The 72,089-nt window shown below is 39.6% G+C and overlaps 3 protein-coding genes across 3 annotated transcripts; 1 reads left to right on the top strand and 2 right to left on the bottom strand.

Annotated features, from left to right (window-relative positions):
- Window positions 1-11,882: 11,882 nt before the first annotated feature.
- Window positions 11,883-20,120, top strand: LOC139460941 (scavenger receptor class F member 1-like). Its single transcript, XM_071242416.1, has 6 exons — window positions 11,883-12,070; window positions 13,652-13,849; window positions 14,398-14,463; window positions 15,976-16,371; window positions 17,808-17,919; window positions 18,533-20,120. The coding sequence occupies exons 2-6, from the start codon at window positions 13,840-13,842 to the stop codon at window positions 18,717-18,719; spliced, it is 771 nt and encodes a 256-aa protein (XP_071098517.1). The 5' UTR covers window positions 11,883-12,070; window positions 13,652-13,839; the 3' UTR covers window positions 18,720-20,120.
- Window positions 20,121-34,647: 14,527 nt separating this feature from the next.
- Window positions 34,648-40,026, bottom strand: LOC139460920 (uncharacterized). The gene is made up of 3 exons (XM_071242400.1): window positions 39,521-40,026; window positions 35,474-35,637; window positions 34,648-35,198 (listed from the first exon to the last, which is right to left on the bottom strand). The coding sequence occupies exons 1-3, from the start codon at window positions 40,024-40,026 to the stop codon at window positions 34,648-34,650; spliced, it is 1,221 nt and encodes a 406-aa protein (XP_071098501.1).
- Window positions 40,027-48,450: 8,424 nt separating this feature from the next.
- On the bottom strand, window positions 48,451-70,048 carry LOC139460902 (serine/threonine-protein phosphatase 6 regulatory ankyrin repeat subunit B-like). The gene is made up of 8 exons (XM_071242376.1): window positions 69,993-70,048; window positions 69,147-69,431; window positions 60,283-60,439; window positions 59,357-59,386; window positions 59,044-59,057; window positions 57,340-57,378; window positions 56,855-56,914; window positions 48,451-53,208 (listed from the first exon to the last, which is right to left on the bottom strand). The coding sequence occupies exons 1-8, from the start codon at window positions 70,021-70,023 to the stop codon at window positions 48,713-48,715; spliced, it is 5,112 nt and encodes a 1,703-aa protein (XP_071098477.1). The 5' UTR covers window positions 70,024-70,048; the 3' UTR covers window positions 48,451-48,712.
- Between the last annotated feature and the right edge of the window lie 2,041 nt (window positions 70,049-72,089).

Below are 72,089 nucleotides of genomic sequence, written 5' to 3'. Positions count from 1 at the left end.
GTTGGCTGGAAGGAAATGGCATTATGTTCAGGATGTGAACCAACACACCCACACGTACACGCGCACAAATACACGTTCGCCCTGTGCACGCTAAAGAACCCACCCATCATAGCTGACCAGATGGAAACATGAACACGTTCATACACCCGAAACACAAGTGTCAAAACGTGTGGTATCACCCTGGGCAAGTGACTTATTTCAACCGCGCCTCTGTGCACCTAACCCAATACATGAGGTGGATGTAAAAACCCTCTAGCGCCCGTAGGCAACTTGGGTCATCTACTTTCCTGGGGCTGGAGAATGATAACTGGAATGCAAAGGGATCCGCTGGTCGGGGCACAAATAAACCGCATTTGAGCAGATACTAGTACCTGAATAAGTGCAGCGTAATATAGTTATATAACATTCAGACCCTAATTCAGGCACTAATTCAGACACTAGTTTGTCTGGTCAAAAGACGATTTGTTTACCGATCATCGTGATATACTGACAAATAATGTATCACGGAAAACGAACAATCAATTCACTTCACTTATTCTTAAGAAGACATAAACAAATATGTTGCATCAGTGGATTCATTAAAGCATCAAACGTGAAAAAAAACAAAGCAAACAACATAAAATAACTTACATTATGTTTAGTGAACCCCAAATCTCAATATAGGACAATATAACATTGTGTACATGGTAAATGTATGATTGGAATTGTGTGAATAATTCGTAGATACATATTGTTGGACTACTATTCTGTTTCTGTCAGACAGACAGACAGGCTGTGCAATACTCTCAAACATAAATAAATGCCAGTATCTAAAATACATCTTCAATCAAATCATCTAATTTGTTTCTATTTCAGATTTCAATATGTAGGTAACTTAACTGTCGCCTGTGACACGTCTAGAATGGATTATGTAAGGAAGAGTAGAAGTTCCTGAAAGCAATTTGCATGATTCGTGATATTTTCTCCCTCTTTGTACAGGCAATGATACGGAATGAAGCCATCAAGTAAAATGACAAATTACTATTTTTTTTCAGTTGGAGCTGAAAGTTCAGATTTTTTTTAAAATTAAAACTATGAGGCTGCATATTTTTTTTGCTAAGAAAAATAACTTGTAACAATGTATTTTTGGTGACAGGCAATTTCAGTTTGAAGCATAAGTATTTGTTTAATAAACTCAAATCTCCTCAACCCAAACATACACTCTACACACATCCCGTCGCATCCCCACACATCAAATGGGCGGTCCCTTCTCCCAAGATGGTGGTCAATGTAGTGCCGTGTCCACGTCGATTTGAATCGCACCATTAACATCATCAGTTTGTATTTGTATTCAAAATTCATTTATATGCTTACAGTGTTCGTGTGTTACTGCTATAAATATTAAGTTTGAGGTCAGCTTGAATATGTAAAACATATTTCCAAAACCATGTTCATGCCAATTTCAATCGCACCAATCAACTCAATTCTCATTTGTTTTCAATATTCATTGTTCACGATTTTGTCAGTACGTTTTTGTTGTTGTTGTTTTTAATTTGTCCAGTGACTGTTAACAACGTGTTTTTGGTACTGTCGTGTAGAAGTTGTAGTTACCTGAAATACAGCTTAAAAGTCAATATATTGAAGAAAATATTGAAATGATAACAAACAATCACTGAATCAATGTATTCATACTACATTTATATGATATTTATGTTACCATGAAAAGTGATCACACAAGTGTAAAACTGTTATGCACCAAAACAGTACGCAACCTCAGTATAACCTGACTATGAGACGAGAGTCCGTGGGGATTCCGAGGTACATCTTGTGATCAGTAATCTGTACCTTGACTGTGGGAGGAGAGTCCGTGGGAATCCCGTGGTACACCTTTTGGCAAGTAATCTGTACCTTGACTATGGGAGGAGAATCCGTGGGGATCCCGTGGTACACCTTGTGGCCAGTAATCTGTACCTTGACTATGGGAGGAGAGTCCGTGGGGATCCCGTGGTACACCTTGTGACCAGTAATCTGTACTTTGACTATGGGAGGAAAGTTCGTGGGGATCCCGTGGTACACCTTGTGACCAGTAATCTGTACATTGACTATGGGAGGAAAGTCCATGGGGATCCCGTGGTACACCTTGTGACCAGTAATCTGTACCTTGACTATGGGAGGAGAATCCGTGGGAATCCCGTGGTACACCTAGTGACCAGTAATCTGTACCTTGACTATGGGAGGAGAATCCGTGGGGATCCCGTGGTACACCTTGTGACCAGTAATCTGTACCTTGACTATGGGAGGAGAATCCGTGGGAATCCCATGGTACACCTAGTGACCAGTAATCTGTACCGTGACTATGGGAGGAGAATCCGTGGGAATCCCGTGTTACACCTTGTGACCAGTAATCTGTACCTTGACTATGGGAGGAGAATCCGTGGGAATCCCGTGTTACACCTTGTGACCAGTAATCTGTACTTTGACTATGGGAGGAGAATCCGTGGGGATCCCATGGTACACCTTGTGACCAGTAATCTGCCGGTCAACGTGTTCGATATGTGCATCATTCTTGAAGTTTTCAATAACTGATTTTGTGTGCCAGACTCAATTATATACAGACCACCGTACCTGATTTAGCTCGAATACATCTGACTGCGACGTTCAACAGTATTCCCTCAATGAAGAAACTATGTCCCTTCATGTAGGCCTTTGTCAATGCCAAAATACGCAAATATACCAGTATACTTTTCAACACAATACAACTGCTATATTGTTCGTTTTACATCTATGCATAGAAGATGAATGTCGGACGTGTTAGATATGCGGTCGGAATAGTATAAACATTTCTGAGAAAGATAAATTTATTATAACGTTCAGCTCTTAACAGGGGATGTTAAACATGTATATGCCAGAGCAAGGCTAAAGCTCCAAACATGACAGATATGAACCTGCACAGTATCCACACCTTTGCTCTGTGTCGACCATTCAAACTGATACATGCAGCCCTTGTACCAAAAGCAGTATAGCAGCTTGTCAGCATTGATTCAATTGGATCAGAATATCGTTAGCACTTTACGATACATGCTGAATAGATCGTCCATTCTCACAGATGGATTGACCAAATATTGTTCGGAAAAAGATATGCCTATTTGGATTAGTATCTTGAATGCATGATGTACTGTAACAGCGTGTACATTCCAGGAAAATAAAACACTGTTTGTGAGAAATAAAAATACTTAGCTCAATTCCATTATGTCAAAATCACAGGATTGTCTGGTCCAGATTCGATTATTTACAGATCGTCTTCATGTAGCTGGAATATTGCTGAGTGCGAAGTTACAAAACAAACAAACTTAGCTTAGTGATAAATTAAGACTGACATTATATGATAAACAGGTGTGATACTTGTGCTTTGTGGGGTGCCAAAATCCTGGATTTAAAATACATACCTTTTTTTTATTTAGGTCGCCGAAGCACTGATGATTATTATTATACCGATTATTCTTTATACGTGACAGTTGCCATCCAAAAACACACTCTCGTGATAACCTCTATTAAGTTTCTAACCTAGTATAGCTTTAGATCTTTAATAAAATAAATTGTGTGAAGAATCCTATTAGCTACTAATGGCCAACCACACAAAACTATTTTTGCAACGATGCTTTGTCACCATTTGTGTTCAGAGCCTGTTACAAATATGAAGCATCAACTTGCGTGGATTATTTGGTGCATATTTATATTTCAGGTAGTTCACGTTCGTAGCAGAAAACAGGAGGACAAAAATGACCCAATATTTTCTGATCCTGACATTAGCCTTGCCTTGTGTGCTGCGACTTGTTACAAACATACCATATGTATGTATTTTGTGTATAACGGAGCTGACAGGAGGTGTGACGGCTACGTGGAATACAGTAAGTAGATGTTTTGTACACCAGCCTTTGAAATAAAAGACGCCAATAGGCCTTGAATTGCTCACCTGGATATTTACGCAATCATGACAAAATATACATTTCCATTGTACATGTATATAATACTGCAAATATTTCGTAATTTTGACTCGACAGCATTTAAAATGAGTGGAAGGCAAAATCTGACAGCAAGAACGTGTGTTTCTCTAGCTACAAATGTAGCATAAAATCTGAACCGTTTCCATGTTATGATCCAGGATCTAAGCTTCCAGAGGCAGGATAGGACCGCAGGGTGAATCATATTGGCACAAATGTATAAATCTCTTCATAACAAACACATGTATACAATTATTTGTATATTATAGGGTGGGGATAATATCGGTTTGCATGTTATGGTCAAGGTTCTAACTCATATGGGAGTGCGTGACAGATGAACAGAAGGGCCAGTCCTGGTAGCGTATGTGCATTCCTCTCATTAAACTCAGCAATTGTACATATGGTTCTACAGTGGGGTTATTAACTGTGTCCAAGTTATGAACTTTTTTTGTCCCCGCCCCTCAGCCATGGTGGGGTCAGCCCCTCCATTTGTCCGATTCTGAATCCCCACCACCTAGGGATGCTTCCAACAAAATATGGTTGATATCTATCTATGGATGCTTCCAGTCATAATTTCGTTAATTTCCAATTTGGGGTTCAAAAGAAGAAGTTGTTTGAATTAAATGTTGACGGAAGACGCACTCCACGGTGTGGCATTGGATAACCTTGGTTATCGATGCGACGTTACATTATACCAATATCCTTCTCTTTATCTTCACCAAAGTCAATTTGTTGTGTGGTTTTCTTATGTTTGTTTGTTTCAACATTTGTCCTCTTAGATTTTAAGAGTAGTCTCCCTTTGATCCTTGGGGTTGTAAGTTTTTATTTTGACGTGACATGTTCGTTACAGATATTGGATAATGAAAACATTTCAGCATAATCAATTCCCAAAAGTTGTTTGCTAGCCTTATATGACACCATATACGACACCATCACTATCAAAACCTTTCTTTTGGAAAGTACAACAAACGTGTCATTTGGCAGATATGATGTCAATGTTAGTGTCAATATCTTTCAGAAGGATGTGATGATGGAGAGAACGATGGGACAGCAGGTAGAACCCCTGATGGCCTAGTGCACACTCACAAGTGCATAAAGAGATGTGAGGTTCAACGTAAGTACCAGTGTTTCAGTCAGTCAGTGTACGAACAGTGATGAGATGTGGTTGTGGCTGGAAGCGCACAGATCTCCATGTGAATATGAAGAAAGAGTGACCCGTTAAGATCCGGGTTAGAATAGGTCTTCAGCAACTCAAGCTTGCGGTACGAGGTAGTATCGCTGACTTGGTTGATGCATGTCTTCAAATTCATACAGGCCTCTATATTATGTTTACCTGTATACGTCAGTCCTAGTTGAGGTACATGATCGGGATTTGATTAGGGGCTATGATCAACAAAGACTGTATAGATATCAGATATCAGTTTATTACCAATTAAGACTATGGTGGCTGTGCCCAATTTCAGTCTGTTGCTTTATTCTACAATACATATAATCTGTTGTTTTCAAATAAAAGCTTTCATCTGCACATTCATGCTACACTATGAATTTACCAAGTTAGTCTGTTGTAGTTTGTTTATGCTTTTCTGAAAATAATGTGATGGTGTAGATTCATTGCCTGATGTGTGAGCAAGATATATATACAGCCCGAGTTAGATGTGACATCATGTCCTTGTAACTAATTTCAAACGCACAGACACAACTTACGAAATAACAATCAAGACCGGAAAGAAAAGATACGCTGGTTCCGATGCTGACCTGCGGTTAACCATTGCAGGGACGTGTGGACAAGTTGGAAGGGACTTGAAACATGGGGAAGATATCAGTCTAAAGAGAGGACACATAAGCAGGCACAAGGTAATGTGATTTTTCTTTTTGGAATAAAAGGGCTGAAGCAACATGTTTGTATCGATGAAGTCCATTAGTATACTCATACTATTGAAGAAATATGTGCATTAAACTTACCTGGAATATTACTGACGGTGAATAAACATCAGGTTTATGTGGTCTGGTTTAAGGACCCATGTTCAAAATTGAATGCATATTGAAGCTCCAACATGCTGGTGGGGCGGTGGTTAACTGCCATGCTTAATATCTAGGTTCGATTTCTATTGTCATGCTGATAGAATTATGTACAAACTAAAAACTATGCACTAATATATTTGCACAAAGGACTAAGCAAAGGATACTGATATTCGATGCATACACAGCTACCTGTAAAAAAGTGTGTGATCAATGGGTGGAAAATATACGGAAAATATCAGCTTCACAGGTTCAGTTGTATCACTTACCGATTCGTAACATGTTTTATTTTATCCTTTCAGTTTGTCGACGATTCAGTGTGCACCGTGAACGAGGTTGGTCTTGCGTTTGCTGATTCCTGCCACTCAGATGGCTGGTTCGTTGAATACGTGAGTTACTTTAATCATAATCGTCTCCTCTGGGCAGTTTCATCACTGCCTTTCCCTGACGAGTATACAGTGTACCTTTATACATCATACCCGTGAAGATCCGGTGTAGAATAGGTCTTCAGCATCCCATGTTTGACGTAAAAGGTGACTATGCTTGTCGTAAAAGGTGACTAACAGGATCGGGTGGTCAGGCTCGCTGACTTGGTTTATGAATTCCATCAATCGCAATTGCGTGGATGGATGCTCATGATATTAATCACTGGTTCGTCTGGGAAAGACTCGATTATTTACAGACCGCCGTCATACAGCTGGAATATTGCTGAGTGTGGCGTAAAACAACAAACCAACCAACCAATTGTATACATCAAATCAAACTCAAATATTGACGCAAAGTTTAGCAATCACAGAGAAGGAATTGAGCTCACAGAAACCACCATCACCAATTACTGCGTGTCAAACAGTGATAAATGAACTGATATGTGATCCTACTGTTTAGAATTTCCTCGTGATTGTGTTTTGGTTTTTTTCAGGTTTCAGTGTTCACATTCGAGATGGAAACAGGCTATGCAGACAGTTGGATGTTCAAAACAGAATATTGGCTCAGTGCTAACAGCAATGGCAAACACACAACTGGAATAATATGTGTCTACCAACCTAAAGTTGTGGCCTTGTTCAACATTTTTAGAGACGCATCTACTGACTGTTCTTCAAGTCAGATATGTGCATAATTTTAAGACTTAGCATTGCTTTCTCAAGCAGTAAACTGGAATGTCTTGGGTTAGAATCGTTGAAACTGCATTCAAATTTTACCTTTTCCCTGCAGGTCAATCTCGAGTAACTTGCTTTTTGTGTCATATTTAAATAGGTTAGTCTTTATATTTGTTGTCGGGGTTTTCGCTGCGTCATTAAACTTTACGAAATAAAGTGTGTCGTCGATACGTCTCTCCACAGAGATCGGAGTTCTGTGGTGAATCAGGTCCTACTAAAAGTATTAAAAGTACTTCCACCATCATAAGACAATCTTGCATACTCCGTTGTGCACTTCAATTATATCATGAGCATGGGCTTGTTCATCACAGGCAATTAATAATTGTATAGATGTGTGAATATGAATAATACAAATTTAAGGTTGTTGGCAAATCCAATCAGTTGCAAATAAAAAAAAAGACACAATCTGTTGTTTTTTTCTGTCGAGGTCACCACTCACACGTATTTAGAACAAAATGCTGCTGAGTCGACCCAAAGTAATACAATTCCTATTATGCATATAATTGTTTTTTTAAGAATAGTGGGATATTTTGACAATGTATGTAATTTGGAAATGTAAGAAACATCATTCCATAATTTTCCATTTTCCATTCCACTCATTGTGATCCACTCAAAACATCTTAGCGAGACGATAAGGTTAGCGAGTGCGGAATACCTAGTTGACCTCTTCTGCATATGAAGAAATATTTTAACGAAGATGAACAATTATTATCTGAATTGTTGAAAAAGCAAAGCCTTTCCAATAAAGAAACACACTTCTATTAATGAGATGTTTTAAACCATCAACATATATTTTTCATGTTGTTTTGTTTTGTTTTAACACTCTTTTATCATAAATTTATTTGTTCTCGGTTGTGAAATCCAAATCTTTTAAAAAGAAAGATACTTAACAAGATCATTTGTAAAGTGCTGCATTTCATAAATACGTTCTTAAAACATTTAATAACCATCGAATTACTTTTAATCTCACATTGGTGAAACAGCAATCACTTTGTAAAGACCATCAAAAAAGAAACAACATGTTTTTTAGGGAGTGTGAAGGGTTACATGTGTCATTACATTTCTTACATAACATTATAAACACGACATTTCCATTGGTTGTAATGGAATGTTTATTCAGAATTGTAAGACTATATAAGTAAGGGTGAGCAGTAACTTCATTACCAACTGCAAATTCTAGGAACGTCGTTGATCGCCTCGCCACTGCACGGTATTACATAACGTCTTTATACTTATCGTTCTATTAATTCATGCTGTCTTTTGCTCTTCGTATTATTTCTCCTGAAAGTGCACGTATAATTGTCCATTTTTTCTCTTGTTTAACCTTACTGGCTGGTTGAGTGTTAGTAACTGGTAAGAAGAAGACCTTCCAACTAAGTTGGAACACACTGTTTAGGATATAGTTGTGTCCTAAGTCAAAAAGTTTTGTTTTTTTTCAAGAACAGGTAATAGTCCTGATGAATTAATAACAAACAACAAAACATTACTCCTTGATTCATGACATGAAAGACATAGACTTTAGACTGTTCCTCGTGTTTGTTCATTAGATAAACAGTCAAGTTGCATGTGAACTTAATAATGATTGTATATGAAAAAAAAAAAAGTTTTTCAACTAGGTCTTGTCCTACTTTCTCATGATGTACTCAACTGAGAATAGTCTTTTCACTTACCAAATTGTTTCTTTCTCTGTTCATAAAAAAAGAAGTATGAAATAAAATTACTTTAATTTATGTATTACTATACATGATTGTAAATAGATAAAATAATAGAATCAAGGTAAAACTCGTATCGATAAGAAAATACCCTTGTGGTAAATATATTTCTAAATGACAGATCGACACTAAATCACAATATTCAAACAGCACAATGACACAACAGTGGTCTTTTTTATTCTTCTCTTGTGGAAATATTTAGAGGAAGTATTTACAAAACATATTAAAAAAATATAAATTGACATCACCAATACTAGGGCTTGTTTTCTTTCTTATTTATGTAAAAACAAAAGTATAACTTCATTGCATATACATTTGATATTTGGATAAACAACCAACATATACACGGCTGATTGATAGTGAGGTACTTCGAATCTCATTCACATTGACAGGTAAACATATGTGAGGTAGACAAGCCAAAAGTTAGCCATACCTAACGGATTTGTAGGTCTCTGCCAAGTGGATGTGTATTGTTTTAGGGGTCCGTTCACGTTCATTGTACAATATTTCATTACTAGAACTCCCCACCCACCTTGGAGTATCACAGAGACAATGCTAAGAACAAGTGGATCTCAGACTTGCAGCACCAAGATGCCAATTACCAAATATAAATAATATGTTAATGTTGTGCAATATTCCATGACTGTATCAAAAACAAAATATGATGGCAGTGGTGATAGCAAAAAGTGCAGTTAATAACATGTTCCTGTCCACAACAGAGGTTAGGCTTCCTAGATAGGCCAAGGCTGGGAATCTGAGGTGATAAGAGATCTTCACACAATCGCTGGTCTTGATGTAATGTCAGATGCGAGATGAAACGTGAGATGAAACTGGCAAGAGCCCTCTCTACTTGTATAGACTAACCAGTTTCAAGTACTTTCTTCACAGGGCCAGACCAGTTCAGTTTCACTTGAACATCACACACTATTCCATATGTTTCTATAGCGTTTCACATCCATCCATGCCAGAGGAGAGTTTACAGATAGACCGAGCATCTAAACATAATAACTTTCTCGACCGTGCCTACATTAAATACTACTACATTCCTGATCCTGATTCCGACTAATCATTGTCAAAATACCTTGCAATGGACTTCTACTGAATATCAACAGAAATTTCGAGTGGGTGAATTGGGTTTAACGCTGCTTTGAACAGTATCAATTTATATCACTGTATTCTGGCGTACCCAAGGTACCTCAACAGAAACAATGTAATACAGTAACAATCATTGTTTAACCATGAAATACACTGTCATGAAACAAAGGGTACTCGGGAGATATACTCAAGCACGCACAAACTGAAAGCCTTTATTTTGCTCTTGATTTGCACATGGGCAATGGGCTTCTGGACTTTTGATTCTAGGTAAATTACATAATTAAAATTATAATTTGAATCTTTGAATAGATTTACAAGTTTTAGCAATACAATATTGATGCACAGATTACGGCATGTCCTGCTGATTGGTTTAACTGGACCCAAAACGCTACTTGTCTTGGTGAAGTTAGGGTCGAAGTGGTGTATTGGACAAAGGGACACTACTCCTGAAACAAGTGCTCCAGACTCATCCATCTACACCGAGACGCAAACCAAGGCAACCTGATAACCCAATGTGGTCGCAATGCAGTGCTTGGCACACATTGCGTACCCTTGAGCTGGTGTATTATCAGTGTTTACAAGCATGACTCAGTGTTATAGAATATTTAGCATGGCCTTATCGTCGATGTGTGTTATGAGAGGTAGTATACACCTTCCTTTGCCTTATCGTCAATGTGTGTTATGAGAGGTTGTATACACCCCCCTGCGCCTTATCGTCAATGTGTATTATGAGAGGTTGTATACACCTCCCTGTGCCTTATCGTCAATGTGTGTTATGAGAGGTTGTATACATCTCCCTGTGCCTTATCGTCGATGTGTGTTGAGAGATAGCATACACCTCCATGCGCTTTATCGTCGATGTGTGTTATGATAGGTTGTATACACCTCCCTGCGCCTTATCGTCAATGTGTGTGATGAGAGGTTGTATACACCTCCCTGTGCCTTATCGTCGATGTGTGTTATGAGAGGTTGTATACACCTCCTTGTGCATTATCGTCGATGTGTGTTATGAGAGGTTGTATACACCTCCCTGTGCCTTACCGTCAATGTGTGTGATGAGAGGTTGTATACACTCCCTGCGCCTTATCGTCAATGTGTGTTATGAGAGGCTGTATACACTCCCTGCGCCTTATCGTCAATGTGTCATGAGAGGTCGCATACACCTCCCTGCGCCTTATCGTCAATGTGTGTGATGAGAGGTTGTATACACCTCCCTGCGCCTTATCGTCAATGTGTGTGATGAGAGGTTGCATACTCCTCCCTGTGCCTTATCGTCAATGTGTGTTATGAGAGGTTGTATACACTCCCTGCGCCTTATCGTCAATGTGTGTGATGAGAGGTTGTATACACCTCCCTGTGCCTTATCGTCAATGTGTGTTCTGAGAGGTTGTATACACATCCCTGCGAGGACCTACTTATATAATTGTCACTAATATATTGCCTTTTACGCCTAATCAACAATAATCGAGACTCGTTATTTTTTCCGTTATCGTTTTATATTAAACTATTTAGCATGGTCGTAGCGTCCTTTTGTGTGTCGTGAGTGTGTTCATACATTATCTGGTGTCATATAATGTATAGCATAGTCCAAGTGTGTGGGATGAATGTGTGTGAACATCATCCAGTGTCCATATCTTTGTTATGAGAGTGTATACATTTCATCCAGTGTCATATGACATTTGGCATGGATTAAGCACTCGTGTGTCACAGTGCTCTATTCATGCCCCTGTATTGCGTTGATAGCATGAACATAATGCAGGAAGGTGTTGTTGCAGTTGCAATGTACTATACAGCATCAGGACGATTATTCTGTGATACACCAAATGGCATACTCATAATTCAGACTTCATTGATACATGTCAGGTTCCTTATCTCAGTATCCTTATCACAGGTTGAACAGTACATAGCTGATGAATGTGTACAACAACAGTTAAAGCGGGTATATGTGGTGACCCGAATGAGCAGTTAGGCATGCAGTGACATAGATAAAGCCTACAAGCACACTTGATACGTGGCTCACAACAGGGAGGTTACCCGTTCGACAGGCTTTCTGGGGTACTGGTGACACTTGCAGCGTTAACAATTGTCCTGTTCTCATGAGATGTTGGTGAGTATTGTTTGTTATTTGTAGTCACATTCGGTTCATCTCGGACAGTTTGGGTATGAATATTTTGAGCACATGCCTTGGCTTGGTCGTGTGACTGATTACATAACTATTTATCGGCAGTCGTGACACTTATATGAGTGTCAAGTATCAACGTGTACACACAGCTTATGTAAGCGGGAGGCATTAGTCGCTGAGCGGCTCACAGTGAAAGTTTCAAATGTCACTATCGAGGTATAACACGGGTAACGACATTAGCAGAGAGGACCAGATTGTAATGCATGTTCAGCCATTATCATCAAGTGTTGACATTCTGAATTAAAACAATTCTTTCGAGGATCATAAGGAATAAGGAATCTGCTCAATGCGAGTCCACTTTATGATGTTAACCATAACACAAGCATTTGTTTTTAACTCACATAGTTTAGTAGAGGTTCTTGTGCAAGACATGATGATGGACACAATAAAGCTTGGAACTATTCTCTACGACTCGTGGCACATTGTAAGTCGAGAGCCAGGCATTGCGATTTGTGATGACTGTAATCGTTAGTCTGTTAGTCTTGTGCACATCATATAATTTGAGTTAGCAGACAACACATTAACCACAGCATTTATGACATCAGACCACCCGTACAATAGACACAATGATCTAGTCCTTGATACGTTGTGGCCGAACACAAAGAGTGTCTTTATGATAATATATTTGAAAATGTTAAGAAAATAGACGCACTTCTTCAAGGTAATATTATCATTACACCGTGGAGCGGACACTGTTTATTTTCAATGTGCAGAATGTCAGGGTTGTTGTCTTTGTGCAGTAGTCCTACCGCTTGGACCTCCAGAAATGAAGGGGACCCTGTTTACTTCCTCCATATGATCATGTGAGAGGTCCCCCTTTGAACCACCATAACTGAACCAGTTAACCTAATCTAACGGAATTGAAGAGGACTTAGAATTATCTTTAGGACATTCAATTGTTGATCCAGGATTTTACACTGTCTGCTTTCTGTCGTCATGAAATGTACCTTAAAAGTACAGATACTAGGGACTGCCATTGTCATCATAAATATCTCCATTTGACACTACCAGGAAGCATGCCATTCTGAAGGATTTATATGATTTTGGTTTGAGTGGCCACTTTCGTCATTTAATTTCATAATTTTTAACAGTCAATTTCAATTCCAACTGAGTTCAACTTGTCTGACCAATATATTTCCGGATCAGGGTGTCAACTCAAAGCAATATTTTGTCTGTCACTTTATTTTGTAGCTAAAACGTGTTCCTAATATAGGATCCCAGTCAAACAGGAGGTAGACCTTACACTAACTACACTAAAATATCTAACACAAACCAATTGGTCTATCTACAATAATATACCAAATTAAGGCCAAAATATGATTCTTTACTAATGGTTCCAAGGATGGAGGCAAAGTTTGAAGTGTCACTGTCATTGGATAAGAAATTGTGTCTTCGAGAATTCCAGGTAATAATTATAGATTTATGGCTGAGGCCAATGCAATTCTTAAAGTTTAATTTAAGCCTCAGATACATTAATCTTTGTTTATTTGTTTTTTTGTGTTCCAGCTTTATGACGGCAGACTGTAAATAATCGAGTCTAGACCAATAGGGATACGATTTCGCAATAGGGATACGATGACATGCATCAATCAAGCCAGCGAGCCTGACCACCTCATTCCGTTAGTCACCTCTTGTGACAAGCATAGTAGTCATTTATGACAAGCATGGGTTGCTGAAGATCTATTCTGATCCAGATGTTCACAGGTAAGGTATTACAGTGATCTAATATCGTTAAATAATGGTAATATTGCCAATTATATTCGACTCTTCTACCCACTAGAACTAGAAATGAATTTGACCAGTAAAACTGCCTTATCTGTTCGCTGTATATACATAGATATATATAAGTACACAATCAGGATGGCTTCCAACTTCTAGCTATATTTCAGCAGCTCCATCCGTTGTGTGATACATTTCACCTCTTGTGAGGTACAATTGAGCAAGCTCTTTCCACAAAAACTTCAAAGATCGTCACATGGCTCTTGCTCAAACGTTGTTTCATGAGAGTTACACCATTCAAGGCTTCAATAAAGCTTTTCTATAAGCTTGACTCCATATAATGTGGTATGTTCTGTGTCCATCTTCTTTTATTCTCAGCTACATGAAGAGTATACACATACACTCTTTGTTTTCTGCGCACCTTGACAACTTTAAGTTTCTTTGTCTTTGCATCAAACAATTGTTATTTCATTGTTTAAATGTTCATGTTAATGGGTAACATGCGATATCACTTAATTGTTCTTTCTGATCAGTTTCAATCAACATGATGGCTGCCTCGCTGATGATATGGATTGCCTGCTTGGTAACTGCTACTGAAGGTAACACATTGTGTGTATATTGCTGATTGAGTGTTTTTATTTGCTTATGTCCATACCTATGTACAATAATGTGTCATTTTAAATAATATAAGATCAAAGGGCAAGTAAAAGCAACACAACAAGTTTGCAAGTTTTGAAACTTTATAGCATACTTAATCACAATTACTTAGATCCCCAAATTAGATTTGAAAAAAGGAAATAGCGTAAACAACTGACAGACGAACTCGTCCCCAATTCAAAGAAAACCGCTACTGAGGTTAAAACAAGTTCTTGGTGTTTGACACACTGTACTATTTGCCTTTTGCCGAACGGGGAATATACCACTTAAAGTTTGCTGATATAAGAAAATCATCCAACAAATTTATATTTAAATATCCAAGTATGCAATTATTGGGCAACCCCTACAGGACCTTAGTGTCATGGTGAACGGGTAGAGGCATGAACTCAAGGGCATGATGTGCATGAAGTGCTTGAAATCCTGTGTTTGGATGTGCCATAACAGAATCGTTCCACATCATTATCAGAGAGCATTGTATGCCACCTCAGCGTCAAAGATGTTGTTTGACGACCGAAGAATGAGGCAGATGTATAGGCATGCTTGAAACTGGATCAACACACCGTCAAGTTGCAAACGTCTTTGTTGTTGGCCCAAGTGTGATCAGCAGGGAATGGAATTGATACCAGACGTTTGGATCAGCTAGCCAGCAGTATGTAGGTGGTCAACAACATTCCACCGGACAGCGGGAAGAATGGTTTCCTGGTGCAGCAAGAACATATTAAGGCATTAAGAAATGATAGTGGATATCAAGTGGCGTCACTCAAACAATGTCTAATCAACTCTGTGAGACTGGTATCTGGTCACAGAGGGCATGTATTCGCACTGATAATGCCAACTGGACAGACCAGGGCTGGGCTCCAGTACTTTTAAGTGATAATGTCAAGATTTCACAGATCGCCATGCACAGCGTGACTGCTACAGGGTAGGCTCAAACATATATAGGGAGTGATCAGTAGAGCTGGAAGAATATCCATGTCCTATAGGAAGGCACTACAGGACTGCTACATGGTGGGCTCAAACATATATAGGGAGTGATCAGTAGAGCTGGAAGAATATCCATGTCCTACAGGAAGGCACTACATTCTGCATGGTTATGTGAGACCGTATGCAGGTACTATCAGGGACCTCATCCTCAGGGACGTTAATGATAACCTCATCATGCAACGGTCGTCTGTATATATACACACATAATATTATCTAAATGCCATAAGACAATCACGTCTTCATACCCTAAATGTATCTTATTTAAAGCTTACTTCAGACATCATACAGTTGTTTAGGTACAATCAGACTGTTTCTCAGTGTGACAGTTATATGAAGGAGTCACTGAGAATCAATGAAGACACCAAGTATTCGCATGTCATGACCTACTACTTTACCATGTTTCAATATCAACATGCCCATTTTCCTATTCACAAGGCCACCAATTATAATACATGTAACATAACTTTCAGCCAGTCCATGCAAGGAAACCCATCACTGTTCAGACTGTGACGGTGAGACAGGGTATTGCCGCACTGAGTGTGAACCTGGATATTACGGTCTGAGTTGCAAGTCTACCTGCAGCAAGAACTGTAGGAATAACACATGTGTGATCTCAAGCCATGGTAGTGCTAACTGCACTGATGGTTGTGTGCCAGGATACCAAGGCATCAACTGCAACATACCATGTGACAGCCCAGGAGGTAACTGTACAGCATGTCCAGGTGGTTGTGATGGAGGATATTGTCAGCTGGGCTCCTCCTGTGTGTCTGGATGTGTAGACTTTCACTACGGGACTGATTGTAAGAACTGTTCAAGAGGATGTACCCCATGTGACAGGTTGACAGGAACATGCGAAGAGACATCAGGTAAGTATTATTTTATGAAAAGTGTTCACAGTATTACTGTCCCAATGGCTACAAACTTAGATGCACATGTGTCGATCAGAACTATTAAAGTATACACCATATGACGGTGCACATTCAACACAATGTGCAAGGATGCCCCTCAAAGGAAGTATTTTATTACTGTTCAGAAAGAAAAGTAACCATTTCAAAAGTCAAAATAAATCTCTGCTATAAGGTACAACTACGATTCAGACTACATAGTCGCAATAAAGGGCAAGGTACCCTGTCCCATCCGTGGCACCCGTCACAAACACGTGAATCAAAGCATTGAATGCTTTGGTTGAAAGTGTTTAACCACAATTGCCTTCAGTGAAAAACACATTGCTATGTTTATATCCCTTCCGATCCCTACTTCAATACGTTTCTGTTACACCAGCCACTACCACTATTCCTCATGCCAACCACGCCAACAATTCCTTCCAACCCTATGCCAACCACACCAACAATTCCTTCCAACCCTATCTTTCAACCTACCCACGTCACCAATCCCTTCCAATCCTATCGTTCAACCTACCCACGTCACCAATCCCTTCCAACCCTATCGTTCAACCTACCCACGTCACCAATCCCTTCCAACCCTATCGTTCAACCTACCCACGTTACCAATCCCTTCCAACCCTATCGTTCAACCTACTCACGTCACCAATCCCACCCGACGTTCAACAGTGTTCATGCCACACCTACCACTTCTACTATATCTCGACCATTTGATCAATCCCTACTCCTTTTTTCTGCCACAGCACACACATGCAATTGGTCTTATTTCAAAGTCGGTTAGGTCTGCCGCATTGTACTATGAGTAAAAGTTAGCTGGTATCTGGAATATGTTGCTGTGTTGTTTCTGTGTTGTGGTGTGGCTAAAAATATTATAAAACTTGTATACATACCTCTTTGATGACTGGTTATAGGTGTGTTCTTTGTTGACAAAATGGGACATGAAATGTATCCTGAAGTCACAATTTGGCTGAAACACCTCCCATGTGAATGAAATTACTCACCCGATCACATTTTCTTCTACTACGAGGTTTAAACTCAGACTTCGCCCTCACCTATCTAATAAACTTACAAACCCCTTATGTCTTAGACCTGCCACTCACTGCACGTCTTGCACCGTCGTGCACCTACCACTTCCCCATCTCTTGCACCTGCACCCATATCGTATGTGCCCAACCCCTATGCCCATCCCCTAACCTAACCAAGAGCCCTTTTCCTACAGCCCTTATAACAGACATATATAGGGATTTCTTGTAAAATGTAAGACAAGCTGATTCATGTTTAAACAGAGGATATATATCCTGGTTGACTGTGCAGTTGGAGAACATCAATCAGCTTGTGTCAAATTTTACAAGAAAACCCTGCATTAGTTTTTACAAATCAACCTCGTTTTTCTTTGTCAGGTAATAACGTGGGACTGTTTATAGGACTTGCTGCAGCAGGTTTGCTTTTCATTGTAACACCATTGCTGGTTGTGTGCTGCTACAAGTATTGTCAACACTTAAGAAGAAACAGGTGAGTGTGCCAAATTCAGAAATATCCTCAGATACGGGTTCACAATAGGTCCATATTTAGTCCCCATGTCATACTTACCATAATAACTGACCAAAGTGGTGCCCATGTCATACTTACCATAATAACTGACCAAAGTGGTCCCCATGTCATACTTACCATAATAACTGACCAAAGCGGTGCCCATGTCATACTTACCATAATAACTGACCAAAGTGGTATCCATGTCGTACCTACCATAATAACTGACCAAAGTGGTCCCCATGTCATACTTACCATAATAACTTACCAAAGCGGTGTTCATGTCATACTTACCATAATAACTGACCAAAGTGGTCCCCATGTCATACTTACCATAATAACTGAGCAAAGCGGTGCCCATGTCATACTTACCATAATAACTGACCAAAGTGGTCTCCATGTCATACTTACCATAATAACTGACCAAAGTGGTCCCCATGTCATACTTACATAATAACTGACCAAAGTGGTCTCCATGTAGTACGTACAATAATAACTGATCAATGTAGACAGACAACCATTGACATTGTTGGTAAAACACACACTGTGATCCAAGAAAAGACATGAGTATTCTAACGAGGCAATCTTCTTGCAGGTTTCAATACCTCACACCTACCCATGGCGTACACATGTCAACAGAGGACACTGATTCTCGAGTATATGATGTCATTGATGAAGCAAATATGTATGATCCGCTCACTGGTGATGGACAAACCAGTCTATCAAGTAACCTGGAACTTTCAGACACGGCTGAACCAGGAACCACACCCATGACCTGTTAGTACGAAGACGTTATAGCAAGGGTTTGGGTCCAAGACGCTTGAGAAATAAAGGATAACATATCTACCTCAGAGGTCAGAGCATGAGACTACAATGAACTGAGATATCTACCTCGGAGGTCAGAGCATGAGACTACAATGAACTGAGATATCTACCTCGGAGGACAGAGCATGAGACTACCAGGAACTGATATATCTACCTCGGAGGACAGAGCATGAGGCTACCAGGAACTGAGATATCTACCTCGGGGGACAGAGCATGAGGCTACCAGGAACTGAGATATCTACCTCGGGGGACAGAGCATGAGACTACCAGGAACTGAGATATCTACCTCGGAGGTCAGATCATGAGGCTACCAGTAACTGAGATATCTACCTCGGGGGACAGAGCATGAGGCTACCAGGAACTGAGATATCTACCTCGGAGGTCAGATCATGAGGCTACCAGTAACTGAGATATCTACCTCGGGGGACAGAGCATGAGGCTACCAGGAACTGAGATATCTACCTCGGAGGTCAGATCATGAGGCTACAATGAACTGAGATATCTACCTCGGAGGACAGAGCATGAGACTACCAGGAACTGAGATATCTACCTCGGAGGTCAGAGCATGAGACTACCAGGAACTGAGATATCTACCTCGGAGGACAGAGCATGAGGCTACCAGGAACTGATATATCTACCTCGGAGGTCAGAGCATGAGACTACCAGGAACTGAAATAGCTAGTAAAGAGTTGTATAATGTTTATATGTTGCATGTGCCATATCTGTTATTTTGTTTGTGCAATGTCTGTTATTTTGTTAGTGCATTGTTGAGAGAGCAGCAAGGATTAGTCAGAATCTATATTTGGTGTGAGCTTTGTTGTAGTGCATGTTTATATACGTTTCCCTCACACTGACATTGATGATATATTTTAAGCAGTGCCAGGTTTGATTTTAGACAAGTGGAATTAATACCATATGAATTCTCGAAAACTAAACTTTGTACACCACTTCTACGACAAACCTAAGGAAAATCGTCATCCCTTGAGTCGTAGAGTATTTGTGTTGACTGTATATATTAACACATCTCAATCTTGAAGAGTTCAGGACATATGTCCAGAAATAAATAAACTGTTCTCTTAAGCTTACTGAGAAGACATTACCAGACATGCTGGAGTTAATCATTGCTAACATCAATGTGCAATGTGGTGATTGGTTTGGCGAAATTGAAACACAGTTTTGATATCGTTCAATAATTGTCCAACAACCAATCCTCCTCCACTGATTTACCCTCCTGAACTAGAAATAAAGAAATGAAGTTTCTAACACAGGGATAGGGGGTATGTTATTTGTTTTGTTTGTTTTTGAACTGATAAATATTTACAATAAAGACCAAAGACAGACTGTCATGAAAATAATAAACAGGGACAACAAGCACGACCTCTGTTCTTTTCCCGCTGACATAGTCCAGAACCTATGGTATGAAGTACAGACAGAAACACGACGCTCAACCTAACTATAGAGCACATATCATACTGCGCGTTAGGGAACGTTATCGATCTGGTCGAGGGTCAGGTCACGCTGCCCTCTGTCATCCGTGTACTGAAATATGTTTGTGTTTTTCCTTTCAAGTCCACCTTGAGTGTGAACGGCGCATTCGGAGTGACGCATGTGGGCGTTGCGTGTGCATTGTATAGCTGAACAATATTGACATATTCTTATACATATACGTGTACGGGAAAACATCTTATGCACCGTGAAAAATCACGTTTAACTACAGTTATGGAATTGTCGTAATCATGCATGCTAATCACATGTGCAAACACTTCGTCACGATTACCCATGATGACCATGATGATATTGACTGTCATTGCATGCATACATTTCAACATTGAGAATTTCGTCACGCATTTACATTTCACGTGGGATCCAGTCAATTCAAACACAGATTTTTCACGACCGCTACATAAAGTAACCTGAACAACATTATTTAAGTTGTAAAGGTGGCCCCCGTTGTATAAGAGCCGACTACAGTATGGTTGGTGAATTTACAATGGGTTACCTGTAGGGCTGCGCGTCATCGCACCCCGACAGTGTGTAAAGTTGTTCATGCTATCAACCACTACTTTGTCTGGAGCGAATGACTGCAGACTAAATCAACATTCACTTCGCCGAATGGATAACCCGACAACAGACATTGATAACAGCTACAGCTAAATGTTTACGGTTAACGTTTTTACATTGGGAAACGTGCCAAGCAATAAAACAGAGGTTTGAACAACCATGCGGAAGCAGGTACTTTCACAGTGAAGATAACTAACAGCACACAAGTAGGCTGTACATAATGCGTCGTGCCGTGTACTCTAACACCGTCAAAATAAAGCCGAGATAAGACCAGGACTGTCTGCACTATGTTCTCCTCTATAAATAGAGTCAGCACACTGCATAGTGCACGGCGCATGCGTATATCGCACACTCTGATTACAGTGTTCGTTATAAGGAGTAAGTGATATTGAAGATCACAGTCTGTCACAGGCGTAACGTTATGTCACCTGACTTTGCATGTCATGTAGTCTTTAAGACACGTTAAATACATGCATCGTCGAGGTCGTAGTGTAACCACATTCCTCGGGAATGAGTACAATCGCCCAGGGCAGACTAAGGTAGTGAGCAATTGAACTAAGAAACAACAACAGCTCTAAACCAAACACATATATTCATCGATATATATTATTTCTATCAATTGCTTGCAATATTGATACAAGTATGTATGACAGTAACGGTATTGTTTCCTGCCTAAACATCGCCGTGGCCCTAAGAGTCAGTAGGCGTCGCACACGCTGTATTCAAAGGGAATACGCTTGAATGTAAAGACTCGGGTATCCGTGTTTTCTAGTTGTAGATTCAACGGTGTGCGTACTCTGTCTCTTTCAGTCATTGTTTGCAGATTATTCAAATCACGTCAATAAATAATCAGCCAAACATCAAGGTCAATGTATAATTTACACAAAATGGAAGTCTAGTTCTAATGAGACATTCATTAATTTGAAGAATAATGTTTCAATAACATCTTCATAAAGTCAAATAATCATTCAAAATGATTTCATCATGACGCGGTCAAACTGTACTTCATTGACAGCACCTCCGAAATGTAAACAAACGGTCGAGCTCTGCACAACTCGGCTCACTACAATCTGTCACAAACCGTGCGAGGCGAGCGATCTGTGCTGGCGGCGAGAGGCGACTGCCTGCTGTCGAGCTGTGCGTGTTAAAAAACGTCAATGTTGCAATTAAAAGCGAAAGACAATTCCTCTCCAACCGTTGATTTCTTCCGAGATATGGTCGAGATATTCAGAAGGACAGGGTTGACTGCAAAAATAAATATAACAACAATGTATATAGCAGTCCATTAATGCAAAAATGATTTTAACAACACAAATTTGCTTTTCGATAAATACTCTATCAAAAACATTACATTTTACCAAAATACAATTCTAAACGTAAGATGCCATAATAACAGAGATGTTCACTAAATTGACACGAGCGTGCCTCTCACACGGCCACATAACAAAATATAGTGAGGGTGGACGGGCTGCGAGGGGAGTGAGGTGAATGCTTGAGTGGGGGAGGTGAATGTGTGTGGGGAAGTTGCAGGGTTCAGATTTGGGGGGGGGGGGGGGGGGGGCAGTATTAAGTGGTCGGAGTTGCGGTGAGGAGGCTCGTGGTTGACTTGAAGGAGTGCGGGATCGAGTAGGGAAATGAATTATCAAGGTGGGTGGTTGAGTAGGGGAGTTGTGGGATTGGCGGGGCGAGGAACAGGGTTTAGGTGGAGAGTTTGAGTGGGCCATCTCCAAATGTGCTCATGATATTTTCCCATTATTTTTGTCCATTAGTCCTATTTGTTTTACGTGGAATTCTAGTTGAGCCATTTTACTTGTTCACAGTTATTACGCGGTATGCATTTGGATCACATGTTCCCATTCTAATTTCAGGATATCTCCATATTGTTTGGTCTCGTTTACACATCACCTGATGGAGTAATGGTTCAACACTGGCCCCCTACCTGAGCTATCTTAGTGCTGAGATAGTCAAACAGAAGCCCTTGTAATGTGCTGTAGGATGTACGATATTACCTACCTAGCCTCTTATTATAGGGCACCTGTGGCTTAGTCCAATAACTATATGTGCAAAGTTGTCTCCCTTGGGCACGCTAGAAACCTATGATTGTGGGTTCGAATCCCGGTTGGACAAGATTATGTTTGTACGTTTATCAGCACCCTACCCTACTTCAACAAAGTGGTAAACATTTAATACATGAACCACTTCAGGTTTTCCTCCATATTAAGGTGACACGCCGTGAGGTGCTTCCATCTGGGATACTGTTCAAAGCTATGTTAAACCCAACTCACACACTCACTCACTCTCAAAGCATTGCATCCTTTACGTTGTTTTTATTCATGGTTTGTGGATGACACTTGTTGTCGTCGTCCTCTAGTATTTCATAGTTTAATGACTTAATAAAAATGTTACAGCCAATTTTATCAAATTATGCATTTGTCCTTCAATTTATGCAATTTTGATCCCCTGAAAATTCCTGCACACCCTTGCAAGATTACTACCCGATGGAAATTGTGTGCAGATACCTCCTTTATGTAATAGAAAAGGTTTAGGGTATACAGGAAAATGTGGGAACGTAAATCTTGTTTTTCACCGCTGGCCAACTGACTATGTCTGGGATGAGGCGTTAAACGTCACATATATACGCCGTCAGTGTAAGAGAATAACCAGTTTTGATTAACCACCGAAACTAATGATATTGGGCGTAAAAGTTTAAATAGCTGTGAAACTGATGTCAATGATATTTGTTTTAAAAAATCAGGTTGTGTTTGTGATAATGTTAGGAATGGATGGCTAAAAAAGCATTTGTCACTATAACATGAACATGGGGGTTGTCTGTGTGATAAATATGATACCCGAGATAAATATGATACATATGGTAAATATGATACATGTGATAAATATGATAAACATAATAAATATGATACATATTATGAATATGATAAATATGATAAAAGTGATACATGTGATAAATATGAAGAAGAGAATAGTTGCGATTGCGAAGATTTTTAGAAGCGCAGATGCTTGAGAAACATTTGTTCAGCATGAACTCAAGAACGTTGCCGTGGATAATGAGATAAATATGATAAGTATGATACATGTGATAAATATGATTAATATGCTAAATCTGATGAATATGATACATGTGATAAATATGACACATGCGATAAATATGATAAATTTGATAAATAAATGCGACATGTGATAAATATTAAAAATATGATACATGTGATAAATGTGATAAATATGATACATGTGATAAATATGATACATGTGATAAATATGATAATTATGATACATGTGATAAATATGATACATGTGATAAATATGATAAATATGATACATGTGATAAATATGATAAACATGATACATATGATAAATATGATAAATATGATACATGTGATAAATATGATATGTGAATAACAAAGACACTACGGTTCATGCTCGCCATTATTCATAAAGCATGTTGGCAGTGTGTAAACACATTTTTCCCCCAACAATCATACACTCAAAAACAGCTGGACACACAATAAACTCTTTTTTTGTCGAGGACAGATAAAAGTAAAGAAGATAATAGTTGCGATTGCGAAGATTTTTAGAAGCGCAGGTGCATGAGAAACATTTGTTCAGTATGAACTCAAGTACGTGGCCGAAACATACATCAATCGTGTTTAGTTAGTGTATATTTGAAAATGCAAATATTGCAACTATGTGCAACAAGTTTACAGATAGATTATTGTATTTCTAAATAGGTGATTATTATTTTAATCGTATACACACGATCTTCAAAGGGAGGCTGTTGACAAAAAGCAGAAATTGTTGAGCGATTCATTCATACAGATAAGATAATGATACCACACTCATAGTAACGCACATGAAAAACACTATTTCCTGGTGTTTTATAAAAAACAACCTGATCCCTGTCAAGCAATGTCCTGTTTGAACCAGATGAACTGTGCGATTGCTATATTCAAGGGACACAACTCCTCCAGTACTCAATGCACATGCACCACATTCGGACTATCCTCTCCAACTTGTTTAACGCCGCAGTCAGCAGTACTCACGCTGCATGACGGCGGTATGTCATTAAACAGCTGTCGATAAGACAACATGGACATCAGCCTACACGTTGTGGGATAGATGACAGATATCCACCACGTCACCGAGCCTGATCGTCCGTTCCATTGTGTCGCTTCTTACGACAAGCATAGCCTGGTTGCCTATATTCTTACCCTGATTATGACGGGTTCTCTCCAACTACAATTTGTGAGGTGTTCGTATCGGTGACTGCAGACACTGCTGCACCTTGCTCTGGTGCAATACCATTTGACACGCAAGGCCACACAAGTGTTTGCTTGCTCAATAATAGGGACATGTATATGAAGTGTTTTATACTCATACATATGTGTTTGGAAATTGAATCTGTTTATTCACTGATACTTGCATTGTGCCTTGTTTAACTTATTTCTAAATAAAATAAACGGAATATACTGTCAAGAAGAAGGTGAAAGTATGTTAATACTTAAATGTAAGAGAAGAAATGTTCATTTATATGCGTCTGTTGTACCTTTTGCTGACACAAGCACTATCAGAATATATTTCCTCGAACACTGGCTGTGCGCCAAAGCTTTGTTTGTTGTTTAACACCGCATTCATTTTACAGCTGTATATCGGCGGTCCGTACCATTCAGACCAGGCCATCCAATGAGTGACATCATGAACTATTAGAATATATTTCCATGATCACTGGTTGTGTGCCAAAGTTTTGTTTGTTTTTAACAGCGCATGCATTTTACAGCTGTATAACGGCGGTCCGTACCGTCCAGACCAGGCCATCCAATGAGTGACATCATGAACATCGATACACATAACGGGGATATTATGACATGTCTCAACCAATTCAGGGAGCCTGACCACCCGATCCCGTTAGTCGCTTCTTTTAAGAATTAAACATGGGTTGCTGCAAACCGATTCTAATGAGGTTCAGTGGGAGAAGTTTCAGAAGACAGCAGCCATGTCTATTGTCGAAGGATAAAACTCAGATGACAGAACACACACTGGGATCAAGTGGCAACTGTTCCCAGTGCAGAGACCCGTTCAGTTAGTTGAACACTTACACGTCGGACGGGCTTCTTCATTGTTGACGTTGTTGTTGTTGTTGTTGTTGTTGGTGGTGGTGGTGGTGGTGGTGGTGGTGGTGATAAGGCGGCCGTACTTTGGCGCCACACTTAGCTCGGCTCATGCCGTTGTTATCGGATGCCTTGGCTCCACTCATTAACTGCTACCTGCTGTCCACTTGACATTTTCCACTACCAACTGCTACCTGCTGCCCACTTGACGTTTTCCGCTACCAACTGCTACCTGCTGTCCACTTGACATTTTCCACAACCAACTGCTACCTTGACTCCACCACCTTATTCCACTGCTGCATACTCCCTTCTGTTAATATGGTGTTTGAATCGGTTGACGAGGAGGTGTGAAGGACACAGGAATCAACGAACGTGTTCACCATATTTCCATATTTGTATAATAACTGATTGGTGGGTGCACTTTATTCCACACTCAGCAATAAGACACAATGAGACACAATAAGACACAATGAGACACAACGAGACACAACAAGACACAATGAGACACAATATGACTCAGTTAGACACAATGAGACACAATGAGACACGATGAGACACTTCACTAGTCGAGTGTGAAAAAACAAGCAGCTTAGTGCCTGAGTGTGATTTAATGAACCATGACAAAAGAATACATTCATGGAAATAGCTCTGCAAACATGAAAACGGAAAAACGACCAAAAATTCAGTAAGATTGATCAATTGGAGAGCGTCTAGATAGTGTCCGGAAAATCGTCGAGTTTTATAAGTTTAAAATAGACGGAAAAAAATATGCTTTTTGCTCCACCTTCCAACTATTACCCTTATTGATCAATCAGATGGCGCTTGTTCCCTGACACACGCGATCCAAGGCTTTCTTACGGGAGCAGTAGGTTTCGGATTTATGACATGCCTTGCTCTTGTATCTGTCTCGCCCAATGCAGCGAGATTTGCTGATAAGTCAGTTTTAGGATAGGACACACGTTAATGGAATTCAGACACTCGCCGCCAAGACGTCAAACTAGACCATGTTACCAAGCTTATTGTGAAACAACATATCCCTCCACAGTTACCTCTATCGGACAAAGGGTTGTGTTGTATTTTAGTAATCTTAATAAATATGAAATATTGTTTTTATAGCTATAAGGGTGGACTAATATTTCAGCTACCTTCACTCAACATTGTCTTTGTTATTGTTTGTCATTGTAAACATCTGTCTTCAAGATCAAATATTCCAACTACTCCGTGCAGCCACCTGACCACTCTCCATCCTCCCACGTGACATGCTGCATCCGACAATTGTTCCAGACCTGTAAGTGTGTAATTATAAAAATCTGATGTCCCTACAGTGGACAGTGGAACCCTACAGAGAGCGTCGTCTACTTTCCCCTACAGCGCAGTGTTATCAAAACACCTTTATGCGCCAGTGGTTTATGTATTATAAGTTTATCACCCCTTCAACTAGAGTACAATACAATACAAAAGATGAAGACAAGTACAACAGTTAACAGTGTAAAATATACAAAGTACTGTTGACGGAAATATCGGAACATGAAGACAGAAATATAACAATATTGCTCTGCAACATCACGGAAATACATTCCTACAGACATATGCACATTCAGTCCCCTCCCCTTAGTTGAATACCAGTATTGTTATTGAGAAACAATGGGCGAAGACAGTAATATATCTGAATACATGATACATGAGTTATGATTTGTAAAACCAATTTCTATGGATTAACATTTCAAAACACGGCGAGCAAGCGGTAAATAACGGGATCGGGTGGTCGGAGTTGCAGACTTGGTTGAAGCATGTCATCAAATCCCAATTGCGTGGATCGATGCTCATGATGTTAATCAGTTGATTGTCCGGTCCAGCCTCGGTTATTTACAGACCACCGTCAATTAGCTGGAATACTGCTCAGTGAGGCCTTAAACAACAAACAAACAAACAAACAAACAAAACAACACGCCAATGTAATGGGTTGGACTGCATATGGTTCAATGATGAGCCCTTTTACAAGTCCTTATCTCAATACATGTATTTGGTACTCATACTAATTCCAGAAAAAGCAAGACAATGGCGACAAAAATTGCACCACCATCACAGATACCATTAATATATTTTTTAACATAAGATACATCTAATTCCGGTAAAGCTAAAACATGTATCTCAACATGTATTTCCACTTCCAACATTTGTCGCATTTGTTTTGTTGGGAGAGAGAAGTAGTGACAATAGTGACTGGTATCTGATAGGTGCAAACAGGTGTCGAGTCGCTGTCTAAGATTGCTCAAATTGCTTAGCTCTAAAGATCACGACGGCGATACAGACCGTCAAGTAGTTAGCCTCCGTTCCCTGAACCATATTATGTTCCCTTTCGCCCAGACCTCACTGTAATGCTATAACCTCAAATGAAACAAGCCTAGATGTTCAACAGGTTCAGACGGAAATTTATGTGTTATCGTGATCTCTTTTCGTGCTTTTGGATCCCTTTCTACGGGAGATTATAGACAAGTGGTCACATCACAACAGAAAGTCAGGTCCAAATTTAAGTCATGATTTCATGGTCCGTCTTGTATGTGTGAAACTTATGTCGCAATGTGGCTGGATATTGCTAAACATGGTATAAACCAGATTACTCACACATTTTTTCAATTTTCTTTATGCACGTTCTACGATCATCTACAATCACTACCTACAAGAGGGTATATCAATATTCATCCAAATGTCCATACATATATGTCCATAAGTATATGTATTAAGCAACGTGGGCACCCTTCCTTAGAGATAATTGCAAATCATTTCTTTATATGTATGAACATCATTTTAATGTCAACACTGATGCAGTGAACGTAGCACAGACCTAATGTTAGACTGACATCTAATCTCTGAAATGAATATATTTTACATAAAAAAGTTTTAACGCAATAGTTATAAAATATAATAAAAAGAAGCCAAGAGACTTTCTACATTTTGCCAAATATTGGGCTGTATTGGATAATATTTGTTTCAGGGCCAATATGACCGACTTACATGATGCCTTAAAGCTACAATGTATGAGTAAAGCTAGTTGAAAATAAATCTTCATTATATTAACGTTTTTTAATGATTGTCATCTTTTACATAAGCACAATTATGATAACTGTTCATGAGAATGTGCTGAAATGTATAAATGTCATTTCATACATGGGATGGGTAGGCTCTGCTAGGAGTTCAATGACATTAGCAGGGTCTTTTGTTTAGAAACGACCAAATCATCAAGTTGAATATATTATCTGTTGTATATACCTTAATATGTTTGTGATTAATCCAACCTTGTTTAAATAAACTAGTATATTGAAAAATGAGTAGTAACAATTTATGTCATTACTTCAAATTAGAATGATAGCAGGAAAGCATGGCACTTTAATGCACGTATCTAGTTAACCCAATAGTCTTTTTTTTTTTTTTTAAATAAGAGCAAGATGTTCCTCAAGAGTATAGGTTTGGTGCATGTCTCATCATACATTACTTTCAGAAAGTGTACATATTCTGTTTATCAGTGGTCCTGTAACTGGTAATAAATGTTGATTCATACGTAAAGGGGTAAATACGATTTTCTCCAGAAATGGTATAGATTACTTTAGGTGATGGGAATATGTACGTACTTATCAGAACTTTGGGAACAGGTTGTGTTCAGCGTGTTGTTTAGTATAACATGTGAAATCTTACATTACACAATGACCTTCTCGACGCTAAAATTAAACAAATATGGTTCCCGATAGTGTAAAATAGAGCCAGCTGGAGCTGGCTAGGCTTGCTTTTGTATACATATCTAGATTATTGTTATTTTTCATAAAATAGATATATTTCACAGTCATGGTGCAGAACTAGGTGTTGTTTGATTGGGTTTAAAGGATTCGGGGCCTGGTTGGGGCTTTGTGTTTGACGTGTAGACGGCATTTCCAGCTTTAACGTATGGCCAAAATGCAATTCCTTATCTTGACTTGTACCGTGTGTTCAAGTACCTTTTAGGGTGAACAATTAGCTTGCCTTTGGAATGTGTTTGTGGTAGGTGCCACTGGTTGGGCGAGGTGAACTCGCCTTTTTACGAGCACCAAGTGTTATCAGTGTTTGATGGTGAATCGTGACACAAGCTCCTGGTGTTGTCGGAATCGTGCAGTCGCAAATATTTTTGGCAAGGTTATCTTATGATAATGGAAGGGCTTTTGTCGCTTTTGTTAACTGATAAACATGAGAGATAATGTCAGTGTATAGTCATGCAATTAAGAAACAAATGACAAGCGGGAGTTGTTTACCGTACAGTAAAACACTACAGAGATGACAGACCATGAGGGGCGCAGCCCAGAGTGGATGCGATCGTTCGGGCATTGCGTTTGTCTACGTTGACCAGCTACATCTATGGGGAACAACTCACTACACACTTCCCTCTAAATATGTAACGTTGTCAATTTTACGACGTCATCAATTGGGAGCACATGTTTGTCATGATAGAACAATGTTTTATCGTGAAATAAATCGCACTTTGTTCTTTGCGATTTATCGCGAAGCAATCTTATATCATCAAATATATGTAAATTTATCATTGCTTTATCATGACGTAGCAGTGTCGAACCAATCATGTAACTATGGCATATACAAATATCATTGACTTTGACGTACAAAAGAGTCACAATATATGATTATCCTTTGTAATGCACTATTTGTGGTAGATACATTTAGTATGAAGCTTACTTTTAAGCATAGCGACTATACATTTTATTATCACCTTGTAACTTGCAAAAAAATACAGATTTATCATTTAAGTTGCTGAGTACGGCATTAAACAACAAACAAACAAAACATAATATCCTTAAGAATTAATACTGCCAATATTTAAGACAAATAATCTCCATCATGTCCATACCTCCCTCTATGTTTAATATGAAAAACAATAACTTTTGTTTGTTATAATACAAGCATAGTCGCCTCTAACGGCAAGTATGGGTAGCTGAAGACCTATCCTTACCCGGATCTTCAGGGATCAAGTAGGATTCAACTGATATATTAAGATGACATAAAACTGAATTATATTTGCTGTTTGCATACCAAAGTTTGCTAAATTGTTACAAACCATTTAGCCACAGCAAGGCCATTCACTCACAACATATTGTGCTAGGCACCTTGCCTTGGTCATCAGCGACCACAGAGAACCATATGGCTCCTTGTGGGTGCTTGGCAATAAGGTACTGGGAACTGCAGAGGCGAGGGCAGTTTAGTTGATGGTACAGACAGATAAGAGAGATCATTTTACAACTGTAAAACCCTATTTCACAAAGGAACAGGCGAAAGCTGAAACTTTGTGTGATTTACAGAACAAAGGCAGCTGTTCAATTCTAGTCACTTACTAACTCGGGTTGTTGGGGTAGATATGTAGAATGCCCGGCCAGTATGACCTATGAAACACTAAAGTCATTAAAATGCGTAAAACATTTATTGATAAAAAGAAAACACAATAAGTGATTTTTAAAGACATGAGTATAGTCACAGCCAGTCCCCCAACCACAAGTCTGCATGCATCCATACTCATACTTGCTAACATGCATCCTCAACAACATAACCACGTCACACAATCATCTAACTACATCCACGCCATCCCTTGTATCCCCACTCAAACATCGTATTCATCTTTACCCACCATATCCGTACAACCATCACAACCACGTCATCGTCAACACTCATGCTCCATCCTCCCACTACTCCCAAACATAAGTCGAACTATAACCACAGCCACCATCATGTATCCTTATTCACATACATACACCCTTCTACCATTCCCTTAATAACAATAACTATAACTATAACTATAACTATAGCCGTCATCATGTATCCTTATTCACATACATACACCCTTCTACCATTCCCTTAACAACTATAACTATAACTATAACTATAACTATAGCCGTCATCATGTATCCTTATTCACATACATACACCCTTCTACCATTCCCTTAACAACTATAACTATAACTATAACCATAGCCGTCATCATGTATCCGTATTATTCATGCTCACATACATACACCGTTAATTTTACCTCAGTCATTCTTAAGAACGCCTACCGCCAACCGATCAACATTAACTTAGTGAGTGCTCTCCCTGCAGCCTTCCTGAACTTGGCTCGGGTAATAACATTGAACACCTCTGTTCGGGTGATAGAGGGATTTAAATCATCAGAATCAGTATCAATACCATCAGACATTTGTTACACATTGAACAGTTGGATTTTACCCAATTCTTCACGCGATGTTCCATCGATGGCAGCTTTTTATATTGTATAACTATATGTATTATTAATGTACTTCTCGTCACGATATGGCTGAAATACTCTCGATGTGACGTTAAAACTTGACTCACTCACTCACTTATGCGATGTAATGACATAGTCGGCCACAGAGCAGCCACTCTTCACATACGTGTAGCAGGCGGCAGATAGCAATCACAGAAAACAAGTACTAAATCTGGATCCACACAGGATGTTACCTTGACCCAAAAAATGTCATCTGTGTCATTGTCTAAAACATCCACAATAAAATTCGTTATAAAAAACTAAAACAAACCACCCATTAACACCCAAGCCAAGCTCAGCCATGCGTTTGGCCCGTGAGTCAGTGATATTACCATTAGTGCCTATCCAAGTAAAACCATCAACATTAAGGGCATCGATCTTTCGAATTTATCACATTCAAGATCTTTCAAAACATATTCACTAGTTCTTTGGTCGAAGATTCTCACTGTGACCATCCAACTGCATTCGAGTATCCAAGCCTCACTGGCCCTTATTCCTTGGTTGCTAGGAAACGTTTTCCGTGGAAACGCAACTGTTCACCATGTCCAAGTTCGTTAATCAAGGTTTGCACATTCTAGCATGAGGTAAAGTCCTCTCTAGAGAATGCGTGATCCAGGTGCACCCTTGAATAACCTTTACTGACGTGCATATTCTTCTTATTCAACATCAACTTCCTCTTATGTTCCACTGTCTCCTGTGTCGTTAATTGTTGCTGGGGTGTCTGTGTTAGTTACAATGTTATCAACACAATCGTTAGAGAGATTGTCACAATCAATATTACAACAACCATAAGGAGTAGTATAATTTTCAACTTCATGTACGTCTGGGTTTTTTTTTGCTTTTTAGCAAAAGAGAGAGTGCGTGTGTGTAGTTATAAATGTTGGACTGTTGGATACAACATAAAACAAATAAAGAAAATACCTCTTGGGCGGGATGGTAACTTGAGGTGAATAAGCATGTTAACTTTGCTCTCCTTAACGTAGAAAATATCGCGCATGAACGTATTTATAACTGACATGCTAACTGCAGCTTCTTGTGAGCAGTTGCGCTGTTGGAATCATTTGATTAAATGTAATAAAGTTGCAAGCGTCTCCTTAACCGTGTAACTATTAAATGTCTTTATTGGAAGGGGTGGGGTGTGTGTGTGTGTGTGGGGGGGGGGGGGGGGCATAGCTGATTGATTTAAGCAGGAAGAGAGTCAACTTGAGCGGGACGGTGTTTTGGGAGGGAAATATGAATAATAATAATAATTCTCTATAGGTAGCCAGTGATTCCCAGGTACATGGGGGCCTTTTCGTTACCAGGAATGTCCACAGAGCGGATTAAATGTGGATCCACCTGGTCGATCAGTGTCAGCAAACAAGGCATTTTGTTGTGTCTTTGATTGACTGTGGCGTTAGACATTCATTAATTCATTTACTTGGTTGGGGAACATCATTTTCATCTCAAGTGGTATGGACTGTCACGGAGCTGTGCTCTTTATGTAAGAAACAGTAACAAATGGGGTGAAACACCAGAGTAAGTCAGTACAAGATCGAAAACTGACCCGTTATTATGAATGATAAACTAGTGGTGTAGCTGTGCATGTATATGTGAACCTTAAAAATATTAATAAGCAGTTTCCTCAACTCCAAGGAATATTTGAAAAATATATATGCATATCATATCTGGCAATGTACTGCAAGTTCACCTTCTACAAAAAGCAGTTGTGGAAGCCGGCAATTTAATCAGGTATATATTGGTTTGCGTATTTGATGGTTATATAACTTGCGTAAGTTTTTATGCTTTTCCTATACTCAGCTGTTCCTGAGCCTTGCACTCTCCTAAATATTGTGATTAAAATTTTCACCATTATCATTGCACTAATTAATGAGAAATGCCTGCCGATCAAGTACATGTAATAAATATAAAGTGAGATTGTACGACTCCGACCTTATGATGAGATTGTGTTTATTAATCACTGTCAAATAGTGGTGACCTAAATTCTAGAAAACAATACGCAAAATCGCACATGCACTGAACGGAAAATTTGAACAAGGCACTAAACAATCGCACGCGCAGAACGATTGAATTCAGCACTTCCACTAAGCGCTACGAGTACAGAGTCAAACTCCGGCCTGTAATATGACACGTGAGAACAGAGCAATGACATTTAAGTGGTAGAATACCAGTAGACGCTGCTGCTTGATGATATCATTCTCTCCGAGTAAACTCCGATGTCAAATAACAAAGTTATTTGGACGGAAAAATTATGGTTTGAAAGCGTCCAAAAGGGTCGTTTTTCCGTCCAATGACCATATACGGAAAGAAACGACGTTTTCGTCTTTGCAGTGTAACTTTGAGCTTCTTATAACTCGAATAACTCGAAGACTCGAATAATCGAGGCTTGTGTCAAGTCCATATTGCGTGACGTTGTAATTCTAAAATATAATTCAAGAATATCTGAGCTTTAACAAAGTTGACCCCAGGGCCATAGTGCACGCCATCCACGCTCCTCACTCCTTTAGTCATGTTGAACGTATCAAACACGGGTACATTGAACGCTCCCACCAGGTCCTCCATATATCTGTTGAAGAGTTCAGCGTGTTCATTGTCTGAAGTTGATACAACTTGTCTATGCCAGAGGCCGAAATAATGAAACCCTGACCATATCAACTTTGGCCAGGTTTCATTCTTAAGTAAGGTGATTACAGCCAAGGAATATTTCTTCATAGCTCGACGATCAAATTGCTGCCATGAGCCAGCGCCAAAAAAGATAATAGACTTTGGTTTTCCAAGAACCAGTTTAACATCTTGCCTCATCTTAGGAACGTCGTTACTCTGTGGATAATGACGGAAGAGCAGTGTTACCGTTCCGTTGCAGAGTTTCGGAGTGTAGTCCAAATACGCTCGACAGTTACGGGTTGGAAAGACATACATCCCATAACATCTTTTCTTAATGTCTGTAAAGAAATAAACATGTGTCAGGTTGGCTTGATCTGGTAGGACTTTAAACTGTTATGTGCTCAGTTCATTTCTCCTAACCCAATGTTATTTTTTAATGAAATATGAAACTCACTGTGTAGGTTGCTTACAATCCAAATATACAGTTGATTATGTATGAACAAAAATCGTAAGTTCTAATTCATCAATATTGAGTAAAGGCACCATGGAGGTACAATATCGTTTCTCCTTATGCATTATTGAATCATTGAAAAGAAGAAAAAGGCTTACATACCAGCAGGTGTATCGGCTCGAAGTCCGCCATATTGATTGTCTCCCTTGAGTATAATGATGAGGGCCAGAAACACCATTCTGACAATGGAGTCCCCATAGAAGTGATAGGTGCCTCCCCGAAGGAGCTCACAGGCAGCGTTGGGTGAAAATGTTTTCACTTGACATCTGACAAGAACAGATCCTGATTATTCAGTATTATGGCGCATCATGGTTGCCTAATTTCCATTTCCAGTTATAGACAACTGCTAAAATGTTAAAATGACTGGTCTTCAGTTAAACCATGTAAAGTTTAAACAAAATGTTTCTTGTCACTGTGTGACTGGGATTTCTAGTGGATATGGAGAGTGTTTTGTTTTTCGCTTGTATTTGTTTAGACATATACGCGTGCTCGTAATATAATCAGAATGGTACACTAGATTTCTTAAAATTATAGAAATGGTTTTGTCGCTGATGTTTTAATTGCAATTTAAAGCGAATAAAAACAACAACGAAACATTTCCATAATCACAGGGAATCTCTACGAAAAAGAGTTGATTGTACGATTCCGACTACATCATTAACATGTAATCATTTTAAGATCAGTCACAATCTAAATGATGCATAAATGTTTACATGATCAAGTGTAGCCTATACAAAAAGCAAAGCTAGTTACGAGGTGTGTGCATTGTTTGAAGAATGTGTGACATTTCGATCTGCCTTACCCTCTGGTGCTTGCACTACAGTATTGTGAAGGTTCAGATAAAAATGCACTGGAAGTGATGTGTGTTATTTACAGGTAAATCCTGTCTACTCCATCAGCTGGATCTGGACATGCTGAATCCTGAAGATCTGATACGATGTAAATTAACAGCATTCTGGTATTGGTCAGTTCCCAATTTTCCATTGCCCTCTCACTTTAGGAAATAGGTTTAAGGATGTACTTGGTACAAATGTGAAAACATTTCTCTGTACATTAAATGCGCGTCTGTATTACTTGCATAACAGATGCCTAGTAGCTGTGACAAACTCTGTTACTGGGCCTAGATTTTCGAAACGATCTTAGCCCTAAAATTATCCTAAATTTATCGTGAGGAAATCGTAGGCTATCGTAGCATATTTTCGAAACTATCTTAGCCCTAAGCTATCTTAAGATTGTCGTAAATCTAAGATAGTCCCATACCTGTCGTCAGTTTATTATATCTTCATCCAAGATGGCGGCATACTTTTCCCTTTATATTTTGCCAAAATATTAGTCTGCTTCACGTTCAAACATTGACATTTCATTTTGTAAAACTGAGTGATTCAATGGACACTTCGAAAACACGAAGAACGCATCAAGGATTTCACGTAAAAAATGTTCTTAATCGCGACAGCGATCCACATAACTGTGAAGTCGATAGCTTACAATATATTTCTATCCGAGTCCATGCTGAAGAAGTGTGAAACAACATACCTTGTCGATAATTTGGGAAGGATAAAAACGGAAGGTGTCGGCAGGCTAGAGTAATGACCGTGACCTAATTGATAACTCAGGGGGGCGCTAATTTTAGTTCAAACTCTAGTTGAGAGTGGTTTCCCTTTGTAATCGCCTGGGACACCTTGCTCAAAGTTACAGTTTTCATAAAGCGCAGAGTTCTGCTGTTATATTTTCTGGATCGCATTTGTGTCAATGTTTTAGTCTTTATTTTCGCATTAAATAAAATTATATTAATCTACATATGTAAAAAAAACCATAAAGGTTTCGCTTAAGTTTTTACATCTAAAATCGTGTGGGACGGGTGGTTAATTGAATTTTAACTATACAGTGTAGTATTTATTGATTTAACAAGGAAATACATGTGATCAAATATTTGTATACAATAATTAATATTTTTCTTGCAAAAGTAATTGTAATTTGTTTCGTTTTAAATTCAATACCTAATATGTTATCTATATCCTCTTGATAAAAAGTGATTAAGAACTGTTTGTTGAACAACTGTATTCTTTAAAGACAGGTGATTAACGGCATATAGATGTATTCCATTAAATATAACCATTTACTGATATTTTGACGGCAAAAGTTAAGCACAGATTTTCGTATCGACAAATCAAATAAAAATTGGGTTCGCATGCTTGTCCTGGTTCTCGTCAAAATGTAGCATAGTTTGCACATTGTCCAAAATTCACTTTCCAATATATGTTCGCCGAAAATAAGTTTATTGAATGAAATTTACTGATGAATATAAAATACACATTTTCAACACAATGATCTTTGCATTCAATAAACCGGTTTAAAACTATTTTGGTCTTATTAATATTTAAGTCTACATCTTTCCGTTTTATGTTTAAAAAAAATAAAGATATACTTGAGACCATTCAGACAATAAAATCGTTGTAACGTATAGGGTCAACGGACAAATACTAGTAAATGATCCCTAGCACTTCTGTCAGACAAGTCAAACATCATTGAACAACGTTCTGGAATAGATTTGACACATTACAAAGTATTTCGCTCCTCAGCCAGATTTAAATGAAATCAGACAAATCAGTTTATTAGCTCTACTTAATTTAAAAGGATAGAAAATGACTACATTATATGTATGTTCACGTTAACTTGCGGCGTGTTCCATGAGACAACATAACTTGACAATTCCTAAATTATCTCTCTTTGCGAACGAAAATTAGTGTCACTTTTAGATTTTGAAAATAATAATGGATCTAGATAGATACAAAAATAATTTCATTACCTAAATACTAATATAGATTGATACTTGGTTAATTCGTGAAATATATTGGATACATAAATAACAAAACAAACTTAACAAGCTTAGATTGTTATAAAAAACTTGCTTGTGGGTGCGCTGCTTCCTGAACAATTTTTTTTGGAGTGTTTCCACATATAATGTTGGTGTTTACACTAATATAAACTTGACTCTTGACATAAACACAAACATATACAGTATACATCACTTAACATCAAACCTGAATACTCATGTTAAATGTTGAACGCACATGCAGTTCGATCAAAGGTCTCGTCATTGTCATTTAGAATAACGTCCCTTACTTTCGTCCTTGACTTTGTACGCAATGTGTTTATATCATAAAGTTATGCGCGCTCACGAGAGGGCTATTTGCGGGGGAAAATAGTGAAGTATCTTTTTGCACATTATTTCAATTCTAATAGCTAAAGTGTGGTAACACTACACTTATTGGTTATAACATTTTTGGTTTTGAAAAATGCTATTGCATGGCACACGAATGCTAATTGTGTTCGGGTAGTCAATAGTCATGGCATCATTTATCATAAGAACAAAACGTCTACGTGTAGGATTGTACAGAATTTCTCTCAAATATGTGCATGGTAAACAATGTGACCTGACAATGTGATCATGAATTCCATGTCACTTATCTATGTTGTTGTTATTGTCAGCAGCTGGGAAATCCCCGTGACGTCATTGGGAAAAAACCTGCTTTTTCAATCTCTAACACAAATAGGTTCCTTGTCCGAGTTACGATAGGTATTGTAACTCTGAACTATCTGCGACGGGTTTACGATAGTTTTGAAAATCTTTGTTATCTTCACCTTAAGATATTTTATCTTTGAACGTAAGTTGTTAAAATTTATCTTAGCTAAGATCGTTTCGAAAATCTAGGCCCTGGTCTTACAATATACCGTACACTGCGTTGGTTTTCCTTTGGGGCAACCCTTACATGGCAAAAGAGAGTAACAACGTTCTGTAGTTCACCTGAATTATACGATTGTGAAGATTGTGAGATGGTTAAACTAACGTTTTGCATTGCAGACATTTCGATGTAATAGAGCACTTTGAATATGTCATGAGGTCAACATTTGCAGCGTAATATGATATCCAGCAAACGAAATACTTATAGCTTATACAATGTCACAATGCATGATAAAGTGGCCAGGTAAAAGACAAACATACTAATATTTAAATTGTGATCATGTTAAAATCAGAACAGAGCACTGTATGACATTCCTCCAGATTTTTATCGGAATAGTTACTCGAAATTGTAACTCGAGAGGAACAGAACAAAGCAGTCATTAGGTTAATTATTCCTACCCTATTACCTGCTATCGTTGGGAATCCATTTCGAATATTCAGCATGTAACTGAGGTCGAAGGTCATAGCAGTCTGTACAGACACATTCTTCAACTGTTTTCATCTGACACGTGTTGTTATAACAACAAGGGTTACTTCCCTTGGGTTTACACAGTGCTCTTGTCCAGTCTGCCATTCTCTCACTTGACATCCATGGATAGTAGCCCAAGTTCCCGCATCTTTTATCCATCAGTTCGAAATTATTACTTCCATTTACAGCATAGAGGCCTTGTTGTAAAAAGGCTTCAATCTCATCCTCCTCTTTCTGTGTGATAGGACGTGTGGCCCACGAACCAGCCACCATATATTTGAGTACACTTGGACATGTACTATGTTTGTAGTAGGTTTCTATCGCTGGCAGATAAAATGTCCCTGGCTGGTAAGTCCTGGCTACCGTCAATAAGATGATTACTCCTACAGTTGCCAGGACAAAGACAGCACGCTGGAATTTACCTTTGGGGAAATCCTTCTCCATTCTGATTGCAGTCTGAAAGGAAAAGTAATATATTACTGTTGTCCATAGAATTCCAGTTCACACGTTTCTGTTCATCTTAATGTAATTACAGAGCTATTGGTTACATGGGCCAGACGTAGACGATAGAGCAAGAAGTGAGTAAGACACAAGCCTTTTCGTAGATATAGTCCTGAGGCTTGCGAGCTGATTTCATCATTCCTCCTCGATGGGCAGGTGCATCGAGAGAAGGTTACTCTGAATATTGCCTGACATCTTTTACATCTGCTCCTACTTCTAGTATTACTTCTATTGCTACTCCTACTACTATTCCTACTACTACTACTACTACTACTACTTCTACTACTACTACTACTACTACTACTACTACTACTACTACTACTACTACTACTACTACTACTACTTCTACTACTACTACCACTACTACTACTACCACTACTACTACTACTACTACTACTACTTCTACTACTACTACCACTACTACTACTACTACTACTGATCCTGATGCTACTACTGATACTACTACCACTACTACTACTGATACTGATACTGATACTACTACTACTTTTACTACAACCACTACTACTACTACCGATACTATTACTGCTACTACTCCTACTACTACTAATTCTACTGATACTGATTCTAATACTACTTCTACTACTGCTACTATTGCTACTGATGGTACTACTGCAACAACTACTATTACTTTTGCTACTATCACTACTACTCCTTTTACTACCACTACCACTACTGCTACTGCTACTACTACTAGTATTACTTATAACACTACGTCTTCTAAAACTTCTACTGCTACCTCTACTTTTACTGCTAGTACTACTTCTACTACAACTTCTACTTCTGCTACTGCTAATGCTACTACTACTGCTACTGCTACTACTACTAGTATTACTTATACCACTACGTCTTCTAAAACTTCTACTGCTACTGCTACTGCTGCTAAATCATCTACTGCTACCTCTACTTTTACTGCTAGTACTACTTTTACTACAACTTCTACTTCTGCTACTGCTAATGCTACTACTACTGCTACTGCTACTACTAATAGTATTTCTTATACCACTACGTCTTCTAAAACTTCTACTGCTACTGCTGCTAAAACTTCTACTGCTACCTCTACTTCTACTGCTAGTACTACTTCTACTACAACTTATACTTCTGCTACTGCTAATGCTACTACTACTGCTACTGCTACTATTTCTACTACTACTGCTCTGGCTACTGTTACTGTTGCTGTCACTGCTCCTACTACTACTATTACTACCGCTACTACCACTGCCACTACTGCTGCTGCTATTGCTGCTGCTACTGTTACTACTATTTCTACTACTACTTTTTACTACTACGTCTACTACACCTATAGCTACGTCTACTATGTCTAATTACAGTACTACCACTTCTACCACTACTTCTACAACTGCTACTTCTCCTATAGCTACTTCTACTATGTCTACTGATAGTACTACTGCTTCTACTACTACTGCTTCTACTCCTTCTGTTTCTACTACTATTTCTTCTACTGCTACTGCTACTGCTACTACTACTACTACTACTACTATTACTGCTACTACTATTATTACTACTACTACTACTACTACTCCATTTTCTACCACTAGTAGTATCACTGTTAATGTCAGAAACAATATGCTCTACTTAAATGCTGAAATTGAAGGGCCAGCGTTGGGTTATACCTGAAACAGTCCGCGAGAGAGGGTAAAAGAGAGAATTACTGATAAAGCCAGAGACATTCCTGCATATAATGAAATATCTTTAGTATTTAGGTTTGTTGGTAATTGGAGTAAATTTGAGACGACAAGCCACTTTGCTTTTCATTTTTCTACAACCGGTCATTTACATTTTAGTTTTGAAAAAAATACCTCGAAATGATCACGGGTAAATGCATGTCGACGTTGGGTCAGGACTATGTTGCTATTGACCACTGGATGACTATTTAGACGATCGAGTCAGTATAGAGTATATAGTGACGGTGAACCGAGAGTGGGCGAAGGCGGCATCAATGAACAAATTTTATGCTGACCCAATGATGGTAGCGGGCATTGCCACATTGGCTTTGAAAGGTGTTTTCCTAGCACTGACTGAACAATTATTTTGTCATAAACTCACCTGGTTAGTCCTGATTAACCTACACCTGTGTCGTCGTCTTGATAGTGAGTGAACGTTCTTGAACATGGTCTTAGTGGGAAGGTAATACATCAACTGAAAACGATCAGTACAATTGCATTAGTCTGTCTCGGTTTGTTGTAAATCACTTAGCTTGAATAAGTAGTGTTTCAAACATTCACGTCAAGTGATATGCTGATCCTTCAACAATCTATCTACCTCAAACTCTTTCAGCAGTGTATGCTTCGTTGTTGTGTTCGTGTTATGTCTTTACTAACTACGCGGGTAATGGGGTTGTATGGTATCGGGTGCGCAGTTTGAGGCGTAATATGAATAAATTGCACAGTGAGCGGGGTCATGCTACAGGTCACAATCTTTCTGATTATCAGATTGCAAAAAGCTTTGTGCTGTACACTCTTCTGTAGCCGATCCCACAGCACAGTCTCTGTTTTCACGTCTCACTTTACCACACGCAGCAACGCGGAACAATGGTACAGTGAAGGTGCTCACAAAGAAACTGTCAAACAGAAAGGGTGGCCTTTGTATATCCTGATGGGAATGGAAATTGGAGTTTTATTTTCAGCGATTCTCCTTCGGTTTTTATCAATCAAGAAACGATAAACGTGTGTACATTGGTTACAATGACACAACAAATACCTGATTATTGAAAATTTTAGCGTAAGCTTCTGAGTCATTCTTTCCTTCTCTTTTCCTTTTCTTTTTAGACAATCCTCTAAACATACGTTTTTGTGAATAAATAAACGGATATTTTGTATATCTTGATTGCAACTAAGATTGTCCAAATCCCTTATAATGATCTGTAATCTCAGCAAGGGATGTTGTCTTTTTCTATGTGACCAGATGATGCCGTCCTTAATGACAATGCACAGATAAAGAATGTGACTTGATGTTGTATTATGTTACCAATGGAACAGTTATATCTGACAACCAGACAGATCGAACGGCGTTAACACATGGTAGCCATCAGCAAGTATATGATAAGGGCATCTCCTATGTCCTTGAATCCCCACAGACAGACAAGTATATGGTACAGGGTTCTCCTCTGTCCTTGAATCCCCACAGACAGACAAGTATATGATAAGGGCATCTCCTATGTCCTTGAATCCCCACAGACAGACACGTTTATGGTACAAGGTTCTCCTCTGTCCTTGAATCCCCACAGACAGAAAAGTATATGGTACAGGGTCCTCCTCTGTCCTTGAATCCCCACAGACAGACAAATATATGGTACAGGGTTCTCCCCTGTCCTTGAATCCCCACAGACAGACAAATATATGGTACAGGGTTCTCCTCTGTCCTTGAATCCCCACAGACAGACAAGTATATGGTACAGGGTTCTCCTCTGTCCTTGAATCCCCACAGACAGACAAGTATATGGTACAGGGTTCCCCTCTGTCCTTGAATCCCCACAGACAGACAAGTATATGGTACAGGGTTCTCCTCTGTCCTTGAATCCCCACATACAGACAAGTTTATGGTACAGGGTTCTCCTCTGTCCTTGAATCCCCACAGACATAACATCCAGTGATAAGGGGATTTCTTCTGTCCCTGAATCCCTACAGACAATCAAGCATGTGGTAACAGGATATCTTCTGTCACTGAATCCCTACAGACAGAAAACCATGTTATAACGAAATATGTTCTGTCCCTGGATCCCTTAAGTACTGGCTCCAATGTGCTCTTTGCTATGTCCATTCTTTCACCTATCAGTGCTAATTACCCCCGAGCTCCCGTTTGCCCAGTGTCCATTACCTATTACTTATCTATGATAACTTAAGAACTGGCTTCAATTTGCCCTTTGCTATGTCCATTCTTTCACCTGCCAGTGTTAATTATCCCCGGCCTCCTGTTTGCCCAGTGTCCATTACCTATTACTTATCTTTGATAACTTAAGTACTGAATTCAATTTTCCCTTTGCTATGTCCATTCTTTCACCTCTCAGTGCTAATTACCCCCTGGCTCTCTTTGCCCAGTGTCCATTACCTAAGCACTGGCTTCCACACAATCAGCGTTAATTTCTGAAGGGTGTTGGCTTTCATTATCTATTGCCAATCACCTATCAGCGCCAGTCATCTGTTAGCTTCCCTTGTTAGTTTCTACCCTTTGTTATTTTCCATCTTTTGTTATCATGTTACTTTTGTTAATATATGCGCTCTTCCTCATGGCATTTATTCACCTGATGAAGGAGTAAGTACATACTCCAAAACGTTGTGTCCCTTATAATAAAGAAGTTGACATCCATATATTCTCTTCCTTATACGTATCACCTCTAAATGCCTCTCAAAGACCTTAAACTTAATGTTATCCTATATCGAGGATCACACAGTTCAATTGCCCATGCAATCATATGCCAAAGACTTTGATCATAGAATAGACATGAAAGAAATGATTGGCTTTCATCTCTTTCATGATCTCGGAAATCAAACATTGAGTAGACATGAAAGAAAGGTTTGGTTTTGATAATTTTCCTGATCTCGGAGGAGGACAAAATAATTTCTCAGCACATTTAATTTAAAGCTTTGAAGAGTACAGACAAATCATTAGTTTGTGTGCCATATCAAACGCTTATATACGTATCAGTTAAACGTGTACCACAAGGTGACTGAAGCCATGTATAATCAAAAATCGTTTTCAACGAGTCCACTTGCAACTGTACTACCAGTCCCGTAAGAGGCAACTAACGGGATCGGGTGGTCAGGCTAGATGAATTAGTTGATGCATATCATCGTATCCTAATTGTGTGAAGCAATGCTCACGATGTCTGGATTGTCTGGTCCAGACTCGATGAATAACAGACCGCCGTCACATAGATGGGTTATTTCTCTGTGTGTCGATAAAAAACAATCAAACAAACAAACCAGCCTATGTGATATGTTTGAAAGCTGCCCCACAGGCAACACTGTGCACTGGGCCACGTGGCCGCCCCACAGACGTCAATAATAGTCAAGTATATTGATCCATTGGACTTTTGTCAAGAAACGTGGTCACACGTGGCCCAGGTCAATTTGTCAAAAATGAAAGCAAATGACATCCAACGTTTGCTGAGAAAACAACAAGTGAAATGCTTGACTTCCCCATTGTTAACATAAATGTATAAGTAAGTGTACGACATCCCGATGTGCACCTTCTTGTTGACCTTCTTGCACGATTGCTTCTTGTCGGTTTGAACATGGTTTGTTTCTCCTTATGTTAACCAGATTTAACCTGTCATTTTAGAAAACAAAGAATATACTGTCCTTTGGGCTAATACAAGTAGGTCAGTAATTTGTTACGTGTCGATTCTCAAATTGAAACAATATGTTAATCTAAAAATCTGTACGGAAAATAACTTGATGTGCAAGCAACAAACAACTAACAGGTGGCACACAATCAACAAATGTATTACATAATTCATTAAATTCACAAATCAATACAACTTGATGCACAGCAATTACAATGGCAGTAACCAATAGAGTGGTGGTTTTGCATTCAATTGCAATATATAATATGATGGCAGTGGTCAGTGTCAAATACAAAAATAAAGTGGTGAAAGCAAAAGTTTCAGAGATGGGCTAGGCAGGGAATCAGGGATGATGAGCGATCCTCACATGAAAACTGGTCTAAAGTGATGAACAAGCGAGAAACCAAATGTGTGAGAGACCAAATGGGTATCAGACACGCAAACACGAAACTGTCTTCATACATAGAGTCCAACTCACTTGCAGGAGACCACAGACAAGCCCGTACCAGTCCACGGTATGCCGTAAGTTTACACACCACACGAGTATCTACATGTAAATATAGTAACTTCCTGACGACAGCTAAGGTTAAATAGTACCACATTCCTGACGACCAATCACTGCCCCAAACCATACAATGAGCGTTCCCTGAATGTCAGCAGAAACAACAAAACACATCTATAATCATTACTAAACAATAAAGTACACAGTGCCATATAACAATACGAAATGGAATTTCTGATCGGAATTACAATTCCCTCCCACTGGTTTATACACCTGAACGAGAAATAAGTGAGACTGCCTCATCTGTTTCATATTCAGACCTATGCATAAAAATTCAGAGTGAAAGACAAACAACACTCTCCACAAGACTGTATGACAAAAGGGATGTTTTCACCTTTCCAATAGTCAACCTTCCCTTTATGTCGAGAAATAGTCCAGCAGTACAAGTCTTTGGTATCCACATTTCACTTTTTCATATTTTTTTTCTACCAAAGAACGTCACACCACTCTTGCTCAAAAGCTGCTGCACCATGTAAAGCTGCTAAAAGATGTTAGGCTGGACATGTGGAGGACATATCCAAATGTGCCGCATCAATGGTTTTTTTCTGGTGAATAATTGACTTGCCTTTGCATGTGTTCTGTGACGGGTCATGGTTGAATAATACGTGAATAATACTGCATCCTCATGATAGCAACAAGAAGATGGCCGTACGTGTACAATGAAAATGAAGTATATAATGATGAGTTAACACTTTTTTCTATTTTTTCACTATTCTCAGGTTCTCCTTCATAGAAATACGACATTTGCAGAATCAGGGCTTAAAAACATGACATGCTTCCTGTGCAACTATGTGTTTACCTTTTTATATAGAAACACATAATGTAAAATTGCATATGTTGTCCGGCTTCTATGTGCCATATTGTGTATGAATATTACGATTCTCTAATGCTACATGGAAGTATGCATATGCAAAAGCACAATAGTTATTTTATTTGATGATACAGCAATCAAGTGAAAGCTAATGATATATTCGAGGAGGGGTGATCACGTGTGGATATTGTATAATATTTGTCAACTTGCATACATATGTTGTCTATTGAACAACATTGTTTCACCGTTGCCTCCTTCTGTTTTCATGTGTGTTTCACCAACCGTCGAAAGGTCAATTTTAGAAAGCAGCAAATGTTTGTTAGATATCACTAAAATTGACATGGTTTTGGGAAATGTCTTTTAAAGTACGTGAGGTTCTTGTAGCCACAACAAGGATCTACTGTATGAAATAATCATTGATAAATATTAAGCAATAAACTACATTTAATCAGTGATTGTTTATCTTGAAGAAGCACATCCTTGTCAATGTTGTTTTAAAAGTAATTTCTGTCTGGTGTCGGTTGTATAACACTACTGCAAGTGAACAACCTTTGTCATTGCGGCTTTCCAGAGGTGCTGCTGTTTACAGAAACATCGGTTCTGCAGAAACAAATAATCGCCTAAAGCAGAAGTGCGCTATGATTTTAATACAAAATAGAACAACATTACTGCCCAATTGTTTTAACAACAGGTAAGGTTTCAGGTAAATAGCATGATTCTACATTTCTAACCATGTAGGGTCTCTCCACAATCTCTTGTAGTAGTAATATATGTGTTCAAAGTTGGTAAAATTGCCACAAGAATATCACATCTTTCTACATAAATAGAAATGACAAAGCATCATCCATATAAAATCTCCTCTTGAATGTATGTGTTTTTAGATGGTAATACTAAAGACAACAGTAGAAGAAAATACTGTTTGGCAATCACACATATTTCCAATCTGATTATTACATCATTTGCCTGCCAAATCTAAAAACAATTGAAGTTGTGAAGAACTAAATAACTATTGGCTGCAATAGCCCAGGCCAGTCCTTCCACATTGTAACCGTGAAGATCATGCTTAGAAAAGGTCTTCATCAACCCATGCTTGCCGTAAAAGGCGACTATGCCATTCGTAAAAGGCGTGTAACGGGATCGGGTGGTCAAGCTCGCTGACTTGGTTGATGCATGTCATCAATCCCAATTGCGTGGTTTGATGCTCATAATGTCAATCACTGGATTGTCTGGTCCATACTCGATTATTTACAGACTGCCGTCATATAGCTGGAATATTGCTAAGTGCGGCGTTAAGCAACAAACCAACCAATCAACCTTCCATTTTGCTTATGGACGGTAACCTGTTGAACGTATGCATAGATAAGTTTGTCAGTCCATACTGATACAGCATTTAATGTAGAACATAAACCTTGTTTTAGTTTTCAGTGTAGAGTGTGTCTCTGTGCACACATTATGTGACTTTTCCATTCTTACCAAATATGTCATAAGTTCATTCAATGGAGTCACTGTCTTGTCTTGTTTTCGTTCTAGTTGCTTTTTGATTTGTCTGCTTCCGAACTAAAGCACGAGAGTAAAGGCATCGTCTCCCGTGTTGTCAGTTGATGTCAGATATGTGCTTTTATTGTATTTGAGTACTGCAGCTTGCTGGTGTAGTGCTGCCGACAATGCAGGAGTCACACCAATATTGTCCTTTGATTTGATATCAAAATAATCAATGGCATATTTCAACATTACAAGTTGTCCGTGATGACGAGCAGGATGTAGAAGATTATGTCAGTCTTTGTGGACCAGAGTACGGTCAGCACTGCAGGACACCAAGTATCTGTACATGGCAATGTGACCTCAAAGGGCTGCTCTCGCCAGAGGAGTCTCCCCATTCCATCCTCTCGCGTTGATGTCAAAGTTGTCAAAAACATCCTCTACAGTGGTCTCATTAGAGCCTCAGGGAAACTTGCCGGTTTTTATTCAGATGATACACTTCTGATCTCATTTCTGCCTTCATAAGGGCATTCCATGGTGTGACGTTCCTCTCTGACTCTCTACCTGATGACAGTTTTTCTATGATTTGCTTGCAGTCTACTTTAAGGGCAAGATTTAAGGCGTCATAGCCTTCATTGTCAACTAGTGACAAATCTGCGTTTCTACTTTGCAGGTACTCAAATACTGCAACTTTACCATACAGTACTGATGTCATGATGCACGTTAAACCGGCCTTGTCTTTAGTGTTTATATCAAACCTGTCTGAGATGTGCTTCACAACATCGAGGTGACCATATTTACAAGCAAGATGTAGAAGGGTGAGCCCATCATTGTCCACCAGAGTATGGTCAGCTGAACGAGACATCAGGAACTTCAGCACACTAATGTGGCCTCCAATAACAGCCCTCATCAGAGGTGTGGAACCTTTCCTTCCCCTGGTGTTGATGTCAAATATGTCAATAACCTTCCTTGCTATGGCCTTGTTACCAACTTGACAGGCTGCATGAAGAACATTATCATTTTGCGGAGTAGTCAGGGATGGAATACCCCCATTTGATGCAAGCAGATCATAAGCATCCATCTTTCCACTGAGAGCTGCCATCATGATTGGCGTCCACCCGTCTTCTCCAGGACCATTAACGTCAAACAGTGGCAAGAGGTACTTTATGATGAAACGGTTTCCCCCCTGACAGGCAAGATGCAGTAAATTGTTCCTGGTGTGATCAAGCAGATTCAACTCATCTTGTTGTGATACAAGCAGATTGAACACATTCTTCTGACCAGCCCTAGCTGCATGCATTACTGGTGTCAAACCATTCTGTCCCTTCTCATTAATGTCCAATATATCCAGAAGATATTCTACTATGGCCGTGTTCCCTCCTTGACATGCAAAATGTAGAACATTATCATTGTAGTCATCAATCAGTTTCAGGTCAGCTTCCTTCGTCACGAGAAAGTCAAAGACATCTCCTTTGCCTGCCAAAGCTACCTCCATTATTGCTGTTCTCTCGATGTGACCCCGACAGTTGATCTCATACCCTGGAAGCAAACATTCCACAATGGACATATTTCCACCTATACAAGCTAAATTAAATACAGTATTTTTGTAGTCATCCTTCAGGGAAATATCAGCCCCATTTGAGACAAGCAGGTCAAACGCCCTCCTTCGTCCATTGACAGCTGCATACATCACAGCCGTCCTTCCATCCTGTCCCCGACTGTTGAGGTCAAACAGTGGAAGCAGATGCTCTAAGATCAACCTGTTTCCACTCTGACATGCAAAGTGAAGCATGTTGTTTCTGTGGTCATCAGTTATAGTGAGATCCACTTCCTTTGAAACAAGCAAGTTGAAAAGATGTCTGTTTCCAAACCGAGCTGCAATCATCACTGGTGTGCAACCATTCCTTCCCCGGGTATTGATGTCAAACCTTTGAAGAATGCACTGAACAATAGCCTTGTCTCCGCCCTTACATGCGAAATGTAACACATTGTCTCTATAGTCATCTATCACTTTCAGATCGGAGTTCTTTGAGACCAGAAAATTAAAAACACTTTTGTTTCTAGCACAAGCTGCCTTCATGATTGTTGTTCTCCCATTGTCATCCACACTGTTGAGATCAACATTTGGAAATAGTTGTTCCACAATTGAACTATTTCCACCTAGACATGCTAAATGAAATACAGAGTTGTTGTAGTCATCTTTCAGTAAAACATCAGCCTTATTTGAGACAAGCAGGTCAAATACACTTCTCCGCCCATTGACAGCTGCATACATCACAGCCGTCCTGCCATCCTGTCCTCGACTGTTGATGTCAAACAGTGGAAGCAGATGCTCTATGATCAACCTGTTTCCTCCCTGACATGCAAGATGAAGCAAGTTGTTATTGTTGTCGTCAGTCAGTCTGAGGTCTACTTGTTTTGAAACAAGCAAGTTGAAAGGATCTAATTTTCCAGAGCGAGCTGCGACCATGACCGGGGTCCAGCCTTTCCTTCCTCGAGGATTGAGGTCAACTCTTGTCAGGAGATGTTCCACAATGGCTGCGTCCCCTCCCTCGCAGGCAAACTGAAGCACCGTGTCATTGTTGTCATCAGTCAGTTTTAGATCAACGTCCTGTGACACAAGCAATCTGTAAATATGACTTTTGCCTGTCCAGGCAGCATTCATAATTGCAGTTCTTCCCCGGTCACCCCGACTGTTTATGTCAGAAGTTGGCAGAAGATCTTCCACAATAGATATATTTCCACCTAAACTTGCTAAATGAAATACTGAATTGCTGTAGTCATCCTTCAGGGATAAATCAGCCCCCTTTGACACAAGCAGGTCAAACACGTTCTTCTCTCTATTGGCGGCTGCGTACATTACAGGCGTCCACCCATTATTTCCACAAGCATTGATCTCAGTCTTTGTCAGTAGATATTTCACAATGGAGGCATGTCCACCATGGCATGCGAGATGAAGGATAGTGTTGTTGTTGTCATCTTTCGGGTAAAGATCAGCCTTTGCTTTCACAAGCAGGTCAAATGCATGTGCTGCTCCATTGACAGCTGCCTTCATTACAGGTGTCCAACCATGACTTCCTGGAACATCAATGTCAAAGTCTGTAAGTAGAATTTGGGGTATATCATCAAGGAGGCAGGCCAAGTGAAGGAGGCTGTTGTTGTCACCATCAGTCAAAGAGACGTCTGCATAGTGTGACATGAGAAGGTTGAATATGTCCATCCTCCCAGACAATAGTGCACACATCATAGGTGTCATGTCATTTTCCCCATGACAATCTCTATCTGTTAATGGCAACAACGAATTGACAATGGACTCAGTTGCATACATACATGCCAGATGAAGAACTGTGTTGTTGTTCCTATCTCGTAATGTTAAATCAGTTGTCTTCTTCTTGACAAGATAGTCCAAGAGATCATTCTTTCCAGAGAAAACTGCACACATAACTGGTGTCATGTCACTCATTCCTCGACTGTTGACATGCCAAGCAGTACTTTGTTTCAGCAGCCATTCCATACATTCCACAATTGGAAAATTCCCATATTGACAAGCAAAATGAAATAGGTCGTTGTTCATGGTGTCACGTAATGTGATATCAGCTTTATGCTTTACGAGAAGTTTCAAAGTATCCATCTGTCCACCAGTAACAGCGAACATAGTGGGCGTCCAGCCATTCACAGCACGTCTATTGATGTCACAGTGAGGGAGAAATCTTTCAATGATGTCATTGTTCCCAGAGAAACAGGCATAATGGAGAACTATGTGCTTAGAATCAGAAGACATAGTGCCTACATCTTTAAGCATTTGGTACACTTTGTCTTCTATGTCTTTCCTTTTCCATATGGGATGCATGATGTACCTACTGAAAGTGCCAGCAACAACAGCTTCAGCCAGCCTGGCAGCAATGGTGTCACTGCAGGCATCTGAGAAATGCATGGCATTCTGTTCTGCATGAGCTGTGTTGTGTTGCTGGTCAGGTACATGCTCACAAATGAACTTTATACTGCAGTTATGAAGGACAAGCTCTGGCTTAGTATTTAATAACGCAGACATGCATGTATCATGTATTAGAGGATGGAATAACGAGACAAGAGTTAAAACCCGTTTCAGGTGTGCATCAGATGCAGTCTGCAGATGCCTGATTTTCAGTTCACCATCACACATTGACGTAAGCAGCAATTTCAGGGACTGGTCATCAAGTTGACTTGTGTCCTTATGAAGATCACGTTGAAGATAAAACAGAGACCTTTCAAAAAACGTTTCCTTTAGCTCTTGAAAAGGTACGTGTGTTGAGAAAAGTTTGCATGCCAGGGGAAAACCAACAGTTTCCTCGTATGAAATAATTGTAGTCACATCAACGTCAGTTTCACATTTATAGTGACTTTTGTGTTTCAACCATATGGCCTCCTTCTCTTCCATTTTCTTTGATTTTGTCAAGTCTACCACTGAAGAGTTTTGGAAAAATATATGGCCTTCAAGTTTTGACATTGCACATTCAAGGTTGTTGCTATCTGTGGTGAATATAACATTCAGGTTTGGTTGGCCGGTGCTTCTCTGTTCCGCTCCTCGTGTTTGCTGGAGACTGTGGTACCTTGTTTCCAGCTTGGTTTTCCACTGTTCAAGATGTCCATGGAGCTCATAGAGAACTTGTCTCAGGCGATGTAGATCCATAGATCCACCCTTCTGAAATATGTCATCGAATATGACACACACGTCCTTGCCCTGACCAAGGCAATCAGACAACTGAACAGTCCCAACATCCTCAACCAGTACCAGCTCATACCCCTGCTTCCTGTATTCAGCTCCCAGCATCAGGGCCATGGATGTTTTACCTTCTCCTGGAGCACCGCTTATTGTCACATGGCCAAACCTATTCAGCTTCTCTTTCACCTCTTTGAAACTCCCAGTTTCAATGAATAGGTCTTTGATATGCTCTATCTGGCATGGCAGATCTGTTTAGGTAAAACAAACAAATAGTAAAATTATATATTCTTGTTGAATGGTGAATCTTGAGAGAAACATATTTCCTAAAGGACATTGTCTTCGCTTGTCTAATAGTATAATTTTGAATGTACGACGAGTATGTACACATGTGTCTATGCTACAGTAAATGTCTTCCATCAAGCAATTTGTTCATTGACTTCAAAATGTCAGGTAATACGTATATCAGCTGATTCAAACAAAATGAGACTGGATTTAAGACAGATTGACTGAAATAAATTAGACTCCTTAATTTATTTTTCTAAATCTAATTTGGATATATTTTCATCTTTTGAAGATCGAAGTAACTTTAATATATACTACTCAAAATTTGATAAGGATCGTAGATATTTTTCTTAATAAAAAAACAAAATAACTGCATAACTGGCAATATTGTGTTCAAGTGAAATCAAAAACGTCTCCAACACACTTGCACGTGCATTCCATGCCATGGGAAATGCGTTTCACATCACAGTTCATGCTTTTGCTACCATTGCACGATTTCCAATCAGGCAACGGTGTCTGATTCATCCTGAAACTGTAAACTCAATTGAGTGTTTACACTACGTTTATCTACGCAATGCCCCCTCAACGTGTAAGGCGTCGCCTGACGACAGAACAACTGGGCAGATGTATTGGAATGCTTGATGCTGGCTATTCACAACATGACGTTGCCAATGCACTAAACGTCAGCCAGTGCGTTGTAAGCAGGGCCTGGTCCCGACAGCAAAATTGTGGTACAGCAGCACACCGACATGGGGGTGGTCGTCAGAGGTCGACAACCCAACGCCAAGATCATTTTGTGGCTCTTCAGGCACGACGTCATCCCTTCTGGACAGCAACCAGCCTACGTAACGACCTCCTGAACGCCTCGGGGGTGAATGTGTCCACTCACACGATACGGAATCGTCTTCAAAATGCAGGTCTCTACTCGAGAAGGGCATGTGTCCGAATCCCCCTGACTGTTCGACACCGGTGGGAGCGATTGGAATGGGCTGAAGATCATGTCACTTGAACACGGAACGATTGGGTTCCAGTTCTGTTCACCGATGAGTCCAGGTATTGTTTGGACTTTACAGACAGGAGGCAGCGGGTGTGGCGACGACAACGTGAACGTTTCCATGATGCCAACATCAGTGAACATGACCGTTATGGTGGTGGTTCCATCATGGTCTGGGGTGGAATCACAGAGATGGAAGGACAGATCTTCATGTCCTGGAGAGAGGAACAATGACGGGGGTGAGGTACCGGGATGAGATCCTCGATGTGTACGTCAGACCCTACGCTGGTGCTGTTGGCCCTGAGTTCATCCTGATGGATGATAACGCCCGTCCTCATCGCGCCAGGGTGGTTGAGCAGTACCTTGAGCAGGAGACAATTGTCCGCATGGATTGGCCAGCGCGCTCGCCGGACTTGAACCCGATTGAGCATGTCTAGAACATGCTGCAGGTTGCCCTTTCACGCCGTAGAGCACAACCAACGACTTTGGCAGAGCTCGGACATGCCCTCGTGGAAGAGTGGAACAACCTTCCCATTGGGAACATCCGGGTGCTTATTGACAGCATATCTCGACGTTGTCAGGCCGCCATTGATGCAAGGGGAGGTCATACTCGATATTGACACTTCATCGACTAAGTGTAATGATGGACTATCCCTCATAACTGTGTAATTCTTTCTCTTGTTTGCTGTTAACATTTTTAAATGAAATGCCTTTTGGTGTTTGAAGATTTCAAACATTCCATATTGATACAAGTTCATGCCGTTCATGAATTTTCATTCATAACATGATTAAACACGTTTCTGAGCCAGAGTCATGTCTTTTGTTATGTTTGTGGTAACTTACACACATATCACCTAGTGATCCTTATCAAATTTTGAGTAGTATATTTAATGCCTGATTCTGCATACTGACTGTATCATATACACATACTGCTAACATTGACTGTATCATATACACATACTGCTTCATTGACTGTATCATATACACATGCTACTATATTGACTGTATCATATACACATACTGCTTCATTGACTGTACCATATACACACACTACTACATTGACTGTAGCATATACACATACTGCTACATTGACTGTATCATATACACATACTGCTACATTGACTGTATCATATACACATACTGCTACATTGACTATCATATGCACATACTGCTACATTGACTGTACCATATGCACATACCGCTACATTGACTGTATCATATACACATACTGCTACATTGACTGTATCATATACAGATACTGCTACATTGACTGTATCATATACACATACTGCTACATTGCCTGTATCATATACACATACTGCTACATTGACTGTATCATATACACATACTGCTACATTGACTGTATCATATACACATACTGCTACATTGACTGTATCATATACACATACCGCTACATTGACTGTATCATATACACATACTGCTACATTGACTGTATCATATACATATACTGCTACATTGACTGTAGCATATACACATACTGCTACATTGACTGTATCATATATGCATACTACTACATTGACTGTATCATATACATATACTGCTACATTGACTGTATCATATACATATACTGCTACATTGACTGTAGCATATACACATACTGCTACATTGACTGTATCATATACATATACTGCTACATTGACTGTACCATATGCACATACTGCTACATTGACTGTATCATATGCACATACTGCTACATTGACTGTATCATATACATATACTGCTACATTGACTGTAGCATATACACATACTGCTACATTGCCTGTATCATATACACCTACTGCTTCATTGACTGTATCATATACACATACTGCTTCATTGACTGTATCATATACACATACTGATACATTGACTGTATCACATAATCATTGTGCTACATTGACTGTATCATATATGCATACTGCTACATTGACTGTGTCATATACACATACTGTTACATTGACTGTACCATATGCACATACCGCTACATTGACTGTATCAAATACACATACTGATACATTGATGGTATCATATACACATATTGCTACATTGACTGTATCATATACACATACTGCTTCATTGACTGTATCATATACACATACTACTTCATTGACTGTATCATATACACATACTGCTACATTGACTGTATCATATACACATACTGCTTCATTGACTGTATCATATACACATACTGCTTCATTGACTGTATCATATACACATACTGCTTCATTGACTGTATCATATACATATACTGCTACATTGACTGTATCATATACACATACTGCTGCATTGACTGTATCATATACACATACTGCTACATTGACTGTATCATATACGCATACTGCTATATTGACTGTATCATATACACATACTGCTATATTGACTGTATCATATACGCATACTGCTACATTGACTGTATCATATACACATACTGCTACATTGACTGTATCACATACACATACTGCTACATTGACTGTACCATATGCACATACTGCTACATTGACTGTATCATATACACGTACTGCTGCATTGACTGTATCATATACACATACTGCTACATTGACTGTATCATATACACATATTGCTACAAACAAGCCTTTACGGAGGAACCCAGTTCATACCTCTTGGTAGCTTCTCTCCGTCTGAATGGCTGCAGAGAATATCCTCATCCCTTGGCGATGCTGCCAGAACAATAAACTCAATGGATTCACTGTGCATATCAGAAGCTTGTGGGTTGCAGCATTACTCATTTGTTCAGAAGTCAAGAATATAACATGTGTTTTGAAGATTACCTTCTTTATGTTCCATAAAGCTAAGAATTTGAATGGACTGAAACAATTGCGTCTATTGTTAATAACGTATACAATTGAGTGGGTGAGTATGGTTTTACGCCGCCTTAGCAATATTCCAGCAATATCACAGCGGGGAACACCAGAAATGGGCTTCACACATTGTACCCATGTCGGTAATCAAACCCTTACGCTCTTACCACTAGGCTACCCGCCCGCCCCACACAACGTATACAAGAGAGCAACAATGTCACTTTATAGTACTCCACATTCATTAATTAACCGCAAAAATAACGAAACGATCAGAGTGTACTCACTGCACTGACCTGCTTCAGGCTGCCGCTCAATCAAGGACTCTGGAACATGTTTTACGTTTAATATTATTTTACTATCAAATAAAACATTTCAAACAAGCCAAAAGTTTTGACAACGTTATGATTATTTTTTAATGGAACAGGAGCTTTTTCTGGGTTACAGTTACATCCTGATATTATACAAATTTTATTTTTGCTCTTTGCACATGATTCGAATTTAATTTCAGACTCTATACTGAAGAAGACTTGTAGTTTTTGTTTTTTAGTCGGAAAAGTAGGCGGCTGAATAATAGGGAAAAATGGTTTGTGAATGGACAACGTGTGGAAGTCACACAAGGGTATATACATTTATGTTTATTTTCTAGCAGCAGGCTGTCATGGTCAGAAGCTTTATGCAATATAGCTGATAAAGCTAGAGTGGTAATAATCAACTTACTAAAAACATTAATCTTATTGTTCAAAGCCTTATTCTCAAAAATATTCTTTTCAAATGATTTGACACTAGGATATCACCTTTGCTATTTTAAGGGCATTCCATAAAATGAAAGAACTTGAGAAAGTTTAATAATATGTGTGCAAGTGGTTATAGAATGTTAGACGATATATATTGAGTAGAGTTGTATTGGGTGAATGTGTCAGATTCCATATATTTCTCAATGCGGTGATGAGAGCTTTTAAATATTGGTTACATTTAATGTGAATGCCAGGTTCCCCCTAACCCCAAAAGTGTTACGAAATGTTCTATTTATACGAAAGAAGGAAAGACGAATTGGGTTACTGATATGATAACAATGTCATTTTCTCTCAGATCGGTCATGTTAGGTTATCACAATCACCAGTTAATGTACAGTTATTTATTTCGATGTTATTGCAAGGTTTGAGACATTTGAAAATGTATGTAATAGCTCTTAAATGTGAGTGTATTCTGTTCATGTATGTAAAGGTTTAGATGCAGTGCACACGGACTAGAAATAAAACATCCCTCGTAAAATATTTATTTTGGCAGCTAGCTTGAGGCGAGTAATAATACATGCCCGTGACACTGTGTTCCTAGATCGCTTTATTCATAAAAAATAGTGACAATTTAGTCATAAGATCGCTAAACACATGATTTCCATATGGTGATATGTTGCATTGTATTGCCTTTTTCACGATTGTAAACCTAACCCTGTTTGGTTCAATTTATTTGTTGATTGTTCATTGTCTTGTGTGGTTATTTACTGATTTCACACAAATAAAATGTTTGGTATGTGCTGCTTTCTAGGTTAATCTTCACGTTTCAATTTTTGGGGATTCAACACCTGCACATCACTTATTTTCAAAGATCCATTCATATGATCTCATTTTCTCATTTTCGGAGTAATATGCTCCAACATATAATCCAGAGTGATTAGTCTCTAAAGTTATCGTTCAGTATTAAGTCCAATGGTCGCTATATACGTTTACATAAAAAAAAATGTTTTCGATTCATACATTTTTTTTTATATTCATCTCTGTATTGTCTTTTCCCTTCAGTGGAATATGATTCAAGACTGATTATGGTCTGGTGTTGATGTTAATGATATTCAGTACCTTAGGGAAATAAATGATACAAGAATAGTGTTTAGGGAACAATACAATCAGTAGCAAGGGACTTATATATTCTACGTGGACATGTGGATACCCGGCCACCTATATCTTCATTACTTTTGAATGAGGTATACTTACCATCTTCAGCAGGACTGCAAAGAAAAGAATACATTTATCTTACAAAATATGTCATAGTCAGGCACACATAATTAGAGACAGATATGCTTAGAGCATGGATCATAACAACACTTAGCTACAAGATTGTGATTTATTAATCCTGTACCTTTCATTTTTTCAAGGGAGAATTCCTTGTGTTGAGGATGCTGCACAGTCACATATCTAAACGTTTACAACAATGTATTTATTCATGATTCATATACTGTGCACTGCTGTTTAGTCTTTTATGGCCAGTGGAATATGTTTCAGCGAATAATCAAGACTATATATTTACCTGTTATCAGAACGCCCCCTTCTCCGTTTTCTGCAAAACATCAGAAGAAAACAAAGTATTGCAAGTAATATATTGTATTATTTATGGAAGTCCACGCTACATTTTGCACTTTTGATAGTGACATGGTGTGACCCACCATGAAATAAGTCCGTTGTGAGTGAAAGATCACATTCATTCTTTCAAAACTCCAGGTTTTCAGGATCATCTAAATACAATTTACAAGTCAAGCAACAATTCATCTATATTGTAGAGATACATGGCATCAAACATATGTATTGTAGAGATACATGGCATCAAACATATGTATTGCAGAGATACATGGCATCAAACATATGCATTGCAGAGATACATGGCATCAAACATTTGTATTGCAGAGATACATGGCATCAAACATTTGTATTGTAGAGATGCATGGCATCAAACATTTGTATTGTAGACATACATGGCATCAAACATATGCATTGCGGAGATACATGGCATCAAACATTTGTATTGTAGAGATACATGGCATCAAACATTTGGATTGATTTTCTGCAAAATCCCATTTTCAGTCTTGAAATACTAACTGTTGTTATAATTTAGATATAATGACTGATTATTCGAATTCTGAAATGTTTTGAAATGATGTTTTTATTACACCACTAACGAACAAGAGAAAACTAATATATGTCTGTATAGTCCTGAGACTTGGCGTACGGAAGTAAGTCTTTCTTCATGACGTCACAGCACAATTATATCCTTCCTTACCTTTTTTTCCTGGCGGGTCACATATGTATATTCATTTGTTCCCCCAAATAAATGCAACATGCACGACGCCTTACACCCTATTAATACTGCAGAAAATGTTAGCAAGGAAGAGTATTATTTCATTTCTTTCAACAGTGACACTCTGAATCATACACGTCTTGGGTAAAACATACACTTACAGTGTGTGCACCACCACCACAGCAAGGATGATAGCGACGACGATAATGCCGATGAACACAGGGACAATAATCGCAGCAGGATTCGTGGGTTGTGTTGTGGTGGTGTCGATAGGACCGTTCGTGGTTGAGTCAATAGGACCTTTCGTAGATGCGTCTTCTAAAATATGTTTTCAAAAACAAGAAAAATAATGCACATCTACAATGTAACGAACAATAGTTTAGATTTATATCTAAGTGTGTTTTCAAAATCACAACGTTTCTTTGCAAAGACACGTGAAGATCCAGGTAGTGTGCTGGTCTTCAGCAACCCCTGCTTGTCGTATCAGGCTACTATGCTTGTCGTATCAGGCGACTATACATGTCGTATCAGGCGACCATACATGTCGTATCAGGCGACTATACATGTCGTATCAGGCGACTATACATGTCGTATGAGGCGACCATACATGTCGTATCAGGCGACTATACATGTCGTATCAGGCGACTATGCTTGTCGTATCAGGCGACTATACATGTCGTATCAGGCGACCATATATGTCGTATCAGGCGACTATACATGTCGTATCAGGCGACTATACATGTCGTATCAGGCGACTACGCTTGTCGTATCAGGCGACTATACATGTCGTATCAGGCGACCATACATGTCGTATCAGGCGACTATACATGTCGCATCAGGCGACTGTACATGTAGTATCAGGCGACAATACATGTCGTATCAGGCGACTATACATGTCGTATCAGGCGACCATACATGTCGTATCAGGCGACTATACATGTCGCATCAGGCGACTATACATGTAGTATCAGGCGACAATACATGTCGTATCAGGCGACTATACATGTCGTATCAGGCGACTATGCTTGTCGTATCAGGCGACTTTACATGTCGTATCAGGCGACAATGCATGTCGTATCAGGCGACTATACATGTCGCACCAGGGGACTATACATGTCGTATCAGGGGACTATACATGTCGTATCAGGCGACTTTACATGTCGTATCAGGCGACTATACATGTAGTATCAGGCGACAATACATGTATCAGGCGACTATACATGTCGTATCAGACGACTATGCTTGTCGTATTAGGCGACTATACATGTAGTATCAGGCGACTATACATGTCGTATCAGGCGACTATACATGTCGTATCAGGCGACTATGCTTGTCGTATCAGGCGACTATAGATGTAGTATCAGGCGACAATACATGTCGTATCAGGCGACTGTACATGTAGTATCAGGCGACAATACATGTCGTATCAGGCGACTATACATGTCGTATCAGGCGACCATACATGTCGTATCAGGCGACTATACATGTAGTATCAGGCGACTATACATGTCGTATCAGGCGACCATACATGTCGTATCAGGCGACTATACATGTCGTATCAGGCGACTATACATGTCGTATCAGGCGACCATACATGTCGTATCAGGCGACTATACATGTCGTATCAGGGGACTATACATGTCGTATCAGGCGACTATGCTTGTCGTATCAGGCGACTATACATGTCGTATCAGGCGACCATACATGTCGTATCAGGCGACTATACATGTCGCATCAGGCGACTATACATGTAGTATCAGGCGACAATACATGTCGTATCAGGCGACTATACATGTCGTATCAGGCGACTATGCTTGTCGTATCAGGCGACTTTACATGTCGTATCAGGCGACAATGCATGTCGTATCAGGCGACTATACATGTCGCATCAGGGGACTATACATGTCGTATCAGGGGACTATACATGTCGTATCAGGCGACTTTACATGTCGTATCAGGCGACTATACATGTAGTATCAGGCGACAATACATGTATCAGGCGACTATACATGTCGTATCAGACGACTATGCTTGTCGTATGAGGCGACTATACATGTAGTATCAGGCGACTATACATGTCGTATCAGGCGACTATACATGTCGTATCAGGCGACTATGCTTGTCGTATCAGGCGACTATAGATGTAGTATCAGGCGACAATACATGTCGTATCAGGCGACTATACATGTAGTATCAGGCGACAATGCATGTCGTATCAGGCGACTATACATGTCGTATCAGGCGACTATACATGTCGTATCAGGCGACTATGCTTGTCGTATCGGGCGACTATGCTTGTCGTATCGGGCGACTATACATGTAGTATCAGGCGACTATACATGTCGTATCAGGCGACTATACATGTCGCATCAGGCGACTGTACATGTAGTATCAGGCGACAATACATGTCGTATCAGGCGACTATACATGTCGTATCAGGCGACCATACATGTCGTATCAGGCGACTATACATGTCGCATCAGGCGACTATACATGTAGTATCAGGCGACAATACATGTCGTATCAGGCGACTATACATGTCGTATCAGGCGACTATGCTTGTCGTATCAGGCGACTTTACATGTCGTATCAGGCGACAATGCATGTCGTATCAGGCGACTATACATGTCGCATCAGGGGACTATACATGTCGTATCAGGGGACTATACATGTCGTATCAGGCGACTTTACATGTCGTATCAGGCGACTATACATGTAGTATCAGGCGACAATACATGTATCAGGCGACTATACATGTCGTATCAGACGACTATGCTTGTCGTATCAGGCGACTATACATGTAGTATCAGGCGACTATACATGTCGTATCAGGCGACTATACATGTCGTATCAGGCGACTATGCTTGTCGTATCAGGCGACTATAGATGTAGTATCAGGCGACAATACATGTCGTATCAGGCGACTGTACATGTAGTATCAGGCGACAATACATGTCGTATCAGGCGACTATACATGTCGTATCAGGCGACCATACATGTCGTATCAGGCGACTATACATGTCGTATCAGGCGACTATACATGTCGTATCAGGCGACCATACATGTCGTATCAGGCGACTATACATGTCGTATCAGGCGACTATACATGTCGTATCAGGCGACCATACATGTCGTATCAGGCGACTATACATGTCGTATCAGGGGACTATACATGTCGTATCAGGCGACTATGCTTGTCGTATCAGGCGACTATACATGTCGTATCAGGCGACCATACATGTCGTATCAGGCGACTATACATGTCGCATCAGGCGACTATACATGTAGTATCAGGCGACAATACATGTCGTATCAGGCGACTATACATGTCGTATCAGGCGACTATGCTTGTCGTATCAGGCGACTTTACATGTCGTATCAGGCGACAATGCATGTCGTATCAGGCGACTATACATGTCGCATCAGGGGACTATACATGTCGTATCAGGGGACTATACATGTCGTATCAGGCGACTTTACATGTCGTATCAGGCGACTATACATGTAGTATCAGGCGACAATACATGTATCAGGCGACTATACATGTCGTATCAGACGACTATGCTTGTCGTATGAGGCGACTATACATGTAGTATCAGGCGACTATACATGTCGTATCAGGCGACTATACATGTCGTATCAGGCGACTATGCTTGTCGTATCAGGCGACTATAGATGTAGTATCAGGCGACAATACATGTCGTATCAGGCGACTATACATGTAGTATCAGGCGACAATGCATGTCGTATCAGGCGACTATACATGTCGTATCAGGCGACTATACATGTCGTATCAGGCGACTATGCTTGTCGTATCGGGCGACTATGCTTGTCGTATCGGGCGACTATACATGTAGTATCAGGCGACTATACATGTCGTATCAGGCGACTACACATGTCGTATCAGGTGACTATACATGTCGTATCAGGCGACTATGCTTGTCGTATCGGGCGACTATACATGTAGTATCAGGTGACTATACATGTCGTATCAGGCGACTATGCTTGTCGTATCGGGCGACTATACATGTAGTATCAGGCGACTATACATGTCGTATCAGGCGAATACACATGTCGTATCAGGCGACTATACATGTCGTATAAGGCGACTATACATGTCGTATCAGGCGACTACACATGTTGTATCAGGCGACTATACTTGTCGTATCAGGCAACTACACATGTCGTATCAGGCGACTATACATGTCGTATCAGGCGACTATTCATGTCGTATCAGGCGACTATACATGTCGTTTCAGGCGACTATACATGTCGTATCGGGCGACTATAGATGTAGTATCAGGCGACTGCTTGTATCAGGCGACTTACGGGATCGGGTGGTCAGGCTCGCTGACTTGGTTGCTGAATATCATCGTGTCCCAATTGCGTGGATCGATGCTCCACGATCATGCTTATGTTGTCTGGTTCAGACTCGATTATTTACATACCGATGACACACAGCGGGAATATTGCTGAGTGCGGAGTTAAACAACAAACAAACTTTGCAAAGGCAACCATGACTATTTTGAAGGCAAATACATATGTAGCATGCTCTACACCTAAACGCACGTGTGTGTGTGTGAGTGAGTGAGTGAGTGAGTGAGTGAGTGAGTGAGTGAGTGAGTGAGTGAGTGTGAGTGTGTGTGTGTGTGTGTATGTGTGTGTGTGTGTGTGAGAGAGAGACACTATGTAGCTATAAAACCATGAGTTGTATATGTGTCCCACCAGGAGATTAGGGATCTTATAAGTGAAATATCACATTTCCACTTTTCATAATATTTTAAAACTTCAGTATCTTCAGCACACAAAAAAAATTCACATGACAGAGAAACATGACATCAAACATTTTAACTTATTTTCCGCTTGTCATGAAATTGTTCTATCATCAAGATAAACAAATGGGGAAAAAAGAAGGTCCGTCGTTGCCAAGTTGTGTTTAACTAACAATTCAGTTAGTTAGACCACATTCAAAGACAAAGGAGCCATGGTTTAAAACATAATCTGATGTCGTTCTTGGTAAAGTTGGCAATTATCATCTAAGTGTTATTTATTTCAGCCGATGTATAAGATGTTGGTTGTTCTCTGTTAAAATCTACCGCCCCCCCCCCCCCCCCCCCCCCCCCTTACTGCAACCATTTACTCACGTGCTCTATCACAAGTGCCTCTAATTCCAACCCTTGTATCACACGCTCTACCACACACGACCCTAACAAGAACTATTCACTCACTCGCTCTACCACACACGCATCTAACTGCAACCATTGACTCACACAATCTACCACACGCTTCTAACTGCAACCATTGACTCACACAATCTACCACACGCTTCTAACTGCAACCATTGACTCACACAATCTACCACACGCTTCTAACTGCAACCATTGACTCACAAAATCAACCACACACACACCTAACAGCAACCATTGACTCACGCGCTCTACCACACACGCATCTAACTGCAACTATTGACTCACAAAATCTACCACAAACACTTCGAACTGCAGCCATTGACACACGCGCTCTAAGGATCCCCCTAACAGCAACCATTGACGCAATAGCTCTACCAAACACACGCTTCCAACTGCAACCACTGACTCATTCGCTCTACCACACACGCCTTTTTTGCAACCATTGACTCACAAGCTCTACCACACACGCCCCAAATGTAACCATTAACTCACACGTTCCTCTAACAAATCCCAAACTGCATCAACTGTCTTACTCACACTTCCACACACGACCCTAACTTTAACCATTGACTCACAAGCTCCTCCCTACCCGCCCTTTAACAACTCAAACACACAATTAACTGCCCCAAAGGTCCACAAACCTTTCCCTGCACTTCACCAACCCTTACAGGCACTGTCAACACTCCTTCTCATTATCTCTTCCCAAACACACACAACTATAAACAGGATTATCCCAGCGCTACCCACAGCATCCAAGTGTGTATCCTACAGTGCACATATCACTCTATATCCCAGACAGTCGATGCACTGCTGAATTTCAAGTCCACAAGGCCTCAGCTGTCGTCAGCCGCTGACTGGTTCTCTGCGTGTCACGTGTATCGGCAGTCTGACCGAGCCCAGTACAACTCTCGAGAATTCAGTGTGGACGCGTCTACTATATGTAGGGGTGGCGGGAAGGAGGCGAGGGCAGATAGTTGAGCTACTGATAGTTCAATTTCCAAAATATCAGACATTACTCTAACCTACAACCTGAAAGAACTGATATTAATGAGGACAATTGTTATATTATGTATTGACTTTCTGTTTTGCTTGTCAAAATAAATGTCACCTACATTCATCCCCTGTGGGTTGGTTCATCGTGCCAATTATAAGGAGGGTATCCAGATGCAATTATTTTTCATATCTTGCTTCTAGTAAATAAGGTTAGCCTGGGTATATCAGATAGCTGTAGTTATATTCTGTGTCATTTTAGTTGTAAAAATCTTCCCAAAGCTGAGATATATAGGCATTTACTTTTTGAGAAGACATTTTTTTTAATTCCATACATAGTTTATTGTTTGGCATATTTTATGAACCAACATCAGTCCTAGTATGAGGATATCCTTAAATTTCATGTTCATATTCCTAGTTAGTTTTAGTTAGTGAGAAATTATGGGAAGTTGGGTGGCTCGGGTTCGTTTCGCAACATGGGTACAATGTGTGAAGCTTATTGCTCAGGGCACCCACTCTGAAAGTGTTATTGCTAAAAGTGGTATAACACCATTCTCACTCTCAGAAAAAAATGAAAGTCATCGGCTGTATGCCCACTGTGGCATTTGGTCCTGGTGAGATTAAACTATTGTTTTGGAACGGTATCAGTACTTATCACATCTGGGCAGATTGGATTCAAGTTCTAAACAGAATATATTTGATCCACCTAGGTGCATAAGACTAATTGCATTCATAGAAAACACCTAAATAAAGTACTAAACAAAAATATCCATCTCAATTTTCTATTGAGATGGAACTAAACACTTTGATCAGTCAGCTGTTTCAATTGTAGGAAAACATTCAGGCATTCGTGTATTTGATATATGTTTTGGCTGCTCAGTATTATATTTATGTATACTAATGAAGCAAAACATTTAAAAAATCATATTTATTGATTTCATTCTTATATAAGATCACACGGAAGAAGAGGAACTAGCATAACATAACCAGTGGAAACTTGTCTGCCCTTTAGCCTTTTGCCGGAAGATCTACATAATGGTGTCTCATATACCATAAAGCATAAGAATAACAGATGTCACAGTGCATATCATAATGTCTATTTTGTCACATGTCACATTCGCAAACTCTTGGTAGGAGACACAACATTCCAGTTCCAAGTTTACAAAACTACCAGCATGAAAACATGGCTGTTCATAGCGTGCTGATCTCTAAAGTCGAATAGGTTTTGATAGAGGGTCCAAATATTATTATTTTTTTATTTAAAAGGCTAGGGCGTGTCAATTGACTGTACACGATACGACAACTTTACCTTGCAACAGGTCTTCCTGGCTTCGAATTTCATTGGTGTGCCTTCACCACATTCGAGCATCTATGTTTTACCGAATTCGAGATGTCTACCATTTGCTTCGGTTTCACTTTACAACTCTATCAAGTCCAGGAGCTAGGGCTTATGGTTGAACTAAAGTATTCATATTACTGCACAATCTTCGTTGAGTCAATGATGAGCTACCTTATTCTTCTTTGGAAATCTTATGACAATGGAAATGCATATGTAACCATCGTCAGTTAAAAATGTATCCATGAGTGTATGTTGGCTAATTTACATGTTATTATACCGTTTGTTTATAAGGTATTTCTTGAAACTTACATTAAATACAATTTTCAAATGCTGTGAAGTGCAAACCGTGCAAATAGATCCTAATCATAATCCTAATTGTACAAAAACATGGCATGCCTAGTAAATGATATACTGTCAAAATGTATAGCCATCAAACAAGTTCTATTATCATAAGAACTATCTGCTACAGAAGAATCCACTGTACGATTCCGACTTCTAATTCATGTGCTTATGAATCACTGTTCAACAGTAATGATACCAGGTGTTCATGGAAGGAGATTGTATCCTGCCCCAACATCACAAACACATGTAAAACAAATCAATGGTTCACAGACATATAGTGTTTGACCAAATAAGAATAGTGCATGTTTGTACCATACAAAATGCTTTGTTTTTACAAAAAACGTCTAGAAATGATTGTTTTTACTTTTTACTACAATCACAAATTTCAGTCAATGTGTCAAATATTCTGCCAATTTATACATTTGAGTGAATCAGTCATTTCACAATAGGACTGATTTTCCACATTGACCATAACAGATATACGTTGTATGTATATTTGCTGTGTTTGGTTTAGTTAAAATAAGATCCAGATATTAAGCATGATAACATAATAACAGACAGCAAAAAAGTACGTATGAGTGTACGTAATGGGTGTAAGTGGCTAAATGAGCATTACTCTTATAATTATCACTTTCTTAAAAAGAGGAAATTCATACTTCTTAACATGTATTTAAGTTTGTAATCATACAATACACAACCAATTGTCCTATTCAGGGAAATGTACAGAGTGATTTGATATTTGATTTGATTTGTGTTGAATATGACCTCATGGCGTGGACTGACTGCAAAGACACCTTTGTGAACTTTATAACTTTTGGACACTATTCTAATATTTTGACATGAATTGTTAAGCAAGTGTTTGCACAATGAAAACTGATTAATGCAGTTCTGTACATTTTGCAGCAGGTTTCATACGTTTCAGTCATTATAAAACGCTAATAATTATCCCGTTACATTTTAGAAACATGCATTCTGGTCTGATTTGGAGCTTTAAGTATTGAATCTACATTGGACCATGATTTAACAAGTATATCATGTATATCGACCTATGCAAAATATGGCTGTTGAACGTTGTTTTTTTATATCATTTATTTTTATTTATTTAAACAGTATGTATAATGATTCGTTAGCTCATACAAATAGGTTCTGCATGAGACTACTGTACCTGAAGTGATGTTGCAATAATCACCGCTGTATGTACCACTGCAGCCTTGTGTGCATTGTGCGTTTTCCTGATAGCAGGTTTTGTGCAGACAGCCTCCACTGCAATGAATATTACACTGATCGCCATGATGTCCTGGAACGCACCCCTCAGAGCACTTCCCAGTGTACTTTAGACAGTGCCGGAGGTTTCTCACAGAGAACGTGTTACAGTTCAAAGGGCAGATCTTGTCGCAGTTCTCGCCATATTTTCCCCAGGGGCATTGCTCATCGCCATTGGCTATTGATGCTGGAATAGAATTATACGTGACATATTATCCAACAAACAATTAAGATTTTACTTTCTCAGAGTGGGGCCAAACTATGAACGTCCGAACTTGTTCAAACAATGTTTTACTAGCAATAAGTGAGTAAGTGATGGAGTGAGTTAATATTCACATCAGCAATATGTTTTACCCTCAACAAATGCTCATAATTGTATATGTCATTGGTGTTTACCTCGATGATGTATCACACAGTTTCTTGAAGTATGTGTGACTTCATGTTCACACTGACAGACATACAACAACCTACCAGCCAACCAGCCAAAAATTTTCCTAGGTTCGTTCCAACAAATAGATCCAAATAATACCATTTAAAGAAAAAACGTCTCTTAAATCACTTCATCAGTAAGTTAGTCCAAGTGACAGCACGTCATAATAAATGTACACGATTTACTTGACGTCAAAAATGGCCGTGACAGGGGAGATTTCCGAAGTTGTTCATGAACCAGTGGCGATTCCAAGTGACAGTCATCATTGATCAATTGGCCGATCATTGAAAGGTCATAACAAATTGTAAATGTACTCACTGATTAACAACAGAAATATTTGTGGCCACATCTTTGAGAGTTGTCTGGCTGTTACAATACCTGTTAGAAAATAAATTTACAGAAACTTAAAAAACATGGAGCTGTGCAGAAATTGACAATCATGATAAAATGTGTGATTTTGATGAATAATGTAATACTATGTTACTATGTTACTATGTCGTTCTTTCTGCAATCTGTGCAGCTAAATTCGTTCATCATCAGACATTTAACCATCATGCAAAGCTGAACTGTGTGTTTGTTTTTTGACAGCACACACAGCAATGATCCAGCTATTTGACCGGGGCCTGTAAATAATCAAACATATATACAAGGATCAGTGCAGTCAGGATATGACAACAGCAATCAATCAAATCATGTCCACGCGATTGATTTAGTCGCCTCCTACGACAAGGAGTGGTCTTGGTGCCTGAGTGTACCCCGAAATCCCCACACGGAGATGTGCCAAATAATAAGCCATGTTTACTGGAGATATACCAACACAAATTAAATCTTATGAATGAATGGCCGTCAGTGAGACCAAGGGCACACACAGCTTGTTATTCAACGATAATAAACAGCAAGTTTGACTTCACTACGTGCACATTGAGAGCACTGAAAACACGTCACTTAGTAACGCCACCTGGTTAATAATGTATATTGTGGCGTCAGTTACAACAGTCGTTCTGTAGACGTCGTCGTGTGCAGGGGTGTTTGTTGATATACTAGTACCATAAACAACAACCACAAGTCGTATATTTCTTATTTGAGATGTCAACATAATGTACAACCTCTTTATGGATGTTGACAAAATCTGCAAGATTTTTAAAAGATTGTAATAATAATGACTCACTGAATAGAATCTGACCTCAGAAAAGTCGAACAAGTCCATTTTAAATATGGTATTTTCCGCATATTCTTACGATCCTCAGGCCGATTATCTGTACCTTTTCCCCTGTTACCAATTGTCATGTATATCCTACTTTGGATGGGATCGTTCGGTCACTGGGTATATCTGCGAACCGATCTAAAAAACTAACGTCTTCCAAAACAGTAAATCTTAGAATTAACGTGAGCATGAACAATAAGTGCCTCACTGCACTCTTTGAATAGCGGAAATACCAACTTGGATATAAATATAAACACGGTATACTAAGCAGCATTTACGACAAGTGAATAACAATGTCATTCAAGAATAGCAATTACACAATAGGCATCCCGTGAGTTATCACTGCTGGGGTTGAGGTTCTAACCACTCGTGTCAAACAGGGCATCATTGACCACCCCCGCAATCCAGACAGACGCAACCAACGCAACACGTCGTGAAAAGCCGACACAACCCAGCACGCAGTGATAGGCTTCATCACACTCCTCAGATCTACAGCCTTTGTCTTGTCATCTGCCTTTAAGTTTGTTGGCACCAGTAGTTGTACGCATCAGCGCAGAACCACCTCAGGATTATGGAACCAAGATGGCGGCACATCCGTTTCCGGTCACGTGACCTGCGCAGTGCATGATGGGTACCTGCGCGCGCATCCAAGATGACGTCAATTCCGTTTCCGGTGGCGTACGCCTCCAAGAGGGTGGCACTTCCGTTTCCGGTGGCGTTTCATGTGGAGATGACAGCTCACTGAGACGAGCTTATCATACACAGTCGACGACTCTGACACTTTGTTGCTAGGTTGACGTCATATCGGCGAAGGATCTAGCAACAACATTCCACAAATCATGTCATCGGGTATGGTGATGTGTTTGTCAACTTTGATGTGTAAGGTTTCGTTCCACAAGGCAACCGTGTATTGTAGCCCACTATGACAGCCGTTCGTCCAAGTTAAAAGTCGGTGAGTGGCGAATTTAAAGGTGCTAAAGGTGTTGGCTGAATTCTAAAGGTGAATCGACAGGCACAGACATGAACGTGATGTAAGTATATGCCTACGTACTGTCATTTGTGTCTCCATGTAAAACAGGGTGCCACGCGTGACGACAAACAGACGTTGACGTTGATCCATAGGGTGATTATTACTATGAATTATACGAGGAGTTGGCTCTCGTGTAGTTTGACATGAGTACTGTCACGCGTGTCTTCATGTACACGTCATG

This window comes from Haliotis cracherodii, unplaced genomic scaffold (genome assembly GCF_022045235.1).
Source record: "Haliotis cracherodii isolate W230 unplaced genomic scaffold, xgHalCrac1.p SCAF_14, whole genome shotgun sequence".
Lineage (NCBI taxonomy): Eukaryota > Metazoa > Mollusca > Gastropoda > Lepetellida > Haliotidae > Haliotis > Haliotis cracherodii.
Note: the sequence above shows the minus strand (reverse complement) of the source record. Positions and strands in the feature narration are given on the sequence as shown.

Excerpts from the sequence above, each read along its gene's own strand:
- LOC139460941 (XM_071242416.1), top strand. Across the intron at positions 14,464-15,975 it reads CTTGGTAACTGCTACTGAAG|CCAGTCCATGCAAGGAAACC; the intron begins GTAACACATTGT and ends CATAACTTTCAG. Across the intron at positions 16,372-17,807 it reads AACATGCGAAGAGACATCAG|GTAATAACGTGGGACTGTTT; the intron begins GTAAGTATTATT and ends TTTCTTTGTCAG.
- LOC139460920 (XM_071242400.1), bottom strand. The coding sequence starts at position 40,026 with ATGGAGAAGGATTTCCCCAAAGGTAAATTCCAGCGTGCTGTCTTTGTC. Across the intron at positions 35,638-39,520 it reads TGGATTCCCAACGATAGCAG|ATGTCAAGTGAAAACATTTT; the intron begins GTAATAGGGTAG and ends TGTTCTTGTCAG. Across the intron at positions 35,199-35,473 it reads TCGAGCCGATACACCTGCTG|ACATTAAGAAAAGATGTTAT; the intron begins GTATGTAAGCCT and ends ATTTCTTTACAG.
- LOC139460902 (XM_071242376.1), bottom strand. The coding sequence starts at position 70,023 with ATGTGGCCACAAATATTTCTGTTGTTAATCA. Across the intron at positions 60,440-69,146 it reads TTATTGCAACATCACTTCAG|AAGACGCATCTACGAAAGGT; the intron begins GTACAGTAGTCT and ends AACATATTTTAG. Across the intron at positions 59,387-60,282 it reads GTGGTGGTGGTGCACACACT|AAAACGGAGAAGGGGGCGTT; the intron begins GTAAGTGTATGT and ends GATGTTTTGCAG.